General features: G+C 37.2%; 2 protein-coding genes across 5 annotated transcripts; one reads left to right on the top strand and one right to left on the bottom strand.

Annotated features, from left to right (window-relative positions):
- The first annotated feature begins 4,829 nt into the window (after window positions 1–4,829).
- Window positions 4,830–17,113, top strand: cdx1a (caudal type homeobox 1a). Its single transcript, XM_039662913.2, has 3 exons — window positions 4,830–5,324; window positions 15,740–15,888; window positions 16,791–17,113. Exons 1-3 carry the CDS (start codon window positions 4,970–4,972, stop codon window positions 16,980–16,982), a joined length of 696 nt encoding a protein of 231 aa, XP_039518847.1. The 5' UTR covers window positions 4,830–4,969; the 3' UTR covers window positions 16,983–17,113.
- Window positions 17,114–20,734: 3,621 nt separating this feature from the next.
- Window positions 20,735–60,415, bottom strand: LOC120473215 (uncharacterized). Of its 4 annotated transcripts, none has more exons than XM_089135060.1 (10): window positions 59,470–60,415; window positions 57,027–57,356; window positions 56,605–56,835; window positions 56,257–56,328; window positions 55,147–55,479; window positions 54,666–54,896; window positions 27,810–27,953; window positions 27,502–27,609; window positions 26,551–26,631; window positions 20,735–25,208 (listed from the first exon to the last, which is right to left on the bottom strand). In XM_089135060.1, the coding sequence occupies exons 1-10, from the start codon at window positions 59,510–59,512 to the stop codon at window positions 25,036–25,038; spliced, it is 1,746 nt and encodes a 581-aa protein (XP_088991186.1). In that variant the 5' UTR covers window positions 59,513–60,415; the 3' UTR covers window positions 20,735–25,035. The 4 variants fall into 4 exon arrangements, with proteins under 4 accessions (XP_088991186.1, XP_088991187.1, XP_088991188.1 ...); XM_089135061.1 differs by having other exon boundaries at window positions 27,861–27,953; XM_089135062.1 differs by lacking the exon at window positions 27,810–27,953 and having other exon boundaries at window positions 59,470–60,414.
- Between the last annotated feature and the right edge of the window lie 11,674 nt (window positions 60,416–72,089).

Raw genomic sequence — 72,089 nt, 5'->3', positions numbered from 1 at the left:
TATTAAATCTACTGTATTTAATTTCCATTTTACCGTATAAAAACGGACAGATTCTCTCATGAGCGCTGATGTTAATGTGATCTGAACAGACAATAATCCCTATTGAGATTATTAAACAGTTAAATATGAATCGTGTGTCTCGCAGAGGGAAATATCCTGTTAAATGAAGGATAAGTGCAGCGCCACACGTCCTGCTGAAAGAGCTGTGGTTTAGATGACACTAACAGACGCCGGAGAAATGCTGAGCGTGAAACTAAATCTCTATACCTGGCCCCGAAACAGCAAAGCTAACAATAAAAACCTCACTCCTGCTTTTATAATCTTCTTTTTATCTATTTTAAGCAGAACATCTGGTGAACTTTGGGGAAAACTTTATTGAGGGTGGAATTGGTCTTTTCTAGTAAACGCATCTCAAGAGTTGTTTATTTTTGTTTAGGGAATGAGACAAGAGTTCCTGTGGTTAACATATGGATATTAAGATATGTTGCATAAACTAAATTATGCATTTCATTTCATGAGAAAAAAAAAAACACGATTGATGCTATTTGACCTACATTACAATAAATGTGCACGTTTCTTCAGAAACCAATGGCATGATAAAAAGATTAACATTTGCCAATAAGCCACATTACATTTACACACAGCATGCAACTGAAAAATACCTAAATTAAAGGATTAGTTCACTTTAAAAAAGACTTTTGCTGATAATTTACTCACCGCCATGTCATCCAAGATGTCCACGATGTCCCCATGTCATCCAAGATGTCAGTCGAACAGAAACTAAGGTTTTTGATGAAAACATTCCAGGATTTTCTCCATATAATGGACTTCATTGGGAACCAAACGGTTCAAGGTCCAAATGAGAGTTTCAGTGCAGCTTCAAAGGGCTTTAAACGATTCCAGACGATGAATAAGGGTCTTATCTAGCGAAACGATCGCTCATTTCAAAAATAAAATAAAAAGGTTTGTTTTATAAGCACAAATGGTCTTGCTCTGTTCTGTGATGTGCGTTCGGGACTCTCCTGTTCGGACTCGTTCATCAAAAAGAATGAATCTTTTTGCGAGTCATTTCGTTCGTTGAATCAACCAAATGACTTGAAAAAAGATTAATTCATTTTGATGAACGAGTTCGAACAGGAGAGTCAAGAACGCGCATCACAGAACAGAGCAAGGCGAGCATTTGTGCTTATAAAACTTAAATTTTTTTATTTTAATTTTTAAATGAGCGATCGTTTCGCTAGATAAGACCCTTATTCATCATCTGGAATCGTTTAAAGCCCTTTGAAGCTGCACTGAAACTCTCATTTGGACCTTGAACCGTTTGGACCCCATTGAAGTCCATTATATGGAGAAAATCAAAAACCTTCATTTCTTTTCGACTGAAGAAAAAAAGACATGGACATCTTGGATGACATGGGGTGAGTAAATTATCAGCTTAAAAGTGAACTACTCCTTTAAGTTAAAAAAAACTGATACATTTGTTTCTTTATTTGACACAAATGTTCCTCCACAAGTTTGATTCTTTGCATTTGGAGGTCGAGGTTTGGGTTCTGAGGGTTCGAGCTTCTGAGGATGTACGGCTGGACCGTCTCAAATATGACGGATGAACGTGAAACATGATAAAGTCAGAGCTCAGACTCTCATCTCAGACAGGAAATGGAGGAGGAGAGATGCTCAATCCCAAATGCTGCGGATCAACTTTGTGTGTGTGTGTATACACTTGAGAATGCTTATTTTAAGGGGACAAATGGGGAAAGAGAGGGAAACTGTGTGTAGAGAGAGAGAATGAAAAAATGACAACATTTGACACAGTGCAGCTTAAAATTCATGGAAACATTTCTATGAATGTGAAACAAATTGTTTCTTGTTTACATTTCTTATATTGTATTTCATTCTAGACAAGTTTGTGCATATGTGTGTGTAACCTTATCATATTATATTTTAATAGGGTACTTATCAACACTTACCTGTATCTCCCTTTTACTTACCTGGAGAATGAAATCTGTTAATGTAGGTCTGCTGACAGCATCCATCCGATCCGGTTACTAAAAGGAAAATTAAAGCTTATATAACGCTTTCCTGTTATCAACGTAAAGCTGCTTTGAAACCATATGTATTGTAAAAAGCACTATAAAAATAAAGGTGACTTGACTTAACTTGATTTGACTTCAAACCATTACAGGCTATATGTCCTTAAAGAGATAGTTCACCCAAAAATTCAAATTTTGTCATAATTTATTCACCTTCATGTTGTCCCACACCTGTATGAGTGTCTTGCTTCTGTTAAACACAAAATAATTTTTGAAGAATGTAAGTAACCGGACAGTAGGCGGTTGTCATTGACTTCCATATATATATATATATATATTTTTTTTTCCTATACACTGTAAAAAATATTTTCATGATTTGTTATCACAACATATTTTCTTTTGTCAAATCAACTTTATAATAATTTATTTAGTTGAGATAACTTATTATTTTGAGTTTCTGATGATTACATTAATCTCCTTCATTGTATTAACTCACTTTTTCTAGTTCAACCAACTTAAAATTAAGGCAACCCAGGTTACTTACTTTTTTAAGTTAAACCAACAATATTTTTTTTACAGTGTAGTAATCACAACCTTTTTTTCTTTTGTCAAATCAACTTAAATAATTTATTTAGTTCAGATAACATATAATTTTGAGTTTCTGATGATTAAATCATTCTCTTTCATTCTATTAACTCACTTTTTCCAGTTCAATGAACTTCAAATTTTACAGTTCAAATCAACCAACCAGGTTACTTACTTTTTAAGTTAAACCAACAATATTTTTTTACAGTGAATGGAAGTCCATGGGTACCGTCAACAGTCCAACATGTGTTCAGCAGAAGAAAACTCATACAGGTTTGGAACAACTTGAATGTGCAGTAAATGATGACAGAATTATCATTTTTGGGTGAACTATCTCTTTAATGAATGTTAAAACTCACATAATCCATGTCAAGTAAAAACATGCGGGTTCTGTTCTGAGGATCAGTATGACTGGGAAGTGAGTGTCTATGGTAATGAGAGAGACTAATTATCTTATGAGTGTCTGACAGTGGTTTACTGCCCCCCTGAGGCCAAACATTTAAACAACTTCTGTTAACTTAAAGGGATACTCCACTTTTTTTGGAAATAGGCTCATTTTACAACTTAGTTGGGTTTTACCGCCCGTTTTTGAATCCATTCAGCCGATTTTCTGATATGTAGAATATCAGAAACCAGACAGTTTCTGGTCCCATTGACTTCCATAGGAAACAATTTATACTATGGAAGTCAATGGGACCAGAAACTGTCTGGTTGATATTCTAAATATCAGAAAATCGGCTAAATAGATTCAAAAACAGTAAAACCCAAATATTTAACTCTGAGGGAGTTGTTAAAACGAGCCTATTTCCAAAAAAGTGGAGTATCACTTTAAAGGGGTAGTTCACCCAAAAATGAAAATTATGTCATTAATGACTCACCCTCATGTCCAAGCCCGTCAGACCTCCGTTCATCTTCAGAACACAGTTTAAGATGTTTTACATTTAGTCCGAGAGATTTCAGTCCCTCCATTGGAAATGTATGTACGGTATACTGTCCTTGTCCAGAAAGGAAATAAAGACATCATCAAAGTAGTCCATGTGACATCAGTGGGTTAGTTACAATGTTTTGAAGCATCGAAAATATACATTTCGGTCCAAAAATAACAAAAACTACGACTTTATTCAGCATTGTATTGTCTTCCGGTTCTGTTGTGGATCAGTGACCTCGATTACAGGTCTGAGAGGAATAGTGATGGCATCATTTCATTTTGGGGTGAACTACCCCTTTAAAGGCCTTCTAAGTATACAATATGTGTGCAAATTATTTAAAAATATCTACGCTTTATATTTAGTGTGACAAGAAAAACCAAACCAAACAGCAAAATATAACTTTTTGGTCTTTTAGCAGAGAAATTAGAATAATGTATTATAGTAAATAAATGTAGCCTATATAATCAATGCAATATTGCAAATAACAATATAACCAAGAATGCAATATAAAATTCTAATTTATCATGATAAAATATCTAGGCTATTGTAAAATAATGAGCTGCAGGCCTACGTGCTGAATGACAATAAAGGTCGTGTAAGTGTGAATGTAAAGTGGCATTACTCGCAGCATCAGTGTCTCCAGGCCTCAGAACACGTTCTCTCGCTTCTCACGTCTGTCGGAGGAAGCAGAAGCCCGCCTGCCCTCGTCATTTCAATACAGAGGCCTTGATTTACAGTGTCGCTCATTTGTCGCTTTTATTGCGGCTCTTTGATGTGCGCCGCGCGAGACCCTTTGAAATGCACGAGCGCTTTCTGATGTAGAGTCACGAGCGCCTCTCTGACTCGCCTAAACCCTGCCGTGAGATTCCAGCGCCACATCATTATCATCATCATCGCGAAATCCATCACACACTGAAAGATATAATTTCTCATGGTGATCTTAATCACAATCTTCCCTATCATCATTGTTTTAAATGTCCTTACATAATTATAATCATCATCATCACATTTTTGCCCAGGTATGCCTGTTATCTCCATCACGGACATCAAATTAAGCATCCTGGCCGGTTCAGGTAACATTTTGGCCTTTAGCCTTTGTAAAATGTAAATGCTCTTAACCTGCCAGGCACTCGAGCGCGCGCCCGAGTCTTATTTTAGATAACGAAGCGTTTGTGGAGATGTGGCGTCGGAGATAAGGCGTCCATCGCGGCATTCGGGCCTTCAACTATCTAAGTTCAGCTCTGTGTTGATCATGATTCAGGGTGATAGGACTTCCGGCCAGTCGGCGGCACCTGTGCGCGTGTCATAAATCAGCTCAGGTGGGTGTCCCGGCGTGACGTCAGCGCTGGGCAAACAAACGCGCGCCCGCGAGCGCTCAGGCAAGGTGAAGTTCAGTTAAAGTAAAACTTTCAGCTCGCGAGGAAAATGTCCGTGAGCTTCCTGCTGGACACGGCCATGTACGGCAACCCCGCCGCGAGACACCTGAACCTCGGCCACCAGCCTCACCTGAACTACCCGTCTGCCCCGTACCCGGACTACAGCGGGTACCACCCGGGTCCTGCCCTCGGGAATGACCTGCATCACACCGGCAGCTCGTGGAGTCCCGGCTTCGGCCCGGGTTTGCGTGAAGAGTGGCCGCCGCTCTATGGTCACGGGACGGGTCACTCGCTGCCGGCTAACGGCGTGGAGGTCAACGTCATTCCGCAAGTGGATCAGGCGCAGCTGGAGAGAGAAGAGCCGCAGGACTGGATGAGACGAGCCGCGGGTCCCGGGAACACTGGTGAGAGATCAGCACCTCTCCTGACCCCTAAACTGGCTCACATCACACTCTTTCACTTCCTCTGCACGATCAAAATATACCATAATGCTATGTTTTTGGACATGCATCATAGTTTTTTAGACAAACTTGATGCGTTTATGAAATATACAGTACAGTGTTTTAATACCATTGGCAATGCCATGTTTTCCAGAAATACATATTGGTTCTACCTTGAAATTTGATGTTTTAAGAAATATACCACAGTCAGCAGTACAGTGTTTCTGTAGGTAATACCATGTTTTCTAGACATTTATCTTGGAAATACCATGAATTTTTTTATGCTTTTATTGAAAAACAAAATAAATAAATAAAAAAGAATAGTCTATACAGTGTTTTTGGACAATACCATTAGTAATACCATGCTTTTGTTTGCTCTTTATTTATTACACAGTTATTGTAATAATTATAATAAGTACATAATACATGGGTAACAGTACTGTAAAATAAAGTGCTAACTTTATGTTTTTAGTAACATCATGATAATACCATTATGAAACAAACCATAGTAATACAGTGTTTATAAGACAACAGCAATTTGTTTGAGACAATACCATGTCTTTAGGCATGTATAATGGTAACACCATGCAATTTTGATGCTTTTATGTAATGCACCATAGTAGTACAGTGCTTTTGGCCAACATGACTGGTCATCGCTTCGTGGTAATACCATGTTTTTTATTTTTTTATAGACATGTTCCCTGTGATCTCATGCTTTTGGAAATAATATCATAGTTGTACAGCATTTTTTAGACATGCATCATGGTAATACCGTGTTTTTGAACATATAAAACCATGTTTTTCTTGAAGTATGTTGAGTACCTAAAAACAAGGGCATATGAATATGGAAATCATACAGTAACATGATCAAAACTGCTACAGTATAATCACCTGATACCATTCAATGCACCATTTTAAGACAGCAGAAAGTGAAAGTATAGCTTACACATTTCTAATACTTCTGCGACTTTAACAGCATTTTAGGTGTGCTAGCTTAGATTAGAGACCTACAGTCACATCAGTTTCTGAATAATCAGTAATGCTGAAGGCCTGTGGTTACAGCTGACTGAGAGCATGATTCTCCTGTTTGATCTTTGATGTTCGACAACATCTGGAGATCTCAAGGAGCGTGTAGTTGAACAGTCAGTAATAGATGTTTGCGGCCTTATCAGAAGTGCATTATGGCTAATAGTTTACCAAGTGATAAACTAATCTCTTCGGGGAATATTTGTGTATATGTGTCACACACAGTCAGGTTGGCACAGGTAAAAAGCTCAGATGGAGCAAGACTATTCCAAATTTTCACATTTCATTTTCATTTTGTGTTGCTTGAGCTTTTTAATGGTCTGGATTTGTTGTCTTCGCTAAATTATATTTGGCCTCCAAATCCAATTTGATCCATTTAAATTCAAACACAGTTGTAACACTTTTCACTATATATACAGTATATATATATATATATATATATATATATATATGAAGAGTTCAGATGCAAAAGCCTCTAAATGCCATTTGAAATTTTCTTCTAAAATTATCATTTTTATCAAGCTTGTATATTTAAGTTCAGTAATTTCACTTAAATGGCAGTGAAGATTATTAATTGTCATTTAAGTGAAATTACTGAACTTAAATATACAAGCTTGATAAAAATTGGTCATTTTAGAAGAAAATTTCAAATGGCATTTAGAGGCTTTTGCATCTGAACTCTTCATATATATATATATATATATATATATATATATATATATATATATATATATAGTATATACAGTATATATATAAAATGTGCCAAAGCTACTTAAATAAATCATATTATCGGTAAATAAATATAAGTAAAAATATACCGGTGAATAAATCTGTGTATAATATTAGAGTATTTTTTTCTCTGCAGCTGTTCATATTTCATAAACAGACCAAAAGTAGGAAATGCTCATTAGTTTTGTCTTCAGGTTTCAAAGGGCCGTTGTCTAACACTGTTGGACAAGATGCAAATGTGGTCGTGTTTGACTGTTCAAACGTTCTCATATCATCACATGAGCAGATTATAGACGAATATGGATCACGTGACAAAAACAAATATGAGAATGTTCAGGAAACACAGCTGGAAAAAAAAAATTAAACGCTAATCTGAACTGGTTTAGTTTCCCACTCTACTTTTTCCTTAGAAAATACCTATCTAAATCACTTTACTTATCACTGTTGACTTCTTTTGTTTTTACATAGAGTAATTATAATGACATCAGATTTACCCATATCCAAACCATACCCCTAAAAGAATGCATTTAATTTATTAGCGTTTATTTTATGAAAAAGTATTTTTCACTCTTTTAAATGTAATCCATTGTTGCCCCCTACTGGACAACAGTAATACACGCCTAATGCTTCTGACACGTGTTGCGAAAAATACGACTTTATTTTGATCCGTTAGCGTTAGTTATAATAACGTAGATATTTACCTCTCCAATTTATGGCAAAATTTCTATCTATTATTGAATCCTGGCACTGCTGACTCCTTCACAGTTTGTTATAGTGATCTGCTTACTGTCTGTCAATTAATGAACGTCATATTAGTGACTGATCTGGAACTAGTGATTTATTTCAACAGAGTTTGATGTCAGGATGTTGCTAAGAAAATTACACAAAGAGATTTTTGGTTAAATAGACAGTTTTAATTGAAATGATCTGCTTATCAATGCATTTCAGTATCAGAGAAATTATGAGTGTATGGCTGCTACATCGCCATCTTGCCTTTATTTTTATCTGAGCTCATCACAATAAATTATGGGGATTAAAAACTGCATTAGAGTTTAGGCAAAATAATGTTTTTGTGGAAGACAGCTTAACTTTCGCAACTGTCTGTGACAGGGTTGTTAATATTATAACTAAAACCGTAACTTGAACCGTTAAAAAACAAATTAAATAAAATGAAATATAAAGATGTAAACTTTTATTAGCTAGTTGCCAAAGCAACATTTCTAATTATCATTTAGTTTAAAGTCACCAAGTACAAATTCTTAATTTGGTTTCACTTTTTTTTGATGGTCCCAAACGTAGACAGTTTGGGTTTTAAAATAAGTTGACATGTGGTTGCAAAGTTATAGTTAGCATAATGTCTGTCGGGGAGCATCAAAATAAAGAGTGAGCAGATATTAGCAGACAGTCTACTAATAAAATAATGAGAGTTAGTTGACATGTAGTTACTTGAATGTTCAGAAGGGACCATCAAAATAAAGTGTTTCCCTTAATTCTTATTTGATGGAATATTGCAGTATACATCATAAATGATTAATCCGCGCACATCATTATAATTATTATTTTTTTAATTCATGTGCCTCGTGATCTTTAATTAAAGCAACTTCCCCTCCCTCTCGCAGCTCATCTCTTCTCTGATGATGTGTTTACTGGCGTGTGGGCGGGGCAACCTGTCACTCACATGAGATCCATCAATAGCAAACCACAACCATCCAATCAATTCCCTCTGGACAAAATCAAGTCCCGCCCTAGCCTGGCTAACGTCAGACCACATCTCATTGACATTTAGGCCACGTCCATACGAAGCCGGTGCGTTCCCTATCCGATTTTTTTTTCCTCGTTCTAAAAAAAAAATCCGTAAACATGGCGTCGTCTCAAGAAATATCTGTGTACACACGAAACCACTGAAACCAACTGAAAACGGTGTAGTAAATATGCCAGACCAGTATGGGGCGCTGTAATTCTGCCACAGAGATACACTATACATGGAGAAGAAGACTTTGAGCATGCATAACCTTGTGCGCTGAATACGAACCAGAGCCCATCTAACGGAGAGCCTTGGCACTTCCTATTAGCCCTGTTGTGTATCATCTTGGTTGCAGTTCCATTAGAATTCCACTGGAGGTGATCGCGGGCGAGAGCAGAATGAATGGGAGTCTATGGGGCTAAACGGCTAAATGTGTCTCTTTCACCTGCTTGTCGTTAAATTAACATAGATTTTATTGTTGATTCCGCAAGTTCAATATAGATTAGGCCAAAAGTCGAATGAACGAGTACTTGTCCTTTCGATTTCTGACAGGTTAGGCCGTTGTTGGCCGGAACACGCTAGCATTCGGCTATTGTGTGACGTCATCACATTTTTTGAACGGATTTTTAGAACAGATAAGTGAACTAAAAAATGCAATTTTCAGCTGAGTGTATTATCTTAGCCCTCCCTTTTGAATGCAACTTTCAAATTACATCCTGAGAAAAGTGGATTTCTGGGGGTGAAACCCCATTGACTCCCATTCATTCTGCACTCGAACGCGAGCGCCCCCGCATGGACAGATACGTGTTACTGCAGCCAGTCCAGAACCCGGAAGTAACCAGCCAGTGCCAATTCTCTTCAATTAGACATTCTCTGATACGAACCAAGAAGAAGACGACGAAGATGGCGTGTGACGCAGCCGAGACGTGATGTGATGACATCATAGTTTCACAAAATATATGGATTGGCCGTACAAACGAAACCGCAAGGGTGTCGTTTTCAGATTTATCCACTTTGGGACCCGGTTTCAAAAAATAGCAGTTTCACTCTCCCAAAACACCGGATGCGTGTGGACGAAACGCCAATACGATACAGCGAAACGCGTCTCCGTGTGGACAGGCCCTGAGACGTGATCTGGGAACCACGTTCATTTTCTCGTATGGTTTACGAATGCCCAGAGCCGTTTATTGGGCGCTACGAATGTATAGGCAATCGTTTTAATTATACCAGACGACGTATGTAGAGTGAAAGAAATTAGATGAGGAAGAAGACGATGGGCCAGAGATTTGTTTGCTTTCTGAACAATATCTAAAGCTGCATCGAAAGGTAACTTGGCGTCTGCTGCCATGTTTGATCCATATATAAACATAATGTTTCGGTGTCGCATATAGACGTCTCCCTCCCCGTTCTTTGATTGTTCCCCTTGCTGAGGTGAAAATTAGGTCCATGGTATCCAGACTGCTTAGCAGCGTGAATTAGGCCCCGTCCACAAAAAACGGAGAATTAAAACGAATACGATTTCCGTCCACACCAGCGTTTTATCTGCGTATTAGAAATGATCTCCGTCCACATTAAAACGACTGAAAACGCGGATCACGTGACCATTCACCAACACTGGGCATGCGCGTGCTGGTGTAAACAGTGATTGACGAATTAGGGAAGGATACTAAGTCGTCATAACTAATAACACCCAATCATGGAGCCAAGCGTCAGCCCCTGCGTCAGCATTTCTGAAGTCCTCCGTTTTGTCTCGTCCACACTAAAACGCCCTCCGGAGATTCAAAACGCAAAACAGAGCTGCAGTGTTTCTAAACTTCTCCGTTTTAGGTCTTCGTTTTTCCCGTTTTAGTCTGGACGGGAGGTGCAAACGTAGCAAAAGGTCTCAGTAGTGTGGACGGGGCCTAAAATTGGCAGCATGGAGAAACCCAGGCTAGTCCCGCCCTACATTTGTTCTTGTTTGAGAAGCCGTTTCACTTGGATATATGTCTTACTAGGGAAGAAAAGACTATTGCAACTTCTGTTTCATATATATATATATATATATATATTAGGGCTGTGCAAAAATTAATTGCGATTAATCGCATCCAAAATAAAAGTCTGTGTATAATATAATAAATAAATAAAATAAATTAATATACATAATATATTTGTGTGTGCTGTATATAATTATTTTGTATATATAAATACACACACATGCATGTATATATTTAAGAAAATGTGTTATTCATATAGAAATTTTTATATTTATATAATATAGATTATGTATTTATGAATATATACAGAATTTAAGCGCAAATAATTCTTAAATATATACATGCATGTGTGTGTATTTATATATACAAAATAATTATATACAGCACACACAAATATATTATGTAAACACAGACTTTTATTTTGGATGCGATTAATCGCAATTAACTTTTGCACAGCCCTAATATATATATATATATATATATATATATATATATATATATATATGAAGAGTTCAGATGCAAAAGCCTCTAAATGCCATTTGAAATTTTCTTCTTGAATGATGATTTTTATCAAACTTGTATATTTAAGTTCAGTAATTTCACTTAAATAACAATTAATAGGTAATTATCATTGCCATTTAAGTGAAATTACTGAACTTAAATATACAAGTTTGATAAAAATCATCACTAAAGAAGAAAATTTCAAATGGCATTTAGAGGATTTTGCATCTGAACTCTTCATATATATATATATGCACACAAACATGAAAAAGAATACAAAATAACACTGATCCGTGATGCCTTGAAATGCACTCTAGGTAGGCAGCACACTAGTATTGGCAGATCTAAAAGATACGTGCTGCTGTCTTTATCTACGCATGAACCTCTTCCTGCTGTTTATTACAGCACATCATATGACTTGTGTGTATGTGTGCGCGCGTTATAATGAGGTTAAACACTGTAAACCCTGATTTACTGAGCGCACACTGATCCGAGTTGAATTTTTTTGCCTTCTTATAACCGGTTTGAAGAGATAAACCACTGTAAAAATCAGTTATCCATTTAAAACGGCTACATTTTACGCCCACTTAACAAGATCTTCTGTTAGTTCAAGAAGGCGGTTTTGTAATCGCTGTACAAATAATTGGTTTTCCCGGGATTCTCCGATGGTCATTACCAAACATATTATGTATTAGTAATGTCACAGACCTATATGTTCATTTAAGGAAGGAGATAAACGAGCCGCGAGGCGCCATCTTTCGTTCTGAGACAGAGTGAGTCAGTGGTGTGTGTTGCTCAATGTTAGCTGCGCGCTTATTAATCTGTGTGTCTAAACACAAGCGTCATGAGTGTCGAACGTCCTGTCGACAAAGTGAAAGATTTTGTGAAAAGCTAATAACGGCAGAGGCCAGCGAGTCTGAGGCGTAGGCCGCACCCTGCTGTGTGCACTGTGGGAGGACCGGAGAACACTGATAAGGGGACCAGACTCAGTGTGTGTGTGTGTGTGTGTGTGTGTGTGTTTACACACGTCAGCCAAAGCTGATGGAGAAAAGGGAAGAAAACTGTTGAGAAAGAGTTTCATTCCATGAAAACTGCATTAAGGGGCTTTCAGGACAAGGTTCCTTGTTATTTTAGTATCATTAGTTTTCATTTGTATATTTCATGTTTTCATTTTAGTTTAAGTGCCATTTTTATTACTTTAAAAATAGATTTTTTTAGTTCACTCTTAAAAAAAAGTGATATAGAACTAGGTTTCTTGACTAATTTTTAAAGAACACAAGGAGAAATGAAATGTATAAGGGGCTATTTAAAAAGAAATTCTAGTGATAAAGTATGTTTAGTAGCTGATTAATTCATAAAACTTGAACTAAATCCATAAAATGGTGGGAATTAGAGAAGACAAGACTGAAAAAGAGACTTGCAAGATTTTCTTGCAAGGAAAGGTCATAGAAGTGCCTACAGAGGGGACATCCTTCCGTCTTTATAGTTGTTCCTCCCCCAAGGTTGTTTTCCCACGGCTAAATGAAGATATCTCTCAGCCTCAACTAATACATTGTTAAGATTTGTCAATAATATTAATCATATTATATCCTTGAATGGAGACGGCCTCACACTTAGTCACACATTAAAATACAAATGCAAACATACAGAACATATTAAAGGGTCACTCCACCCTTGGAAAGATGAATGTGTATTTAAAATGGCTCATTTAAGTAGAAGAAATGTGAAATTATTTTTGAATTTGGAGTTTTCTAGACTGAGAAAAGACAGAAAATGTATTTTTGGCTTATGTGGATGAAAGACAACAACTCCCAGAATGCACTTGCTTCAATGCCCTAGGAGGCCACGCCTACCGGTAACCGCGCAGAAGGTAAAGAACAGTCTACTAGTAATTCTCCGTGATGTGTCTGCCCGAAAATGTGTTTCGAGATCGCCCGAAATGTCCGGGATTCGGCTTTTGCGTTCTACAGTCGCCATTCATGTGAGGGCCGCGGGAGAATTATATACACTACCGCTCAAAAGTTTTAGATCAGTAAGATTTTTTATGTTTTTAAATGAAGTCTCTTCTGCTCACCAAGGCTGCTTTATTTGATGAAAAAAAAATGACTGTGAAATATTATGACAATTTAAAATGACTGTTTTCTATTTTAATATATTTTTAAAATGTAATTTGAAAGCTGGATTTTCAACATCATTACTGTTGCTGATTACACATCAGTTTTCAGTGTCAAATGATCCTTCAGAAATCATTCTAATATGCTGATTTTATGCTCAAAAACATAAATTATTATTTTCAATGTTGAAAACAGTCGTGTACCCCCCCCCCCCAATTCTCTGATGAATAGAAAGTTCAAAAGAACAGTATTTATTTAAAATATAATCTTTTCTAACATTATAAATGTCTTTACTGTAACTTTTGATCAATTTACCTCATCCTTGATGAATAAAAGTATTTTCTAATTTCTTTCCCCCAAAAATAAAAAATAAATTCTCACTGACCCCAAACTTTTGAATGGTAGTGATTAATGTTACAAAAGCTTTCCATTTCAGATCAATTCTGTTCTTTTGAACTTTCTATTCATCAAAGAATCCTGAAATCAAAATGTAAAAAAACTGTTTTCAACATGGATAATAATCATAAATGTTTCTTGAGCATCATATTATAATAATTTCTGTAGGATCTGTAAATTCAGCTTTGATCACAGGAATAAATTACACTTCACTATATATTCACATAGAAAACACATAGATATTTCACAATATTACTGTTTTTTTTTGTATTTTTTATCAAATAATTGCAGCCGTGGTGAGCAGAAGAAACTTTTTTTAAAAACATAAAAAATCTTACCGATCTAAAACTTTTGACCGGTAGTGTATATAATGTTATGTTGCTGTAATTAACCTATTATCTTCCAATAAACATTTACTAGACCTGGCTACATAACATGTAACTACAGACTAGATTCACGAGAGGTCGGCTAATGTGTGTAAAAGTAAAAAATACAGTAATTTCATTAATACTTCGGAAGCACTGAAAATGAATGGGCTTCAATGCAGGAACTATCAGTGTTTGGAACTATTGGAACTCGCGTTACTTCCGCATTCCTAAGTTCCTATGGCGGTCTATGGGAGTGTCGGAACTCTCTCTCTCTCCACGGCTCTGGTTCCGTTCAGCTCGCTGGGAAACAGATTTTCCGATTTAGACTTTTTTTTGTGTATTAATCAACTTGCATGGATAAATAATTCAACACAAGACTAATAATGTGCATGAACAAAGTAAATAGGGTAAATTTTGATTTCATGTCAATTTTAAATGTGTTGTATCTAACAGAAAAGATGAGGGAAATTGAAATGCAAACAAAACTGGATCTGCTGAAAAATGATCAATGTTTCTGTGCCACAACATTAAAGACGTTTTAAGACAAAAGTACTTAGCATGCAGCAATACCAAACATATCTCGACGTAAGTGAAGAAAGTAGAAGTTAGAAAAAGAAAGTAAAGTTAGATCTAAGTAAAGCTCTTGAGACGTCTACTGTAACAGAATCACATTGACACATTTAGGCCCAGTATATTTTTTAAACACACCCCGTGATTATTTTGAGGTTCATTTCATGTTTAGTGGGGTAAGATGAGACGGTCTTGTCAGAATGTGGTTAACGCTAACAGAACATCAGGCAAACAACATCTCAAGAGGAACCACCAACTGTGAGACATTTACCACTGTGGTATTCTACATCAGAGGAATATTCACGTTATTAGAGCCAAAACTGTCTTGGATGGTGAAAGATTATGAAAACAGGAACTGTGATCTCATCTGCGCCACTTCCTTTTTGACACCCTAACACTTCAAAAACTTTTTTTTTTTATATATATTATTTTTTATTATTTGTATTTAAATGACATTGAAGTTACATTAAATGGTTCTGTCCGGCACTTATGGGGTTCCCATCATTTCATCGATTTAGTTTTATTTAATTATTTTTTGTTTTAATTCACTTTTAATTTTAATAACATTTTATAAAAGCAGCTTGTAAAGACACTTTGTCACTAGAAAAATTGAAATAAACCATTAAACATGAAATTTAAGACATTTCTCCTTATATATAGAATTTATTTTTAATAAAGTGTTCTTTAAAATTGAGTCTAGAACACTAGTGTTCTATATAGAACCCCCCAAATTCTATGAGTGTAGATATAAAAAAAAAGCCCATTTGAATGATACCAATTGCAGTTTTTGTCTTATTGGAGATATTTGTATATAAATAAACATCTTTTAAACATACTAATTCCCTTGAATGGATAATAATACTCTCTATAACTATTAAATATAGATATATTTTAATTCAACAGCCACAACAACTGAATATGACAATTAAAAAGAGAAATATCCCTGTTGTGCTGGCAGGAGGGAAGACGCGGACGAAGGACAAATACCGAGTGGTGTACAGTGACGTTCAGCGCCTGGAGCTGGAGAAGGAATTTCATTTCAGCCGATACATCACCATCAGAAGGAAGGCGGAGCTCGCCGGAGCCCTCAGCCTATCAGAACGCCAGGTAGGTCATGTAAATTCATGCCGTCTAATTGTAAGAGTTTTGTGTTAAAGGGCACGATGTTGGACAGATTTAGAAAAGCATAAGATGATGGTGATGTATGTAATGGTACACAGGAAAAACATCTAAATGAAATGTACTACATAAAGAAAAGAGGAAGATGTTAAGTCTGTAGGCAGTTCTCCATTTGCCTATTTCTATGAACACAATTTTGGTATATCTCATACAAAACTTAAATACGTATACACTCATTTACTCAATAAATCGTTGATGGGATGTGTCTACTACAGCTACTGCAAAAATATATATATATAAAATAACACACACACACACACACACACACACACACACACGAGTACGAGTAGAATGGATGTGTCTACTACAGCTACTACAAAAATATTAGGGCTGTCAAACGATTAATCGCGATTAATCGCATCCAAAATAAAAGTTAAATAAATACACACATGCATGTATATTTAAGAAAAAAAATATTATTTATATATAATATAAATTATATATATAAATCTATATACAGTATATACATGAAAATATTTCTTAAATATATACAAGCATGTGTGTGTATTTATATATATATATAATAATAATTATACACAGTGCACCCATATATTATGTAAACACAAACTTTTATTTTGGATGTGATTAATCGCGATTAATCGTTTGACAGCCCTAATATATATATATATATATATATATATATATAATAACAAACACACACACACCAGTACGAGTAGATGGGATGTGTCTACTACAAAAAAAATAAAATAAAGTAATACACACACACACACACACACACACACGAGTACGAGGAGGAGTAGATGGGATGTGTCTATACACTCATTGGTTGTTCTGAATCAGTTAAATGACTCTGACTCTCTGATTCACAGGTGAAGATCTGGTTTCAGAACAGACGAGCCAAAGAAAGGAAAATAAACAAGAAGCGACTGCAACAGGCCCAGCAGAGCTCTACATCCACTCCTCCCAGCATGCCCAGTCACACCAGCGCCACCATGGTCTCCAGCACCAACAACGCTTTGATGACAGACAATATATCGGCCACCATTAAAGAGGAATACTGAGACTCTCTCAAACCGAAGGACCGACGGTACATGTTTACACAGTTTCAGCGACACGGAGTGGAACGTTCATATTGCACTACACAAATGACACGCAGACACGTTTTATTGTGATAATGCGCACAGTATTTCAATTTTTGTAAAAAATTATGATCTCAGAGTATGTCGGACGACCGAAGACACGTCATAATGCTTTCTAAATTGTTTTGCGTACTGCTTTTGATGACCTCACTAACTGCGATGATGATTTGATGACTATATTTGCTGCGCGCGCATCACTACTGCTTCGCTTCGTAAAATATTTCACACCGACTGGAATACTGACATTTATAAAAAAACAAAAAAACAAAAAACAAAACAAGGAGTCAACTGGTGCCTCTGTGTAATTATTCTTTTTAAAAAGTGTAAAATTTTTAATAAAAAGATATTTGAAGAGAATGTAAAATTTGTCATTTAATGTGTGTGTGTGTGTGTGTGTGTCAGCATTCACATTATTGTAACGTCAAAGTCTAATTACTGTTATTTACAATTTTACTTTGGAGTTGATCATTTGTTGTGTGTGTGTGTGTGTGTGTGTGCGTGTGTGTGTGTGTGTGTGTGGGGCATTGACATTATTTTAACGACAATTAAGCACATTTTTATCCTAAGTCTAATTATTGTAATTTACAATATTACTTTAGAGTTGATCATTTGTTGTGTGTGTGCATGCATGTGTGCGTGTGTGTGCGCCCGTGTGTGTGTGTGGGGCATTGGCATTATTTTAATGACAATTAAGCATATTTTTATCCAAAGTCTAATTACTGTAATTTACATTATTACTTTAGAGTCTTTTTAAACAAAATAATAAAAAAAAAATGTTAATTGAAATAAAAAATATGAAGCTAATACAATGAATGAGATTGGTTTAATGAACCGAAACTCAAAATATTGTGTTATGTGAACCACAAATGATCGTCTGAAATTTTTACAGTGTAATTGCCATTATTTTCAATGATTCTCGTTACCGTTTTTTTTATAATATAATATTTTTGAATGATTTTATAGGTCAAAATAAATCAATTAAATAAATACAATGAAATATACAAGTCACAATTTAAATAAAACATTTGTCTGCATTTTTTTAATTAGTTATTTGCAAGAGAATTTGGGGCAGAAACTTGCTTAATTCGACAATTTTTTTTTTTAGTTTTTTTAAGATTCTTAATTTTTTTTTTTTTAAAGCAAATCATAATTTCTACTTTTTAAATATGACCTCGACATGATCCGGACTGGTTTGATCAGATTTAACTATATCATGCAATTCCATTTAAACTGTAAATCAAGCTGTACTTTGAGAGGGCGGAAACCGTGTGAGTGTTTACTGATCACAATGAACTGTGTGGATCATACTGTAAGTTGCGATAACACAAGGAAACAAACACAGCTTATTGATAAAAACAGAAGCAGAAATGGTGACCGCGCACTCAACGCGCTCAATCATTGACAGACGAGCCAGAGGTCGAGCAGAAGCTGCGATCCGTACGGAGGTCATGGGGTGTGTGTGTGTGTGTGTGTGGCCCGTTCAAAGTCAGGCGATCCATGTCAATTAAAGAGCCAATAAAGACCTGATGCCAGTAACGTTCATCTCATGTCCTTCAAGATCACACGTTTGAACTGTTAATGTTTAATTGGTTTCACAATGTCACCATTGACCCAGAAGGAACACACAGATGTGTCAAACGTACTGACACTACATATATTTAAGTTGAAGTGTCAAAATGAGTGTCAAAAGTCAACTTTTTCACACTTCAATTGAGTCGGTCTATCTCCATATTGTAAGTGTGATTTGAACTCGTAAACATAATGGAGTAATGAGTTAGTCTTCAGGTTTAAAGGAGTAGTTCACTTTTTTTTTTTAAAAACTTTTGCTGATAATTTACTCACCCCCATGTCATCCAAGATGTCCATGTCTTTCTTTCTTCAGTCGAAAAGAAATTAAGGTTTCCGATTAAAACATTCCAGGATTTTCTTCAATGGGGTCCAAACGGTCTAAATGAGAGTTTCAGTGCAGCTTCAAAGGGCTTTAAACGACACCAGACGATGAATAAGGGTCTTATCTAGGACCCTTCGAGTCATGACTCGAAAAAAGATTCGTTAATTTTGATGAATGAGTTTGAACAGGAGAGTCACGAACGCGTCGCGCATCACAGAACAGAGCAAGGCGAGCATTTGTGCTTATAAAACTTAAATTTTTGTATTTATTTTTGAAATGAGCGATCGTTTCGCTTGATAAGACCCTTATACATCGTCTGGTGTCGTTTAAAGCCCTTTGAAGCTGCACTGAAACTCTCATTTGGACCGTTTGGACCCCATTGAAGTCCATTATATGGAGAAATATCCTGGAATGTTTTCATCAAAAACCTTAATTTATTTTCGGCTGAAGAAAGAAAGACGTGGACATCTTGGATGACATGGGGGTGAGTAAATTATGAGCAAAAGTTTTTTTTTTAAAGTGAACTACTCCTTTAAGAGTATTTACGTAATACATATATTTTATGATATTTCTGGGTAATACTTTACAATAATAATGCATGAATAATCATACCTGAATTAATAATTACTTTACTATGAACTAATTATGAGTTAAGACATGTGCCGATGAGGAACTAACCTTAACTACGATACGAGTCATATGAATTCATGCATGAATATACCATTTTGACTACACGTTAGTACATGCTTGTTAATGCACATTGCACTACATTAGCAAGTGTAATTTCACTTGCTCTATATGGACACATTTTGTGGCCCAAAACTAACATCAGACTGCATTATGATATAAAGACAGTAAACCAATCCATAAAATAACCACATAAATAACATAAATCATCTGTGCTAACACCGATTTTAAATTAACAAGCATGTACTAACGTGTAGTTAAGATGGTATATTCATGCATGAATTCATATGTTAGTTCCTCATTAGTATATGTCTAAACTCCTCATTCATTAGTAAAGTAATTTAGTAAAAGCAACTCATTAGTAAAGTAATTATTAATTCAGGTATTAGGACATGATTATTCACGAACTGTTATTGTAAAGTGTTACCCGCTTTTGTTAATACAATGAAAGTCAGTGGGGTACAAACACACACACACACACACACACACACACACACACACACACACACACACACACACAGAGAAAAAAGCTTTTCAAATGTTCTTCACCGAAAGAGAAAGTCATTAGGTTTGGAATAAAAAAAAACTGCTTTAGGTCAAAAACTGTTGTTGTTCAATGTCATATTATATGTAAATGAATATCAATGGTTGTTTAAACGAAAGTAAAATTTGGGGGAGCTCAAAAAAGGACATTTTAAAGAACAATAAAAGTGTCGTTTTTTCTTAAACATAATCGGAGATCAGTTTCAAGAGTATTCAAGTAATATATTCACCAAAATCATATTATTTTTGTCTTTCTCTGTTGAACACACATTTGATATTTCGAACTTTCGTTTTTGCTTATGCAATGAGAGTCAATGGGGTCCAGAGCTTTTAATTTGATAAATTATCTGAAGAAATAGTCATTCATGTGTGGATGATGTAAAATGATGACAGGAGGACAGGGTCATCGTTTACATGAGATCTTTAATCTTGCTTTTATTTTGTGATTATTTTAACTCCTTTTGAATGGACAGTGTATGAAATGTGCTAAATAAATAAAATTCCCTTTCCTATTACTGTAGCGTCTTATTCACCAAATAAAGAGATAACTATCTTGTTTCACACTTTAATATCTTTATTGAGGAACAAAACGTTTTACACATGAAGTCAACTAATGTGCTATTTACAATATGTATCTGGATGAGTGAAAACACAGAAAACAGGAGAATGAAACAGAGAGAATCAAACGTATATTCCCTTTCTCTTTTTCTCTGTTTAAGCCATGCAGTAACAGCCGGATGATATGCTCATCGGGTTCACATGCATGTTAATCATTAGCCGTGTGGAAGTTGTAAAGTGTAAAATGAAGATGCAACATCTCCATCTCTTTAACCCAAATCACTCCATCTCACGGACATTACTCGTTTTAACGGCATGTGTAGAATGATAAGACTTATTAGAGAGTTTTACAGTAACAATCATTTAAATCATTCATATGCAACCAAGCAAACTTTTTAAAAATTTTTATATTTAATATTTATATTTAGAATCAAACAACCTGAAAACTTGTGGAAAATTAAATTACCTAGCTGTGGGATCCTGCATATTCATATACATATACCATAGCTGTCAACATTGAACAATAAAAAAAAAGGGAGATTTCCCGGAATCCATCGGCAAAATAAGGGATTTTTTTTACATTATTAAGAGCATAAGAAACAAATGAAAAAAAAAAAAAGATATTTTATTCCTATGTTATGCTATGACCTCTGTAGTGGACACCAGGACTCGATTGTTTAAAAAAATGACATGAAAATATATATAGGCAAAAATAATAACATCATTTTTTTTTTGTTTTTGCCTGGAAACGCTTCCAACACGCTTGCGTGTCGCGTTAAAAATAGGCATCTCTGGTTCTATTTCTAGCATGCACGCGTTTGCGAGTGTCACGCAGGCAGTGTGCAAGCTCTAATCGGTTAACATGGGAGCTGAAATAAAAATAAAAACGGTCACGCCACGCACCTGAGACGCATGCAGCCAGTGTGTCTCCGGTATTTTACGGGAAAATACTAAAACGGGAAGACAGCGGGAACAGAGATAAAATATGTGAGAAACCCGGAAAAAACGGGAGGGTTGACAGCTATGACATATACATATATATGGATATGCAGGATCATGCAGGATCCCACAGCTATTGGTCATTTCATGCATATATATATATAGATATATATATGAAATGTCTCAAAATTGATGCATACACTGTGTTGCAAGCACACAACAGAACTGTTTGTGCTGAGAAGGGATGAGAAGTTTCTTATCAGATGCAGGAAATCACATGATATGATCAGGAAACCACATTTAAGAAATTTACACCACCGGCTCTCTTAAGCCCTTCTCAACTCATCACAGTTATAAAAACTGATCAAAATAAAGCGGTAATGACAGCGTTCGGCTAAAAACCATTGCTTAACCAACCTAACATCTATAAACCAAACTCAAGCTGAAGGAACTGACCGAACACGACACAACTCTTAAGGCCATTGCACACTGAGTCCGAACTTTTCGTATGCGTTTTTTCGTGTTCGGCAGCCGGAAAATTCGTCACGCATAGAAACCTTCCACACTGTCTGATGCGTATTTATTGAACCTTTGCGGAAAAAACGCACAAAAATACTAAATGGATTCGTCAAGCAGTGAGGATGATTTTGTTGCCCTCTAAAATAGAGCCAGACCGATATATCGGCCGGCCGATATTAGGCATTTTCCTTAATATCGGTATCGGCAGAATAAATGGCCGATAAATGAATATTTCAAAAATAAAAATAAAAACGGACGAAACACGCTTTAATCATCTCTCCTTGGCCTGTTATATTGAAAATGTATGTTTTACAATTTGCAGTTTGATGTTATCTATTGCTAAATTATGGCTCATCATAGACTAGCTAACCACAAAGCTAGCTAATGCCACTATCAGTGTAAGACTGCTAACGTTAACATTAATGAGCTTGGAAACCACAGAGAACTTTTTCTGCCTAAATAAAGTAATGATTACTGTTTTTTTAACTAGCATATCTCTAGTTACAGTCCCTGCATTGTAAAATGGAAGTTATACTTGCGAGGAGTGAACATTTAGACATAGAGAAAAAGTATCAAACGTATCTTGTGCAGAAAAGTTAGCTTTTCTTTTACACACGTGTGTGAAATCCAACAATATTTAATAAAAAAAAATATCGGCCGATATATCGGAATATCGGATTGTAAAACACCAAAATATTTGTATCGGTATCGGCCTTCAAAATCCTTTATCGGTCGGGCTCTAGTCTAAAATATTGGATCCATCCAATCCTGAAATCAGGGCTGCCAACTCTCAACCATTCACGCAATGCTCTCACGCCACACTCCTGATTTCTCACGCTGATGTGTCAAGCCTGAAAGATGAGTTTATCTGTTGAGGCACTCGCGATCCACTAGTTTTACTGCAAATTAATTAAAATATCCTGTAATCTTATCTAGAGCGAGCGTGCATGCGAGACAGAGGTTGAGCTCCTAACCGCGCACGACGGCCGAGAGGTAAGTGAGAGGCAACCTAACCTACAGGTTACATATTGTTCCCAAATAATACATTAGTTTTCGAATTGGCTGCTCAATCACACCTTAATCGATCCGAAATTTCGATCTGATTGGAAGGGAAGGTTTATTCCTTTTCTAATCCGATTGAGGGAACATAAACACTTGATCGAATTGAAAACCGAAAGTGCGGAACGAGCTCTGAATTGTCAAAAAACCTCTCAAAATGCTGGCTGTGGTTGCGAAAAAAGCGTGATTGACATAACGTGAGGTCGCAGTTTTTTTTAACGTGCGAAAATTTCAGATGCGAATTTTGAACTCAGTGTGCAATGGCCTTTACATACAGTCACGACAAATGATGCCCTCAACCAGTATGAATAAAAGCGCAAGTGGATCTAATTAGAGTCGTTCACACTGACGGCATAAATATCAATCATTTTACATTGTGATTTTTTTTCTATTTATATTATCTTTTCTCAATACACATGATTTCAAAGCAAAGCACCTTTACAAAAAAAACATAATGTTCAAATCTGCATTATCTTCATTCCTAATAATCTCATAAAAAGGTAATAATAGTTACATTTATACAAGTTTTGCGATTTGCTATATGTCTCACTCTACTGTATGCATGCAAATAAAATTTGATATACTATATGTCCAAGTTTACATGAAGATCTGGGAAATAATATAAATGGATTACATTTAATAAATGATCAATGAAACCTGAGTTGAGTGCATTTACATTTCTGCCTTTTATCCAAAGCAATTTAATAAAGTTTTTTTCTGGTAGAAACTAACCGAGTCTACTAACCAACAACAGTACATGACTTCAGTAACTTTAAGCCATTTAACCCAGTCAGTGTGAACAAACTTTTAGACTTCTTTGCTCTGTGTATTTTAAGAAATTATTACAGCAATACTTTTCTGTAAACATTTCTTTTTAAACATAGTTTTATATTTTTATACACTTTCTTTTTCATGTTCGAAATAAACATTTCAAATTCAAATTCAGCATTTTGAAGTAACATGTACCATAATAAATAAAACTTATTTGCAGATGCATTAAAGTTAAATTCTCATAACTAACTAATATCTGCTAGAAATCTAGTTTTAGTTGCTTTGATATGTTTAAATATATTTATTTTCATGACTTTTCAGTAATTGACCACATCAGATACCCTCCTCGAGACTCGTGATGAAAAGTTTGCTTTCATTTAAAGTTTCCTCTTGTGATAACGGCAGACAGCACACTTCACGAAGCGCTAAAAACAGAAGTGCTAGTTTGATGGAAAAAATCACACATATTTGGTTTCCTCTTTTTTTCCTTCAGCTTGGTGAACTCGATATCTTACAGTTTTACCCAGAAACGAACTAGTCCAGCTAACATGAAACGTAACATTCTGGCAAGGCTCTCTTAAAGTTATGAACAAATGTTTATCCAGTGACTTTAAATGTTAGCATAAAAATTTTTCTTTTCTATGCAACTTTTTTATGTTTTTTTTTTTATGTTTCGAGAAGTAACATTTTAATGTTACCAATAATGAAATTGAACATTCCTTTAACGTTTGCATAACCACGAAATGCAGTGAAAAAAAAAAAAAAAGACCAGAGTACATTAAGAAATAACTTTTGTGTAACTTAATAAACATTCTAAGAACATGTTTTTGTTAGCTAGGATAGTCCATAACACCACACAATAAACACACAATCCCATCATCAACATGTCAAACAAAAAAAAAAAATTACAAAAACGTTTCTCCCGATACTCCATGAATATGCTTTTGTATAAACTACAAAACTTCCAAAGTGAACAAGGACTTCATTCACACACGTTTGGTTGTGAAACTAGGGTCTCTGTACCTGAGCGTACAAACACTCCTCCTTAGGCACCCGGTGAGCGTTTGACTGGTTCGGAGTGAACGTCACCTCTCCGTATTGAACCTCTTCCTCTTTTAACTCCTTCCTCTTCGTCTGCGGCCCGACCGCAGCATGTTCAACATCAGCGGCTGGGAGAGATTCTGCAGACAGGAGAGGAAAATGATGACAGGACAAGACTGTTAGACTCCTGGAAACAATAGCAACATTACCACAGCTAGAAACCCACAAATACTTTCCAGTAGTGAAACTCTTTTACTGAGAGTGTAGCAAACAAAATCATAGATCCACACAAAAAAAAAATTAAGGACTCACTACTCTACAGAATAATTCACTTATTTACTCATTTGTGTGAGAGTCATCCTCTTTAAATGGAAATCTAAACCTTTGCTTCTATTGCTGGTGTTATTACTCTGAACCACTGACATCCGATTGAGCTAAATCCCTAAACCGAAAATTAATTCGGATTGAGCTCAATCGGATCGTTTTGTAGTTCAATCGAGCCGCCAATCCGATTATAAGCGTCCGTGTAAAGCAATCTGCAATACAAATCAACTAGACTTTACATTGAGTGAAAGTGAATGTATATGACCTTAAAGCGATAGTTCACCCCAAACATTACATTTTTGTCATTACTTAATCAACCTCAAATTATTACAAACATGTATGAGTTTCTTTCATCTGTTGAACACAAAAGATGACATTTCAAAGAATGTTGGTAACCAAACAGTTGACGGTATCGACTTCCATAGTACACTCTCAGAAAAAAAAGGTACAAAAGCTGTCACTGGGGCTGTACCTTTTTAAAAGGTAAACTTTTGTACCCCAAGGCTGCATATTGGTACCTTAGTGGTACATTTAAGCACCTAAAATGTATATATATTAGCACCTAAAATGTACTTAGCTCCTGAAATGTACATATTAACACTTAAAATGTACATATTAGCACTTAAAATATACATATTAGGACCTAAAATTTACATATTAGGACCTAAAATGAACATATTAGGACCTAAAATGAACATACTAGGACATAAATTGTACATATTAACAACTAAAATGTACTTTTTAGCACCTAAAATGTACTTAGCTCCTGAAATGTACATATTAACACTTAAAATGTACATATTAGCACTTAAAATATACAAAGTAGGACCTAAAATGTACATATTAGGACCTAAAATAAACATACTAGGACATAAAATGTACATAATAACACCTAAAATGTACATATTAGCACGTAAAATGGACAAAACTTTACCTTTTGAAAAGGTACAGCCCCAGTGACAGCTTTTGTACCTTTTTTTTCTGAGAGTGTAGGAACACAAATACTACTTTCCAAAAATGGAAAATGTAATGACAAAACTTTCATTTGGGTGAAATATCTTCAGGCAGTCGCTGTAGCATCACTAATAAAAAAACACATGTTTAAAGAATCTTGTGTTGTGTTTGTTTGTAAATGATGTAGTGTTTTTTCGTTCATACCGGATTTATTCTTTCCCCTCTTTTTGTTGTGTTTCTCATGAGAGATCTGAGCATAAACCAGCTCCGTATCTCCAGCAGGGGCTGATGGGAAAAACTAAGATTAGCCTCATATAGACTCCAATCTGTTATTTCAATCATTAACGAATTATTAGCTTCAAAACTAGCCTCTATAACACATAATTCTCAGATCATGCGACATCAGATCAACAGAAAGGAGAAGACAGAATCTTCTCCACCTGGTGATTTATTGGACCTTATTAATAAAATTTCTGTAAATGTATATTTTAAATGTAAAAGTAAATTCAGAGATGCAAAAAGTACCCTCCTATAAACTCTCCTCTGGATTCATAAATGCTTCATAAAATTCAGATTTTATAGTTAAACGGCTTGCATACAATATATGTATATATAAGTTTTATATGTTGAAAGATGGCGAACATTTTTTTCATACCATCTTACATTGTGAAAATACGCTTTCATAAATACAAACAGTTACTGTACGTCAGAAAGGTTTTATGAACGATTTACAAAAATAATTGTGCTTCATGAATAAGGCCCAATGACTTTTATCATGCTCATCTGCGAGTACAATTAATGATCAAAAATCTTAATTAAGTCAAATAATCAGGTTTAAAGTCAAGATTTTTCTTTCTATACATTCATGAGGCCTTTCTGCCATTTTGAACCAATTTGCCTATTGTTTTTCATGACTCAACATGGCAAGGTTTGTCAAATCTCCACCAAAACTGGCTCGGATCATCTTAACCACAACTGTGATGTTTCTACTTCTTGTCTTTGGACCCTTTGTCTTTCCAAATCTATATATATATTGAACATTCCATATATATATAACATGCATGCCACAAATCTCCTGTCTCTGTAATTGCTGCTTGCATGCTACAGGATTACATTTACTTTAACATCAGCAATTTATATTAGATTCAAACTGACCTGGTGTTGACTTGACCTGTTTCCTCTTGTAAAAGTGACATACAGTGATGAACAGCAGAATCAGCACCAGCGCAACACAGCCCAAAATGATCATAAACAATTGTATTGCTATGGAAAGAAGCAGCACAAGGTCATTAACCAAACTCCAAACCCGCTTCTAAAAGTTCATTCAAATCAACTGCAACAGCAACAAGAATTTAAGAACTTTAACAACTAAAAGTAAGGGAAAATTTGCTCTCACTGCCTTTATTATTATTATTATCAGGTTTATTTGTAATTTGCAGTATGCAGTAGTTCAACACACTCACTCATCGATAGATAAAATACTCCAGAGATTTGATTGTGGGTGAGAGTCGTACCAGTTGGAAACGAACTTGTAACATGTCCTGTTGTCTGTGTGTTACTGGCAAGTGTAGAGGTCAAACGAGAGGTCACCGCTACAGTAGTTGTTCCTGTAATAAAACATCACTGCAGAATCACCTGCATTCTCTATCAACCAATTAACTAAAACACGTCAACACAAATTAATGCTCATCATTTCGAAGAAACATTGCTCAGTTGAGCGAATCAATGCGTCTGAATCTCAGTGCCTTTTAGGGGCACTGAACCAATTTCATATAGACATTTACACCCCAAAACTCACCTCTAATGAGGAAAATGCAAAAAAAAAAAAAAAGTCTCATTAACATATATATATATATATATATATATATATATAAATACGATATATTATGAAATTGAAACATATAGAATGGTAGTATTTATCCATTTTTAAACGATGCTCAATAAAACCATCCCTTTACACTTATGTAAAAATATGCAATTGGAGTGATAATAATCAAATCAAAATGATCATTGTGAATAATTGTTTACAATTCATTTATAAAATTATGGAACATTACAATAAAGCAGATTTAGGGAGTGTTTTACTTCTTGTCACAATGACACAAAAAAAAGTATGTGAAACAAAAAGTCCTCGTACAAAATACATTCTTCATACAAAATATAATTTCTTTTGATTTTGGGGTGAAATGTGGTAAGCCATGTTCTAGACAGGCTTTGTGAGATTCACACCTCTGCATTACTCTTGTTGCTGTTGCTGTTGTGGTTCTCAAACTTTTTACACCAAGTACCACCTCAGAAAATATTTGGCTCTCCAAGTAACCAAAGTAACCCTAACCCTAACCCCTCACCATAATGACCAATGTGAAAATACAGTAGCGTAATAGGCCTAACTATTCAGCTACGGTTATGCACAGCTCAAAAATGAGGCAGTTTGATATCTAATAAGAATATTTATTATTGTCTGCCACTTTAAACATTATAAAAGCACAGATTGAACATTAAAAACTGCACTGTTCTGCTGACAGGTAAATAAAAAAACTTAAATAATGATTAAATGCAAATGTATTGCACCTGAAAGTAAAATAAAAACGGTAGCTTACTGTACTTAAAATATGAAGGTAACGTACATGTAAATTTTTTACATGTACGTTGATGTAAATTTGTAATCATTAAAGGAGATCGTAAGGTGCGTTCCATTCGACCGTAAGTGGACTGCGAAGTGGACTTCACAGGGTATTTCGCCATCTTATGTGAGATTCCAGTTCGAAGGGAACGAACATGTTCAGTACGAAGGGCACTGCAAACGGCATAGGGAATAAGGGAACATCGATACATCACTTCACAGGAAGTCAGTGAAGTCCACTTCAACTGATATACCGTGTTCAGGGAGTAGGGAGCAGTGAACACTGCGTAGGGACCCTGGCGAATGGAACGCACCTATTGTTTAGAACTTATCACTTTGTTTCCATGGTGACGCGTCATTGTTTGTCACGTGACACACCGCAGCCACTGAATGACTAACAATCTGCTTTTATTTCGACTTTTAATTAAAAATATTAACTAATTTGTCAGCTATGGCATGAAATATTTATAATATTTATATATATTTATAATATCATATTTTATATTCCGATTGTCAAATATATGCAAGTGAAAGTGTTATGTCATTTAAACACCTTTATAACGAATGCGTTAGGTGAGCTATATGCGCCTGCATGTTAGTTTGTGCCACTGTAACGTGAAATCGTTTCGTACGCTCCAGGGACCAGCCAAGATCACACAATAGACTATAAAATATCACACCGGTTTGATCTTACGTGCGAAATTCAGTGAATACATGGAGATTTATGAATGAAAAGCTCACCAGGACAGTCTAGACCAATGTTCTTCTGTTGTTGACTGACGTGGTTCTTCACATTACAGATGACGACTCCTTCAGTCGTCTCATTCAGATGAATGCTGGTGTTTGCATTCGTCAGTGGATCTCCATTCAGAGTCCAGCTGTAGACGAGCGAATCCCCGTCAGATGAGCAGGACATGGACTTCCCCCCACTGGAGGAGCAGGTGAGTGACACTTCCACTGAGCCAATAGGAGCTGGAGGGCGGGACACATGACAGTACAGTCACAAGTCAATTTTAAACACACTTATTGCTGCAATAATAGCTGAACATCACTGAATTAAACATGCAGCATAGGTTAGTCATGTGACAGCAATGTACTGTAGCAAATTACTGTTAAACTTTGAATCTGCTTTTACCCACTACTTTGTAACAGTAGGCAATATACAGTAAGCAACTTTTCAATTCTGAAAATAAGTCTTAGTACACGGAAAGTTCAGATCCTTTTGACTAAATAATAATAATAACAAAAACCTTCACAGAGATTGCACTGATTCGTCTGCATGAGAGTGAGATCATTGGAGATCATGAGATTGTGATGAGTCTGACGAGAGTTACTGTACCTTCAACTTTCACTTGAAGATCTGCACGTGTTTCTGTGCCCTCTGAGCGTTCGAGTTTTAAAGTGTAATTCCCTGAATCTGCTCTGATCACACGGTTTATCATCAGAGTCCCATTAATGAATGTCACTTCAGGTCTGTTATTAAAAAGATCACATTCTTTCTCACTTTTAGCGTCATTCTTTACTTTACAAAATGTATCATTTTGGTTGTTTATTCTCTTTATTATCTGCAGTTTATAAGTTCTATTATCCAGCATCTGCAGATTGAGTTTGTGTCCCAGAGCAGCGTAACAGGGATCCGGCTGATTAAACCTGCAGGTAAACTCCACACCTGAAGAACAACACACACACACACACACACACACACACACACACACACACACACACACAACCATGAAAAAGGTTTGTTCCAACAGAATATTGTAAGGGACATACAGTATATGCTGCAAAATCCATATATATAAATTGCATTATATTAATGTATTTTTAATCATATATGTCATATACTGTATGTTCTACATACAAAAGCCATATATATTTTCACAATGTAAAAACATAGGATCATAATATGAAGATATTGTCGGTGCAAAACTACTGAACACCCGTGACAGTGGAACGTGTAGTTGTAGAGAATAACCACACGTGTAACAGTAGATTTGAAGACACAGAGAGAAATGTTTAAGAGTTGCAAACTTGTGGACTTTTTTAATCTTCCACAAACACAACACAACAGTTACACCTTCTCAAATTCTCCATTGCAGGCGCACAAATCATATTCTACAAATCACAAATTAAGAAACACGTACGCTCACATTTTTGCTACAGTGACTGCAGTGAATGTGGTGCAAAACGCATTTACACACCTGCGTCAAAAAATGTGAAGTCACAGAGAAATTTTGCTAATCAGATTGTGAATTCATCCAATGAGAGCTGCACACTTGTAGAATATTTTCTCACATATGTCTTGTATATTTATTCTAGCACAAACACAAGTACATTACATCTGCTGCGATGAATCTCAAGATCTGTTTTTCGCTTTCAAGTGAAAAGTTTCGCGCGCTCTCCCTTTTGCTCCAAGTGCATCGAGAAATGTGGTGCAAAAGTGAGTTGTGCATCTTTAGAGGCCGTGGGCGGGGCCTACATTAATATTCATGAGTTTCGCGGGCATCAAACTGCTCATTCTTGTTCACGCTCCTCCTTTCTCAGCCGGTTTAATGGATTATTTCAAAAAAGGTAAATACAGTTTCAGCGTGAACTTAAACTACAATTGTGAATCGTTTCGTTAAGCATAATGTTTATTAATTCGTCGCTGACTGAACGATTGCTGGTATTCACTTCGTGTAGGCCTATAAAGCACAGCAAACTTCAACTCATCGTGTAAATTGCACCTTGCGAAGCTTTAAAACTGTGGCTTTTACTAATTGTTATCATTTGTGACGAATTAATAAAAACATTATGCTTAACAAAACGATACACAATTGTAGTTTAAGTTTGCACTGAAACTATAATTACCTTTTTTGAAATAATCCATTAAACCTGCTGAGAAAGGAGGAGCGTGAACTAGAATGAGCAGTTTGATGCCCAAGAAACTCATGAATATTAATGTAGGCTCCGCCCACGGGCTTTAAAGATGCACAACTCACTTTTGCACCACATTTCACGGTTTCACTTGGTGCAAAAGGGAGGGTGTGTGAAACTTGTCACTTGAGAGTGAAAAACAGAGCTTGAGATCTTGAGATGGTACGAGCTACGCCCTTGGCAGTATAAAAACCAGCTTGTTTCGTCAAAACCACTGTAGCGAGACAGGAATTGGAATTACAAGTATTGAAAACGATCAGGATAGAGTGTTTTAGCATCTATTTCGTCCCCTCTATCTCCGCTCGGGTCTGCCCACTTTTTCAGCATTTTTTCGAATATTGCCAGTGGGTGGAGTGAGCTCTGACCAGGGGTTTAGTTACCCTTTAATTTACTTGGAAATCAGTAAATTCAAGTCTTAATCTAACCAAAATAGTTTCTTGTTTGACTCCAAGTCTAAGAGGATTGAATTTTTTTCACCATAAACTTGCTATTATAAAACAATATACTGTACCATGAGTGCAGCAGGCGTAATGTTATGACGAAGAGCCCAGCTTCCAACGTGACCAGGACTAAGTTTGTGTAGTCATTGCTCATTGCGCCTGCTGCACTAATGGTACGGCAGTTTCTTGATTATTACGCAAGAATGAGAGTATAGTTCCTAGACATATCAGCCTAGAAAATCGCAACTTTACATTTTCCGTCGGTTAGTGCATGATGTAACTACAGAAGAGTCAAGTTTTAAATAAAATATCAAAACACTGGTCATGTTTTTTTTTTTTTTTGAGAAATGCTAATGGTCTTGTGCACTTCAATGATGTATGCTAAGCTATGCTAAAAGTGGTACCGCCAGAACCAGATATTGAATGAATGGATTTAAAAAAAAAGGGTAATTCCAAAAAAAGTGGAGTATCCCTTTAAAGGTTAATCTGTGATGTAAAGGGGCTTGTTCGTTAATAAAATAAATAGTTTGTTAAAACCACAGTTTGCATTTTGCCTTTATTTTTTACTTTTCAATGAACAGTATTCTACTATGGTCCCAGACTAAGGTTACAATTTAACTTTCTGGATTGTTTTGAAAGAGTAATATAGAGGGATGTGTTTATTTAAAGAGCCCCTATCATGAATGACTGGTATGGTGTGGAATTTACCTCTAAGGGAATGAAAACATCCTGCAAAGATTTACATCTAAAAAGTGCACCGTATATAAATTTATTGTCTTTCAAAAGTGAGAGTCGACTCTGAGTTTATGAAATGAATTGTTTTTGAAACGAGTCATTAGCTGGTTCGTCGTGACGTAGAGACATACTGGCCGCGCAGCAGACGGAAGTGTAAACTTGAAGTCAAATACTTCATCATAGCATCATGCCGAGAAGACGCTGTGTTCTACAATGCAAAGATAGTTCAGCCACTTTGTTTTCATTTACCAGGGACGAGCATGTGAAGAATCGGTGGTTAGAGTTCATATTTGCAACGATACCACAACAGTATAGCCCGATTGTGTTTTCATCATTTTATTGACGAATAACGTTAGTTCAAAAACATAAATTAATTCAAATGTGGATTCGCAAGCGGTTGTTCCTGAAGGAGGGCTCAGTAACTTACTTACCCAGTGTATATGGATCAGCTTCCTCCTTCGAATCACAACCTGTAAGTATTATTAATAATTGTTGCTTTTTGAACGGTTTTGTAGCGTCGGGGCGCGAGGAGGGAACGCACAATAAGTGTGTGTGTGTGTGTGTGTAAGTTACGCTCAGCGCAGCTTCTAGGTCTCCAATGTCAATTTTTTTGTAAATATGTGAAATGATTGTCACTGTTATTGGAGTTGTCATAAAGAATAGAGCGTCTTGTAGTACTGCAGTGCTTTATCAATCTGTTTATGCGTTAAGCTAACAAACAATAACTGACTGGGTCTGTCATCAGACCAATCACGGCCGATTAGCGTCACGCAAAGGAGTGGATTGGAAAAATAAGTCGTTCTACGAATCATTTGGGAGTCGGTGAGCAAATCAGTTAAAAATAAATGCATATTATAAGACAAATAAAGTGTTTTTTATCCATGCATGCATGTTAAACTGTTTTTGTGAACTTCTAAAACAAAAATAGGGACATTTCAAATGCTATGATAGGGGCTCTTTAAAATGATTGAATGATTTGTCAGTTTATTTTACAGTTCTTTAAATTAGGTAATGCAAAACCCTAATAAGAAAAACGGGAAACTCCCTTAGTGTTATTTTTCTTTGTAAAAAGGTGTTCGACACGAGGGTGGTGTAACACTTTTCATTTTCTTTTAAAGCGTTAAAACACCAGAACAGTGTAGAATTTGAACTCTGCCAGTGTTTGCTACAAAACTACACCCAGCTCTGTAATAGTGTTGTTGTTCTCTGCGTTGGTGTTCATATTTTACTCTTAGTGTTCATAGTGTAACACTGTGTCAGTGTTGCAAGAGGAAACACTTTTGAAAGTGTTGCGATATCAAATTTACTGTTCAAATCCGGAAGGAAAATGACCAGTCCTAATTAAGGTCCGAGCTATTTTGACACTACATCCTCTAACCAGCTTCTGCACTGTACAATTTTCAAATGTGCAAACTTCATATGAGTGATGTTGGTCATCTAAACATGAAATCCGTATGACACACTTTATATAACACATTTTAAAAATGACACAAGATGTGTATAAATCCTATATGACGTTAATTTGACTAGCATATGATTCAATATAAGAACTTTAAATGACGTTTATCTGAATATCGTGTGTTTTCTACTAATGCCATACACCATTGCATACTTTTGTCATGTACAACTCTTTTGTACAGTATTCATATATTACACAAAAACCCCCTACATGTTGTGTATGTGTGCTATTTAGTATGAAAGGGGCCATAATCGGCCTGATTTTGTATAGGACATGTATTGTGCTTACAGGAAACACAGAAGGTAATTCTGGCCAGTTCAAGTAAGGACGATATACGGTTGCTATATATATGAACCATGCAGATTTTTCTTTTTTTCATATGGGAAATTACACATACATTCACAGAACTAAATAAGCTTAAATGAATCAGACTCTTGATCTGATCTCATTGAAACATCTGAGCTCAGTTCTTCTGAGTTCATCAAATCTGGAATTACTCTCCCCATGAATTAATGAATTTAACCATATTACTGACGTTTAACTTGTTTAGTACGTAATACAAAAAGAGTTAAACTGTGAGCTTTCTGTGTAAATAATGTCTTTGTGACATCAGATGTAATGGATAAATATGATTTGATGCATCACCATATGATTTTATATAAATGAATACATTTAAAAAATAGTAAACTTTTTTGTACAATGGCAACTATTAATCACTCTCACATTGTGTTAATCCTCCACAAATACACACTATAACTTAGACTATATTATCACGGCAGGCTGTTTTGGAAACACTCTTAATGTAATATTACAGTGTTTTATTTCAGAGATTCTTGATATTGAACAGCATCATAAAGTTGACTCACATGCAGCAGTTTGCAGCAGCATCAGTCCAAAGATCAGCATCATTTCTCTAAAGTCCAGTTTCCAGAAGAGCCCAACGGCAGCAGAAGAGTGTGGATGAAGCTTCAGACGCTGACATGAGTGTGTGACTTCAGTCGGTGTGTGTTCTGGCTCTCATGAAGCTCTTTACAGAAGAGAGACTCACTCTGGACTGACACATGAGGAAATATCTGACAGAGAAAAGAGGAAGTTTCCTCATATGGGGGAGGCAGATGATGGTGCACTGAAATAGACAAACATCTAGTGAAACCAGAAAGGTATAAAAATAAGTAACATATTCAGATACACTTCCTAAAAAAAAATTAAAAGTGCTAATCATACATGTAAAACTGTGGGTGGAACATTGGTGTGTAAGAAAAGAAAAAAATATATGCTTATGATTATCATTGTTGTTTTATGATGAATCCTAAACATATCATTCTTGTATTAATCCATTTATAAATTATATTTTTGTCTATTATATCTTTTGATAATATATACTTTATATATTCATGTACTTATATTCACATATTCTATTCAAACAGACCTTTGTTTCGCTGTGTCACTGCTAAAAGTTTAGATATGTCTCTCAAAGTCTGATATCCGGTCTAATAGCAAAGGTGTCAAGTTATGACGTCACTTTGTAGGCCAAAACACGGTAGTGAGTTAGCATTTTAGCATGATTTCCAGTTCCCTCGCCCTAAACAAAGGGGTAATCCATCAGCCGTTAGCAGCATCCATAGACTGTAAAAAAATATGGACGTAGTGTCCGTGACGTCACCCATAGGTTTCTGAAGAGCGATTTTGAGCCAATATTATGAAGCTGCAGACTCGGAGCCTGCATCTACAGTCCCCCACCGAGAGTCCCGCATTCTCAGACCCCTCGTTTTTCGAACACAGCGCCTCCTGCTGTTCAAAAGATCGAATGACACCCGCACACAGAGTACAGTGAACGATTATCCAAATGCAATTAAAAACAATAGGATGCAATATTATGGTCTCCAAATAAATTATCCAATATATATTTGCGTTCCCTGCTTAATACATGTGCCAAAAAAAAAAAAAACTAATTGTTACTGATGGAAGGGATACAATTACAGATTGAACTATCTTCAGAAAAATAGGCTATATTATATTGCTACAATGTTTTTTTTTTTTAATTTTTTTAATTAAAATTCCAATTTTTCTTTCAGTTCAACCTATAATAGTCTAATTAACATTACCATGCTAACATTACAATATATGTTTTTTGATGTTTTGAATGCGAAGCAAAACAAATCAGAATAGACAAAACACCAATAATAAACAATTCTGTAGTTGGCTACTTTATTTAATGATCACCTAAACATCATCTTGCTGTAAAGAAAAAAGGAAGAAAAACTGTGTTCTTGACTTTACTTTTCGTCTTCAATTGCATTAAAAAAAAACTCATTTATAAGTCGCTTTGCGTAATCATAAATGATATGTTGATGGATTCGGCAGGGGCAACTCCATCAATGTATGGTGTGAAATAGCCTACAACATAGGACCGATAGCACATGTCTCATGATGTTTAAAAAAGAAAGAAAAAGATGTTTGCAAATGGTAGTTATATTGCACTGCTCTGTTGAAGTGTCCCTTGAGATTTTTTTGAACTTTGGACAGCTTTGTGGGTTTGAAATATATGGGGGCACAAAATGGGCAGTGAAAATAACTGCAGCATTTATTACATTTCTACAAAAAGTTCAAGGTTAAAGGCTAACGTAAACGTAAGCTATCTAAATATTTTCGGGGTGAAGAGGGCGAAAAAACATACATTAACGGCTCAAATCTTACAAACCATCTTTACAAATATTAAATGGACTTTTCATATGTTGTATCGATGAGCTAAATAGGGCATTTCAGAATGTTTGTAAACAATAGGCACCGCGATACTTCCGGGTGGCAGAACGCGAGCGGCTTCCATTGACTAACTGAAGAGATCCAGCCGGCAACTGAACAGTTACACAGTTAAAATCATTGTTGTTGATCAAAGTTGAATCTATGGTGAAAATATGTTGTGTTTGGGGTTGCGCCACCAGATATACAGCAAAAGGTGTAGGTTTTTTTTATCGATTTCCTTCAGAAAAAAGTAAATCTATCCAGCAGAACCTGTGGATGAGGAGGTTAAAGCGAGTGGACGTCGTCAAAAGTGCATGTCGTCTTCTAATTATGAGCCTGAGCCCGATTTAAACCCAACCATTTTAATACGTGGGTCGTTATATAACTGACATTCTCAACTAACTTAGTTATTTCTATTACTTTCTATGTTACTTTCTTTTGAGCGGTGAGTAAATGCTTCTTCATCGTAAATGCTTCTGATTGGCCAATGCGTTCAATAAATCAACACATATGTCTGTGATTGGCTACATCGCTCATCGCTGCAGTCACGTTATAAAATGAAACTCTGCCATGTAAGTCATTTCTATTTTGTTTTAGTGTTTCTTGTTGCTTTTCTACAACAGATGAATACAAATGTATTAGTTTTTATTTGTTTTATTCATAGATATTTCTGGTTTGCGGGAGTCCCGCGAATCGTTTTATTCTCCTGCAATCCGCACACTAGAGTGCATTACCGCCCGCACTCGGCCATCAGATCTAGTCCCGCGCCGCGGTCTAGTGCGATGGGAGTGCACATCTCTAGATCAAAGAATCTAAGCTTTAATGATCATGTTAACTATGTCTGAATTTCCACCACGTCTGTTCTTGAATCAACTGTTGAAATGTAGATTAGGCTTCTGCCGGCGGTGTGTCTCCCTCCATGCAATTTACTAGCGTTGCTATAGGGACGCTTCGGCTTTTGCCACCCGGAAGAACGTCTATTATTGTTGTGACGTCATGGTGAATTGTCGTATTAGTTTTATTAATCAAACGAGTAGCCTAGGCTACTACGATTCTCTAAATAAAATTGAAGATAGCCTACTCACGTTTTGGCTTAAGTTCTTCACATGTTTATCCGATACAATTTGATAGGAGGCGCTGTCTCGAAAAACGAGGGGTCTGAGAATGTGGGACTCTGGGTGCAGGGGGACTGTAGATGCAGGTCTCCGAGTCTGCAGCTTCATACTACTCATTTTGAGGCCTAAAGTGGGCGGGGCCGACCGTCGCCATCTTGGCAGTGCGTCACCTCTCGTCACTACCGGATAAATTAAAATGGGCAAAGAGGCGGGACGCGGGTGGAGCTGAGGTGCTAATGCTATGCTACTGCCGCTAAATTGACAGCTGATTGAAAAAGTAAAGCCAATGGTTAAAGTTCATGTTTTGCCCTTCGAAATATTATAATAGTGAAGACGTAACTAAAAGTGAGACTACTAAACTTTTTTTTATCAACTTTATTAATCTCACAAATGGGGCAATTAGTTAAGAGCATGTATACAAGTACATTAACACAGATCACACATTTCTCACAACAAGCAGTCAACTATGTGCATTGTGATGCATTATTATTCTGCTAGTTAAAAATGTATTAGTTACTTACAATATTGCTCTAAGCTTGTGCATGTGACAGTGATTCAAGGCAAGCACACGTCAGTCGGCATCTCACGTCAAGTTCGTAAAGAGCTTTAATTCAGTCCATTTTACAATCTGATTTTGGCCGCCTCTCAGTTTCTCAGATGGGTCAAACCAAAGATATTACCTCAGAACTTCAAGTAAATGAACTAGAAATCCGCGCTCATTCAAAGGTGTGCATCTATTCAGGGAACTACACTGCGACCAAAATGGTCGCATATGCGACCTTTTGAAATCCCATTGCGACCCTAATTTTTAATGGGTCGCAAATGTATCACTGACTATTTTGACGGGTCTGTTTTTTTAGTTTCTTTCGGGTTGTATTTAATCTTCTAAAATCTGTCGGATCGTCCGCTTTTTGTCCCGCCAAAGCCTTTTTTGATCGCGGTGAGTGTTGTAGAGTAGAATGACTGATGCGTTTGACAGGGCGCAAACGAGCTGGGAGTGAGAGAGAGTGACACTATCACGTCTTCACACAACACAAGCGCTGTCTTGCTGTCTCTCTCTATCGCGCGCATATTATTCAAATGACAAGATAGTAAAAGGTTTGTGTCTCTTTATAATAGGCATGCAAATCATAATCATATAGGCTACCATCTGAGCCTGCATGGCGGCAGGAAAAAGACGCAGTAAGACACCGTGTCTCTTCCTTACACCAAAGGTAGATTTGCGGTCTGGTGTTCGGCTGATAAACTCTGCCATGAGCTAACTAATTATATTGCTAGCGCTGATATTGATGACATCGACTAACATTATATGATCACTAGCAGTTTTTTAGACTAACGTTAGTTTTTTCATAATCATAATCGCGTGATTCGCGTCAAGACACCTGATTGGCTAATACTACACACTGAAGATAAATTAAATGTTTTATTAAATAATTACTGAAAATATCCCTCTCTTCATCCCACACCCCAAACATGACATACAAAATGTTGTGGAACAGAAACAACCAGAGATATATTTATAAGCTATCATTTTATTGTCATCACAGCTTTCCAACAGTCCTGCGTATGATTCTACATTGATTAAAAAAGAAAATCAAATGTGTTTTAATGGTAATTATTTTATACAGAAATCATGTATTTATAATTCAGATGAGAATAAAGTTAGGGTTAGTTAAAATTAAGGAAAACAAATATATTGATCTTAAATATTGCAAATTAATTTTACATTCATTCAAGTACAATTACCAAACATATATCAAGGTCATTTTGTCTTTTTATTCATTTAATTAATAAACTAATTATATAAAACTATTGTCAGTGCACTACAAATAAACTGGTTCTATGCCTTTATTAATAAAACTTAAACAACTTAAAAAATACGAAGCTTAAAGGGTTAGTTCACCCAAAAATGAAAATTAAGTCATTAATTACTCACCCCCATGCTGTACCAACCCCGTAAGACCTTCGTTCGTCTTCGGAACACAAATGAAGATATTTTTGATTCAATTTGAGAGCTGTAGCCTAGCTATAACTACCACATTGGCTCCTAAGGGACTGCCTCTTGACGGCCCAGAAAGTCAATGAAGAAAATGTTTAAATATCCCAAGTGACTACCGTGGCTCAACTATATGTTTATCAAGCGACGTGAATACTTTTTGTGCGAACAAACAAACAAAAATAACGAGTTTATTCGACTATTTCTTTTCTTCCTTGTAGGCCAGAACGAGAATTCCTTAGATTTCCACGACGCATGCGCGAGATTTGCGATCTGCTTACACCAGCTTAGATCGCAATTCTCGCGCATGCGTCGTGGAAATCTATAAGGAAGTCTCGTTCTGGCCTACAAGGAAGGAAAGAAATAGTCGAATAAACTCGTTATTTTTGTTTGTTTTTTCGCACAAAAAGTATTCGCGTCTTCTTAGCCTCTTCGCTAACTAACACACAAAATACACCGCCTCACCGGAAGTTTCACCCACTTTATTTTTTACAGAAGCGCCCCTCGGAAACTTGTGGATAGACTGGAGGAGAAGCTCGTGAAGGCATAAAGTCTGATAAAGTCTGCTTGTGGTTTTAATTTTTTAAACTTTATAAAGGCTTCAAAATGTATACATTTTGGATTAACTTGTAAAGATTATCTTGATAGTCAGATCTTATTTTTTGCGATTTTCCAAATGGGGAAAATGCATAGCTTTTTGATCAAGGGAACCCATGCGGCGCTAACTTCCGAGTTGTCCTACAAAATGACATAATAACTTCGTCTAGCATAACTTTCAGACATGTTGGAAAGGCTCATTTAGGCCCATTTTGCTTCTATAGCGTTAAAACTGCATTGTCAAGCAATGCAAAATGTGATTCCAAGAAAGCAGAAGCTATTCTTATAAAATATATTTCTGACATTAACATATTTATCCTTGATCTGAACGTGGGGTCCGGATAACAGGAAAGTACCTATCATACAATAATATAAATAAACCAATAACATAACAGAAACACAATTCAATAGTCTATTCTAACTAAACAGATACAATGAATATGTTGCAGACACACTTTCATGAACAAAAAGCGACATCATTTGAATATATGAACACAAATCAATTACTATAAAGCTTCCTTAAACAAGAAATATCAACCAACATAATGCACTGACTTCATCAAACGGTTAACATGAGCTGAAGTACATAAATCAACTTGCTAATATGCTCACATCAAACGCATCGAGTCCGTTTCATAGGTCTGTTTGCTACTCACGCACTAGCACTGCATGGCATGCGGAGGTGATCGCCCCCTGCTGGAGATGGGCGGAGCGGCGTCTTTACGGCCCTGCCTTGACAGAGCGCTCTCTTTTGTCAGTTTGACCAGAGAAACCGTTTTTAAAGTCCCCGTGAACCGGAAGTTGCAAACGATTTTTCTCCAGTGCTGTGACGTATTTCCAAGTGAAACGGAATATTGAACAGAGGGCAGGGTTTTACTCTAGCGCTCCTCCTCTCCTTTTTTTTTTTTTTTAATCATTAAAATTATATGTTTATTGTTTCCTCCTTTGCGATATTTTTTATTTTATTTTTTTTTATTGCAAATGAAAACAACAGTATACAAAGTATACAAAGCATAAAACATTAATATTACCCTTGCCAGGGGGTATCACATACATTCAAACAAATTGTAAGTAATACAAATATTTCTCGTTTTCATAGCCTTTTTGTTCAAAGAACCACTAATTAATTTTATATATGATAACATATCACAATAAAAATGTTTAAAGGCCGGTTTTTGTTTTATATATTTGCATTTGTGGATATAGAATTTAGCTTGCACTTGCACAATTAGTAAATTTATAATAAAAAACATATCTTCTTTACTTTGTTTTCTAAAAAAACAAAACACAACATTTTCCCACTTCAATGTAAAGTCCTTGTAAAGTTCTTTCATAATAAAGCTGCAGAAGTCCTTCCAGAAGGTTGTGGAGTGTGTGCAGATCCAAAAAAGGTGCTGGGTGGTCTCAGGGTGATTTCCGCAAAAAGAACAGTTCACATCAATGTCCCTTTTGAATTTCGTCATATAGTGGTTAGCAGGGTAGTACTTATGGATAATTTTGAAAGAAATTTCCTTGACTTTGTTAGTAATAAAAAACTTATTGGGAATTGTCCATACTTTTTTCCAGTTAATATCATTGACAAAAGAATTCCAGTATGAAACAACATATGGGATAGATATCACTTCTTTCTGAAACAAAGACCATATATATTTATTGTTATTTCTGGAAGAGGTCAGACAGATTTGACCTATATCTGAATCGATTGGATTATAGAAAGGAACAGAAGAGATATTAAAATCAACACTTCTAAATAGCATTCTGACACCAGAAGGTATAGCATCATATATTGCATATTCTTTCGGTGTGGCTGGAAACTTATAGGTGTTTAAAAATTCTGTATAAGACATAAGTTGTCCATCACTATTGAACAGTTGAAACACTAAAATAATCTGTTTCTCAATCCAGTTAGGAAAAAATAATGACTTATGCTTATATAGAATATCTCGGTTGTTCCATATGGGGAGATTGTGCTTATATATTATTTGACATTTTTTTATTAAAGAGGAATAGCCCCTTGAGATGAGCCATCTCGTTTTCGAGGGGGTCCTCGATTCTAGATTCAAATAAAACAAAAAAACTGACCTTACAGCAGCTTGAATTTAACATAACAAAATAGCAAAAAGCCAAAAAACAAAAACAAAAAACAAATACACAAGAAAAACAAACAAACAAAAAAACAAAAAAAATGCTATGCAGTAGTGCTATACAGCTAAATATATAAACCAAAACAAAACAAGACATTCATTCATGCAAGACTCCCAAAAGGTGACACACTCCTCCCTAAACAGAGTAAACCATATCATTTCATTTGTACCAAGACAACATCAAAATACAGACAAAAACTATATATGTACCATGCCAAGAAAAAAAGTTACAGTGAGAAATAAATATAATAAAATAAAATAATGCTAATCAAAAGCAATTGCATGTATTCTGAAGATGTTGAGCTAAATGACTTTTAAATATTGGAAAAGAAGTTAAAAAGCGAATTGAAATTGGAAGTTTATTCCAATCATATGGTGCTTTATATTGAAATGCATATCTTCCTATTTCTTTATTGATCTGTGGAACCATATGAGGAACCATGCTAACAAAACTTGTTTGTGAAATAAAGAGAGCTTTTCCGGTATTTTGTCTACATTGTAATTGCAACCTAATATGAAGCTCAAACCACCAAATCTAGAAAATATAAAGTTAGGAATAAAATTCCAAATGGAAACAGGATTTTTAAGAAATTGTTTGGCCCAGTTGATTTTAAAAGTATTGTTTAGAGTATCAAAGTCTAACACATTTAGCCCACCATGTTCATAGCTATTCATTGTGACACTTTTCCTGATGTAATGTGTTCTATTCTTCCAAAGAAAATGAAATAGCATACAATCAATATCCTTACAAGTTTCGTTGTCTACATGAACAGAAAGAGCAGCATATGTGAGTCGAGACAAGCCTTCTGCTTTTGAGAGCAAGACTCTCCCTCTCACGGTTAGGTCTCTCTGCAGCCATTGATTTAATTTGGTTTGTGTTTTTTTAATAAGCGGTGGAAAGTTTAATAAAATTCTTCTCTTTTCATCTTTACAAATGATTAAGCCTAAATAATCCGCTTCCTTTCGGCTTGGAATCTTACAAATATTCTGATCCTTACAATCTTTGACAGGTAATAATTGACATTTGCTTAAATTTAAGGTCAAGCCAGAAGCTGTGGAAAATTCTTCAATAATTTTTAAGGCAATAGGCACCTGACTGGCATTCTTAAGAAAAATTGTCGTATCATCAGCTAGTTGGCTGATGCGTATTTCTTTGCTATGTTAATACCTTTCATGATGCTATTAGAGATGTGAGAGGCAAGAATTTGCATGCAAAGTAAAAACAAATAAGGGCTGATTGGGCATCCTTGTCGGATCCCACGTTTAAGATTAAATCTTGACGTTGTACCATTTTTCATTCTAACGGAGCTATTAGCATTTGAACACAGGGCAAAGACAGCATTACAGAACATATCACCAAAGCCAAATTTTTTAAGAGAGAGAAATATGAATTCATTCTCAATAGAATCAAAGGCTTTGTAGAAGTCTAAGAGAAGGATAAATGAGTCATCCTGTATCAGATCGGAGTATCAAAATGTCAAAAACAAGTCTGAGATTATTAGAAATATGCCTATTTTTCATAAAACCAGACTTAGTTTCGTCTATAATACCATCTAATACATCTTTTATTCTTTTGGCCAACACTAAAGCCATATAGTCATTGTTTAAAAGACATATTGGTCTCCAATTGTCAATAAAAAGCGGATCCTTATTAGGTTTTGGGATTAGAGTGATGAGGCCTTGCGTGAGACTCGACGGAAGAGTACTCCTTTCAATACTTTCGACAAATACTTTTAACATGAAAGGTGCTAGTAGATCAGAAAATGACTTGTAGAATTCTGATACTAGACCATCGTTGCCAGGTGATTTATTATTTTTAAGAAGAGCAATAGCTCCAATAACCTCTTCTTTTGTAAGTGGACTGTCACAGTAAACCCTATCAGTGTGTTCTATCATTTTTACATTATTTATAGAATTGATAAATTTAGTCGCTATATCTGCATTGTATTTAGACTCATATAGCTTTGAATAAAAGACATAACAAAAATGGGAGATGCTTTGGGCATCAACAGTGACAGTGCCGTTTATATTTAATCTTTAATTTAATATTTTATCCATCTTTTTCTCGACCTAACAAAAGCTCCTTCAGCTTTTCCACGATATAATTCATCGAGTTGACATTGAAGTTCTTTCAGATGTCATTTATCCTCCTCTGATACTCCATCTGATGGTAGTTGATATATTGAAGAGATTTGAACAATTCGTTTTTCTTCGGCTGCTGCCTTAAGTTTAGCCATTTTAGCTCCACATTGCCTTAAAAATTTGCCTGCTTCAAATTTAAAAAGTTCCCAATTAGCCGAATACAGGTTATTTTCCCTAGCCTTATCCCAATATAACTTTATTAACCGCTTAATTTCTGATTTTACTGCGCTATGTCCTAAGAGTGAGCTGTTCAATTTCCAGTATGAGGATCTATTGTTATTATGAGCAGAGAGTTGGAACTTAATATAAATTGCCTGATGATCAGTAAGTGGCGTTGTAAGAATATTGACTGTTACACTGTCTTTCGGTATATTATTAGAGATTAAGTAAAAATCTATTGGAGATTTCCTTGAACCTGAACTGTTGCTCCAAGTATAGGATATATTATTAGGAAACTTTTCTCGCCAAATGTCAACTACATTAAATTTTTCCATAAAAGTTTTCATTTTTAAATTATCTCTGGAATTTGAAACGTGGGGCCACCTATCAATTGAATTATTTAATGTAATATTAAAATCACCTCCAATTAAGATAAATGAATTGGAAAGCCAAAAAGTTAACCTTGCATCTATAGAATCAATTAATTTAGCATTTTCAGGCTTGGAATTATAACCATAAATATTAATAACAATAAAGATAGAGTGGTTATGATCAATTACTAGACAAATATAGTGGCCTAAAGAATCACAATCTGAATGTAGAATAGTACCATTAAAAGAACCTTTCAAAGTTGTGACCCCAGCTGACCTCTCTGACCGATACGAATACCATGCATCATTACCCCATTGGGACTTCCAGAAGTTTACATCAGCAGCTACTGAATGGCTTTCTTGAAAGAAAGAAAAATCAGATTAAATTTTTTTTGCATACAAAAATAAGGCTTTACGTTTACAAATTTGTCTCAACCCCCTGGCATTAAGTGAAACAATAGAAAATGACATAACAACATATAACAAATATGAACTAATTTGTTTTATGTTTAAGGCAAGGAAAGTATTTAAATGATCTACCTCGCGCCGTGTTCAGCGTCTAGCCGCCTCTTTTCGGATGAGTACCCACACATCCCTGAAGTCTTTTCAGAGGATGCTGGGTTATATGGCCTCAGCCTCCGCTGTGCTACAGCTGGGTCTCCTGCACATGTGCCCCCTTCAACTCGGGTTAAAGAGCCGCGTATCCCACCGCGAGTGGACTACGGGCCGCCAGATTATCAAGGTTACACAGACATGTACCACTGCACTGCAACCATGGTCAGTAACCGATTGGTTTCAGAGGGGCGTTACCATGGGAACCTTTTCTCGCCGAAAAGTCATCTCGACAGACGCATCCAACACGGGTTGGGGTGCGGTCTGCAAGGGCTCACCGGCCGCCGGCCAGTGGTCGAGCCAGGAGAGTTCCCTACACATAAACTGTCTGGAAATGATCGCGGTCCTGATTCGCTCAGACAATATGGCCGTGGTGTCCTACATCAACCGTCAGGGCGGGGTCAGATCCAAGAATCTCTTTCATCTGACGCGCCGCATCCTATTGTGGTCCCAGAGTCATCTGCTCTCGCTCAGAGCGACGCACGTACCGGGCCATCTGAACGACGGTCCAGACATGCTGTCCAGGAACCTTGTCTCCCCTGGAGAATGGTCCCTGCACACTCAAACAGTTCAAACATTGTGGCGCCTATTCGGCAGAGCATAGATCTTTTCGCGTCAGAAGAGAACGCTCACTGCCCGATATTCTTTTCAAAGAGCGAGGACGCGCTAGCCCAGGATTGGCCCCGCCGCCCGCTCTATGCTTTTCCCCCGATTTCTCTGCTACCGCAGGTCATTCAGAGAATCAGGGACTCACGCCACTCGGTGCTCCTCATAGCCCCGCGCTGGGAGAATCAGATTTGGTTCCCGGAGCTCACGCAGGTGTCACGGACAGCCCCGTGGCCCATTCCAATCAGAGCAGATCTCCTCACTCAAGCTTGCGGCTCGATCTGGCATCCCCATCCACAGCGCTGGGCGCTTCATGCATGGGTGACCAACGACTACTCGTCGATTTGCCAGAAGGAGTTCTGAACACGATCAAACACGCCAGAGCGGATTCTACTAGAAAGCTCTATGCTGCAAAATGGTCTGTGTTCTCCAGATGGTGCACCGACAAAAACTTGGACCCACGGACGTGCGAGGTTTCGTCTTTGCTCGTGTTCCTTCAGGAGATGCTGGATAAGGGCAGGTCCCCATCCACTCTAAAGGTTTACGTGGCAGCCGTCGCGGCGTTCGTTGAACCCCGGCGCGCCCAGTCTTTGGGCAAAGACGAGCTAATCATCCGCTTCCTCAGGGGAGCCAGAAGGATGAACCCCCCTCGCCCCCCCCACGGTGCCGGTCTGGGATCTTTCTATAGTTCTAGAAGCTTTGAAAGCCCCAGCGTTTGAACCACTCGAGTCCGTGGAGCTAAAATACCTCTCGCTAAAAAACGTTTTTTTGACTGCCCTCGCCTCAGTAAAACGCGTGGGGGACATTCACCCGCTGTCTTCTAGCGCCGCGTGCCTTGAGTTTGGACCTAATGACTCCATTGTCATTCTGAAACCTAGACACGGTTATGTTTCAAAAGCGATTGGTACCCCCTTCAGGGCGCAAGTTATCTCTCTACCGGCGCTGCCTGCATCCGATAGTGAAAGTGACACTGATCGCCTCTGCCCGGTCCGGGCTCTGAGAGTGTACACTACACGCGCTGCTGCGTTCAGACGCTCGGAGCAGCTGTTTGTGTCGTTCGGCGGCCGCACCAAGGGTCTAGCCGCCTCTAAACAGACACTGTCTAGGTGGATAGTGGATGCTATTGCTTCTGCTTACGCCTCAAAAGACCTGCCTTGCCCGCTGGGCGTCAGGGCTCATTCCACCAGAGGCATGGCCTCATCGTGGGCATGGTCCTGCGGAATTTCCATTCACGACATTTGTGTGGCTGCGGGACGGGCTTCCCCCTCCACTTTTATCAGATTCTATAACTTGGAAGTTCCCGCCTTACAGGCTAAATTACTGGCGGTCTAGTACTATACAGCTCTCCTATAAGAAGCTGCACTATTGGGAGTCCTATCACAACCGGTTCGCCCCTTGTGCTTCCCCCTATGTGCTTATGCGTATACGTTCACGGCCCGCTATGCCGGCCGCCTTAAGGGCGTTTTGCATTAGATGATAACGGCCGCTATGCTGGCCGCCTTATTGCTTAAAGCCTAGTTCACACTACGTGATTTTAAGCCCGATTTAAGCCCGATTTGCAAATCGTTGAGTCGCCGACAAGTCAGGGTGTTATCGCGTGCAAATCGCGGGCGATTAGCGGACGATTAACGCTCGCCAATCCGTTAGTGTGAAAGAGCCAACAACGCATCAAAGACAGCTCGCAGACAGCTCGCAGACAGGTCACCGAGCTCAGAAAAATATCTAGCCTGCTAGATATTTTGAGCAGTCGCGCGACTCAATCTCAGTGATGTCATGAGTACAGCCAATCATAGCAACGCATGGGTTGAGGACACCAGGTAAATCTTACTTTTTCTTTTTTGCATTTTTTTTCTCAGAGCAGATCGTCGAGCAAACAGTGTGCAGCACTAGTTTCTGTCTGACGTCCATATTCGCGTGTTATGTTCTTCTCTGTAGTTTCGCGTCATTTCTGGTTCGTTTTATTGCGTGGTTTTTCGTTACAAAACATGGTTTCTAGACCAGATAGAATCGTGTTGTTGTCAACTCGTTATTTGTTTGATTATTTTCAGGATTTAGACCGTACTATAGTACTGAAACAGCTCTCATTGAGTCACAAATGATATGCTCTTATCATCCTATCGTGGTTGTATCTCTATGCAGTGCGTTGTTAACTCGTGTAGTGAGTTACCTCCTGTTGTGGATCAATCACGTTGTGTTGTGTGGTGTGAACAGCTAAACAACTTGAACACTCATGATTTCACTGAGAGCAAGTCATGTAATGTGAACTGCACAGTTCAGCCCAACATTTTAAAATCATGTAGTGTGAACTAGGCTTAAGATTCCCCCGGTGTTTTCCCCCTGGGATGCTTAGTGGTTACATAGCGCGCACGGCGTTGACCAGATGTTCCCGTAGCGTAAGCTAGCTTACGCAATACGAGAGAACCTCTCGTAAGAGAACGAATCGGTTACCTAACGTAACCTCGGTTCTCTCTAGATGAGGGAACGAGTATTGCGTTCCCGGCCGTGCTTGCGCCATCAGTGTTTCACTTCATGCTGAAAGAAATCAACTACCGAGCCTGGGAGAGCCCGTTTTATACACTGTAGCCACGCCCCTTTCGGCGGGCTCTGACGCAATGAGCGAGCGCCGTCTGCTCATTGGCCGCGGGCTCAGCGCCGCTCTCCCATAGGTTCGTGCATTCTCTCTGAGCGAACCAATGAGCTGCTAGCTAGCCCCGCTCATGGTCTGCCTCAGAGATACTGCGTTGACAATAATTACAAAATTATGGAATAATTTTTTGGCTTCAACTTCTCAGCAACGATGAATCTTTCCCGTAGCGTAAGCTAGCTTACGCAATACTCGGTCCCTCATCTAGAGAGAACCGAGGTTACGTTAGGTAACTGATTCGTTTCTTCCTGAGGCGGCGTGGCTAGCATCACCTGTTGGCATTGTCAACTTTGCTTTTGAGTTTTTCAACGGTCTTTTATTGTCGCGGGTCGACATCTAAAAGTTTAAATCCTCTTCACAAAGTTCCTTTAGCGTTAAGCACTACAAATTATTATAAGGTCCAAGCAGAAAGGTTGTTTTTACCCGTATTCAAAATTTTCTGTAGCACAGCTCGACAGTAAGCGTCTACCTACTCGGCCATCTTGGTCCACCCCAGCGCTCCTCCTCTCCATCTCTCGCTCATAGCAAACTAACGGTTTGTGGGGAGTGGTTAAGCGTTTCCCCACCCAAACTGTGAACGTCATCAGAAAAAGAAACCGTTCCAGACCGGAAGTAACTTTTCAGATTTTGATTAAAGTCCCCGTGAACCGGAAGTTGCAAACGATTTTTCTCCAGTGCTGTGACGTATTTCCAAGTGAAACGGAATATTGAACAGAGGGCAGGGTTTTACTCTAGCGCTCCTCCTCTCCATCTCTCGCTCATAGCAAACTAACGGTTTGAGGGGAGTGGTTAAGCGTTTCCCCACCCAAACTGTGAAACCTACGTCATCAGAAAAAGAAACCGTTCCAGACCGGAAGTAACTTTTCAGATTTTGATTAAAGATTACTAAGGTAAAACATTTTTTTAATATATATTCACTTGCACGGATTAATTGTTCACCACAAGACTAGTAATATGCGCTAACAAAGTAAATAGGTTCAATTTTGATTTCACGGGGACTTTAAAGATTACTAAGGTAAAACATTTTTTTAATATTCACTTGCACGGATTAATTGTTCACCACAAGACTAGTAATATGCGCTAACAAAGTAAATAGGTTCAATTTTGATTTCACGGTATATGTTCCTGGACTCAAAAAACTGTTGGGTATAACTTACTCTCAGAGTAAGATATCAGAGTATCTCTCAGAATATCAGCAGTGAACTCCGTCTCCGACCGGCGCGCAGGGACAAAAATAAATAAATAAATACCCTAAAATAACGGACGAAACTTGTCCATGTGTTCTTGAAGGTTTGAGGTTTAGCAAATTAACTACTCCACACATCACATGCAATTTCATGTTCCACACACAGATAGTGGATGATAGATATTTAGTGCAATTTTTAAAATAATTGTTTTAATTGTTTTAAAACAATTTTTAAATAAACTTAAAAATAAACACTGTAATAAGCCAGTTTATGTTTAACATTCAAGTGTCAGAGACAGGCAATTTCCTGGTTATTAGCGACATCTATAGGAGGAAAGTAGAGTTACAGCTGGACTCATTTACTAAAATAAATTGTATTATATTATTTGATATCTATTTAAAAGGCACACTATGTAAGACTTTTGGATCGAAGAACATCCAGAAATCACTAGAACAATGTTATATATTTTGTTGATTTGTGTAGGCTACTAACATGATCCCAAATGTGTCTAAGAATGTTTAAATCTAGAGAAATAAGCCATTTTAACACGGATCGTGTCCGTCCAACATTTCGGTTTTATACTGTTGAAACCATGAATAGACAAAATATGCTTTAATATATTATGTGTTTTATTAGACAGGTGAGCAAATGTTTGGATTCATCGACAGAAAACGAGTTATTGCTAAATAGCTTTACGTTTAAATCTCGTTTTCTTGATTTACCGCAAGTACCATATTTATTTACCATGCAATATCGATCTACAGCCAATATTGCAATATTCCAAATGTTTAAATTGGAATAATCTGCACTTTCTGTCAAAAAAAAGTAATATAAATATTTAAAAAATCAATTGAGCTAGCTTCTTTTGACAACAAAAGGTTTCATTTCAAACAGTTTTATTTTCATTTACTTAACTCTGTACCAAAAAGCTAATCTTAACAGTTTCAATAAAGACTCAATTTACAATTCTTATGAGACTAAGTAACTTTTTAGGTAATAATCTAAAATCAATAGTTTTATTCATATGTCCCCAATGGTGTACAAAATACCTCTGACAATAACCCTTTAAAACCTCTCTGTACTTATGAATCAGTGTAAATATTGTACAAGTTATATATCTATGAAATATTGTTCAAGTTATATATCTATGATTTAAAAAAAAATAAAAATAAATTACGTTGTTTTACGCAACTCTTATGACTCGCTGACTGATCTGGTAACTCCTATTACTCTCCTTCAGAGACCGATACCTGCGATCACTGTTGGGCTTTTGCTGCACTTGTAAATAAGCACAACATAGTCTGAAGAGTAGCTATTTATGGGTTGAGCCTTTATTTTTCTCGGACGTTAACATGTCCGCAGTAGACTCGAGGTCAGCTTAATCACACGCAGGGCCGTATTAAGAGCTCACTGGGCCCCGGGGCTATGAGTTACTGCAGGGCCCCCCCCACCACGTTAGGTCACCAACTACATGAGCTAAATGTTATTATACGAGTCATTTTATCCATCTATGATATACTTCACAGTTAAGTTATGTTACTTTTAACACAATTTTTTTTATCATATCAAAATGTATTGCGACTAAAATTTCATAATTATTGTGACCAATTTCAATATCACCAAAAAATAATAGTAGCTTAAGAAAATAATCTCAAGCTTACTGATGACAAGAGTCACAAATTAAAATAGAACAAAGGCACAATAAATTGACTTTAAGCACTGAATAATATTATATTATATAAAGTAATCAAATATACAATAGCCTACATGGTTTTCACTATAAATTCAACATTCATTCTTGTTAATTTTGCAAAAGTAATTCAGTCAAATACAGTAACATTAAATTACTTTCTTTCTGATGTTTGATTAACATTATTGACACACATGGCGACAGCATTAGCAGCGTCTGTCACTTTCAGCGTCTGTCACTGTGCAAAACCGTCTCAAGTTCACCATGGTCTCAAAACCAGCATTTACAAAATGAATTCTCTCCCGCTGCTCACTGTGCCTGAGCAGTTTGAAATAAATGGTATCCAAACCACAATGTTTAAAAACGCGTTTAAATGATAAACTACATCGATGCGCAGCAAAATTTAAATATTTCTACCGGATATGCAACCCGGTATTATCGCCAGTCCTTTAGGCGAATAGTTTAATCAAACACAAAAAGCAAAATTATACATCCATCAACATCAAGTTAATATTCAAACTTACCGAAAGTTTGTGGGGTCGATGATGACGCTGTGTTTTAAGAATAGACTAGAATGAAGTGAAGAGTAAAGGCAATTTATTGATTGATGTATTCTAAGGCGCAGGCAGCCATCATCTATAGGCCTACGTGCAGCAGCAGGTCGATCGTTCACAAGTTAAATATAGAATAAATGTATTTGTCATATCAAATTAAAACCTGACGTTTCAATTTTGCCCTGCTGCCCACGGGGGTTTGATTGACAGGTGGCCTGGCCAATCATAACGCCGAATAAGCAACTTTGTCCGACAACAAAGCTGTCAGTAACGTCGGTGGATATGAACTTGAAAACGGTATTGTTTAAATTACTTAAATGACAATATTTGAAAGTTGAGACTTTGTTTCATATCAACAGTAAGCTACTCTGAACTCTCTCTCGTAATCACTCGGTGTAACGTTAGTCTTTGCCCCGCGATGTATTTTTCACTGCGTGAGCGCATGAGAACATGATATGCGTGACTCGTGAGACCCGCCTGGCTCGTGGCCCGTCACATACTAAAAAAGGCGGGTCTTTGCGAACGTCTCTATTTATGATAATGATTCCATGATAATGCATGGAATAAGGCAAAGTGCAACTAAATAACAGGGATAATTTGTGGGGGACGTTATTGCGTGGTAAGGCTTTGGTAATCAGATGGCTTGCAGTATCTGCTCCACAGCCAATCACGGGCCCCCTCCTTGCTTGGGCCCCGGGGCTTAAGCCCCGCCCAGCCCTATGGTTAATGCGGCCGTGATCACACGCATGTGGCTAAAGGTGTTAAACATCTTTAAAAAACTCTGCAAATGCAAGCAGAAGTGTAAAAGCACAGATAGCAAAACGCCACGATCAAGAACAACAGCTTTAAATTCAAGTTCATTTTTCTAGCACTTTTCACAATACATGTTTCAAAGCAGCTTTACAGAAAATACTTGTTTTAATGTCACAAAAATATTCTGTTCTCAGCCAGAGAAGAGTGTGTCACAGTAATATACAGCTATTATATAGTACATGTTAGTTAGATAACTTCATGTTTTCAGTTCAGCAGACACAGCGTATATGTTAGGCAGTTATTACAACTTGTGCTTTTAACGTTTACAACATAATATTAAAATATTATAGGATAGGTTTGGCATCTGAAATTGTCACAATTGTTGGCGTCACCTGAAAACATCGTAGAAACAGGAAAGCAAAAGGAGGAGATTTCTCATAGCTGTGCTGAGATTTGCTGCTGGACTCGTGAATCTTCTGCTGTGTGATCATGATCTTCTCTAAATCTCCTCATTCTCAGTTTATGATCGTCCTGTTTTCTTTCTAAAAGCATCACATTATCATCACATTATCATTTGCATGTTAAATCCTCAAAGCTGATCATAAATGTCTCTCACCTGACGTGCATCTAATGTAGATGTGAAAACCTCCTAACAGACCAAACAGAAACATCATCTGAAAACACCAGACCAGCACAAACACGACATGCTCTGAAAACACTGAAAACAACAATTAGAAACAAAACCAATCCATCATGTCTCTTGTTCATCACTCTTCATCACTCTTGTTGCTGTAGTTTAGTGAATACATGGAGATTTATGAATGAAAAGCTCACCAGGACAGTCTAGACTAATGTTCTTCTGTTGTTGACTGACGTGGTTCTTCACACTACAGATGACGACTCCTTCAGTCGTCTCATTCAGATGAATGTTGGTGTTTGCATCCGTCAGTGGATCTCCATTCAGAGTCCAGCTGTAGATGAGCGAATCCCCGTCAGAAGAGCAGGACACGGACTTCCCCCCACTGGAGGAGCAGGTGAGTGACACTTCCACTGAGCCAATAGGAGCTGGAGGGCGGGACACATGACAGACACATTCAAACACACATGGATTGTTTTTTAAGTAAATACATAGTTATCTAAGTGACAAATAAAAAATAGAAAACAAAGTGCAGTTGGTTTTGATGAAATTCTTCCAGATGTTCAATAATGAGCTGAACGAAAAAAACCTTCTCATAGATTGCACTGATTCGTCTGCATGAGAGTGAGATCATTGGAGATCATGAGATTGTAATGAGTCTGATGAGAGTTACTGTACCTTCAACTTTCACTTGAAGATCTGCAGATGTTACTGTGCCGTCTGAGTGATCGATGTGAAAAGTGTAATTCCCTGAATCTGCTCTGATCACACGGTTTATTATCAGAGTCCCATTAATGACTGTCACTTCAGTTCTGTTATTATAAAGATCACATTCTTTCTCAGTTTTATTGTCATTCCTGACTTTACATAATAGATTATCTAGATTGTTGTTTATTCTCTTTATTATCTTCAGTTTATTTATTCTATCATCCACCATCTGCAGATTGAGTTTGTGTCCCAGAGCAGCGTAACAGGGATCTGACTGATTAAACCTGCAGGTAAACTCCAAACCTGAAGAACAACACACACACACACACACACACACACACACACATACACGTCAATAAAGATCTGTTATCATAAATTACAATCAGACAAATTTCACAAACAGTCACAGAATTAGAGTTCAACGGGAGACGCGGATCTGACAGACTCTTGATCTAATCTCAGCTCTCATATAATGTCCCTAAAATCATTCACAATCAAACACATGAAATTGTTTAAGTGCAGTCTTCTGTCCTATGTTGAACATGTAGGTCTTCAACACCTGAAGTTGTCCATTCATTCATTCACTCATTCGTTTATGTTCATCTCAGTGGCAGATGTTCTGCAGGAACTGAGTGATTTGAGTTGCTTCATCTTTGCTCATGAGCGTTCAGGTCTAAAAACAATCAGGAACATTTACTAAAATACAGTTTAAAATATTAGCAATTTATCAATTGCTTGTAAACAATGAGAATCACTTCTGAGTCGCCGTCCACAGAGAAAGATGTCGAGCATATCGGATTTATCATCAGCATGACACACATTCATTCTGAGAGCATTTAATGGAGCAACATTTATTGTTACAGCTTTGAGAACAAAGACACAGACATGAATCTGTATGAAACTGAGAACATTAGGGAAAGAGAGAGGAAAAGGGTGGATTTACAGTAAATGTGTGAAAAAAGCAGGGAGAGGAGAGAGAGATGTAAGTGAAGAAAAGCATGCAGAAATGTGAAATGATGTGAAAACAGAAACAAAACCAATCCATCATGTTTTCTGTAGCGTGTTCTTTCAAACTTGTACCCTGTCCAGGTGTCTGTGTGCTACTGGCCAGTGTAGAGGTCAAACGAGAGGTCACCGCTACAGTAGTTGTTCCTGTAATAAAACATCACTGCAGAATTAGCGAAACTAAAAACACGTCAACACAAACTACTGCTGAGATCGGATGAAATAAACTCATTTTCAGCCAGAAATGTTGCAAGAATGAACTGTGTCCATTGAAGATAACTGGGTGTTTTGCATCACTGGTGTTGCTGTGTCTGACTAAAATGTGACTGACATGTTCTTGACAGGTTTTGTGAGATTCACTCTTCATCACTCTTGTTGCTGTAGTTTAGTGAATACATGGAGATTTATGAATGAAAAGCTCACCAGGACAGTCTAGACTAATGTTCTTCTGTTGTTGACTGACGTGGTTCTTCACATTACAGATGACGACTCCTTCAGTCGTCTCATTCAGATGAATGTTGGTGTTTGCATCCGTCAGTGGATCTCCATTCAGAGTCCAGCTGTAGATGAGCGAATCCCCGTCAGAAGAGCAGGACACGGACTTCCCCCCACTGGAGGAGCAGGTGAGTGACACATTCCCTGAGCCAATAGGAGCTGGAGGGCGGGACACATGACAGTCACATGACAGACACATTCAAACACACATGGATTGTTTTTTAAGTAAATACATAAGATATATAAGTGACAAATAAAAAATAGAAAACAAAGTGCAGTTGGTTTTGATGAAATGAGTGAGATCATTGGAGATCATGAGATTGTGATGAGTCTGATGAGAGTTACTGTACCTTCAACTTTCACTTGAAGATCTTCAAATGTTACTGTGCCGTCTGAGCGATCGATGAGTAAAGTGTAATTCCCTGAATCTTCTCTGATCACACGGTTTATTATCAGAGTCCCATTAATGAATGTCACTTCAGGTCTGTTATTATAAAGATCACATTCGATCTTACTTTTATTGTCATTCTTTACTCTACAAACTGGATCATCTTGGTTGTTTATTCTCTTTATTATCTTCAGTTTATATATTCTATTATCCAGCATCTGCAGATTGAGTTTGTGTCCCAGAGCAGCGTAACAGGGATCTGACTGATTAAACCTGCAGGTAAACTCCAAACCTGAAGAACAACACACACACACACACACACACGCACGCACACACGCACGCGCACGCACGCACACACACACACACACACACACACACACACACACACACACACACACGTCAATAAAGATCTGTTATCAAAAATTACAATCAGACACATTTCACATAGTTCAACGGGAGACGCGTACTGTATCTGACAGACTCTTGATCTGATCTCAGCTCTCATATAATGCTCCTAAAATCATCCACAATCAAACACATGAAATTGTTTAAGTGCAGTCTTCTGTCCTATGTTGAACATAGGTCTTCAACACCTGAAGTTCTCCGTTCATTCATTCACTCATTCGTTTATGTTCATCTCAGTGGCAGATGTTCTGCAGGAACTGAGTGATTTGAGTTGCTTCATCTTTGCTCATGAGCGTTCAGGTCTAAAAACAATCAGGAACATTTACTAAAATACAGTTTAAAATATTAGCAATTTATCAATTGCTTGTAAACAATGAGAATCACTTCTGAGTCGCCGTCCACAGAGAAAGATGTCGAGCATATCGGATTTATCATCAGCATGACACACATTCATTCTGAGAGCATTTAATGGAGCAACATTTATTGTTACAGCTTTGAGAACAAAGACACAGACATGAATCTGTATGAAACTGAGAACATTAGGGAAAGAGAGAAGAACCGGAAGTTAGACAGGGAGAGGAGAGAGAGAGAGTGAAGAGAGAGAGAGAGAGAGAGAGATGTCAATGAAGAAAAGCATGCAGAAATGTGAAATGGTGTGAAAACAAGAATTCTTGATTGATTTGTAAAGAACAATAAAATCGTTTGTATGTAAAATCTGTTATTTATTTTGTTGAATGTGCAAGTTGAGAGAAAATGCCAAATTAAGTTTAATGAACATACATTTTAGTTCAGTTAACTTGAAAATGCAACTTATCATCTTAGAAATAAACTTTGCAAGTCTATGTTACTTGAAATAAGTTGTTGGGTCAACTATTTTAACTGTCAACTTCACTTTTTAAGTTGAAAATAATTTTAATTTGAAAACACTCAACTTTTTAATTTGAAAATACTTATAAGATTGAGTCAATAAAACTGAACTGAGTCAAAGCAAAAAAAAAAAAAACTAAAAAAATGTAAGTTAAGTGAACATATTTTTTTTTACAGTGATTATACAGTAAACTTTCTAAAATAAAACATTAGGTTAGTTTTCAAACTAAAACAGTGTAACAGTTTTTTATGATTGCTTTCACACTAAAATGACACTTTTCCCACAATTAGCAAAAGCTTGCACTCAAGGAGGAAAACACAAGGCTAGATTTGGACAACTATTGTCAGCTTCACACTATTTGCAAAAAAATACACACAGTGATTTACAAAACACTAAACACACTTGAATACATCAGACACAGAAGTACAGTATATCATGATGTCACTTCCTTGCAATTTCTGTCAAATTCCCTCACATATGAGCCAATTATCATGAGTTCAATCAAAAAGATTGAAGTCAAATGAAATGTGTCTCTTTCGTAGGGTAATAAAATATTGTTTTTATGAAGTCGTGTATAGTTTTGACAAAATTGTTGTGCTACTTTGGTGTAGGGTTGTGCTAATGCTGTGTAGTGTTTTTACAAACCAGGCCCTGTTTTCAAAATTGTGCTCAAGCAACTGTAATATTTTAGGTTTTAATGAATCAGTGGATGCTATTTGTATTTTCTGGTATGGCCGAATAACACAGACTGTGCTGTTAATGTTACTCACACACTTCCTTTTGACATATAATACTCCACTACACACTGTTCAGACCAGAAAACACTAAGGCCTGGTTCACAGACGAGGTTTAGATTACGCCAAGATTAGGATTTAGTTAAAAAAAAGAACAAGTATATAGCTTTAATAAACAAGCCTCATGTTGACACAAAAAAAGGCCATATGTGCATTGCTTTCAGTTAAAACAGCTCAAACTAGCATTTTAGTCTGGGACTTAGACTTAACATTGTCTGTGAAACTGGCTATAAGACTAGATCACTGCAGGCTGTTTTGGAAACACTCCTAATGTAATATTACAGTGTTTTAATTTCAGAGAGGTCTCAAAATTGAACATTATCATAAAGTTGACTCACATGCAGCAGTTTGCAGCAGCATCAGTCCAAAGATCAGCATCATTTCTTCTCTAAAGTCCAGTTTCCAGAAGAGCCCAACGGCAGCAGAAGAGTGTGGATGAAGTTTCAGACGCTGACATGAGTGTGTGACTTCAGTCGGTGTGTGTTCTGGCCCTCATGAAGCTCCTCACAGAGAGACTCACTCTTCAATGCTATCTCACAACCTCACTCATACGAATTTGTGCGATTTGTCTAAACACACGTGATGAGTAGGTTAAGGGTCGGGAGGAAATATATCTGACCACTTCACTGAGAAAAGAGGAAGTTTTCTCATAACGGGAGGAAGCAGATGATGGTGCACTGAAATAGACATAGCCTACGTCTAACAAAAGACAGTGAAACTATAAAGGTGATTTACATGTTAAATATAAATAACACAATGACCTGCTGTGAGTCAAATAAAGAAAGACATACCATTTGCCAGTTACCATTGCCATATAGATAATTTACTTTACCAAATAATTTAAGCAATTTCAACTTTTCTTTATAAGTTATACAAAATTCAACTCAAGTTAGTTAAATGTAATTTAAGTCGGAATGACTCAATTCTTCCTTGAGTGTGGACATCATTTTAGATCAAATTCCAATCAGATTTGGAGAGAGTCAGAGACAGTGTGAATGTAGCCATAGTTAATACGTTAACATTTTAGCCATAGTCAAAGCTTCATTTACACATTTGACTGATGAGCGGATGCTGTGCCTCTCTCAACCACAAACGCCTTACATCATTCTTTGCACTCTTCTCTTTAACTTTTGGCAGTCTATAGAACTTAAAAGCTATTTTCCCGATGCGACCGATTAGTACAGACCAAAACTCGACCATTTTTCAGCAGAAATAATCAGCCAAATTTGCGAGTCCGTTCAGTTCAATGGCATTGTTTATGTTCTGTTAGCCTGGTTCAACCAGACTAGGGTGCTTCTCAATATCCCTCCTCGTCTCCTCGCTCCTCCGTCCTCCCTCCTATGACCCGGAAACCGATCGAGCTCAGCCATCTTGAAGGACATCTCAATTCTCTAATTGCACCGTGAGGAGTCGAGGATAGAGGAGTGAGGAGGCTTCCTGAGGAGTCATAAGCGAGGATACACAGGTGCATCCTACCCGGAACTGTTATACTGACTAAACGTGACGCACGTGTCAATTCTCCTCCCCCTTCACATCGGTCACAATCATTTTAATTTATACTTTACCTTTGCAGTTTAGTTTATATAAACCACACATCTCAGATATTTCAACAGTAGCCTATCTTTATTATTATGAATTTATTAAATAACCAAACTTCAACAATATAAGGGCAGATCCTTTTAGCGCTGCTGATGACACTGTGGAGTGACGCTCGAGTGATCAAGTATTCCAATGTATATAAAAAAGCTTTTATTCGATTCCTCTGTCCTCCTTTCCTTTCCTCGCTTCCTTCCCTCACGTCCTACAGGGGGTGGAGCTGAGACGCAAGGAAAGGAAGCAAGGAAAGGAAGCAAGGAAAGGAAACGAGGATGCACAAATAAGAAATGAGAAGCACCCTAGTTCATTTCATTAAGTAAAATGAAATTGAGGGGAAGTGCGTAGGAGGGCGCAGCCAGGCTAATGTTCTGTGCCTCAGTCCAAAACGGCCGACTTCCGGATTGATGACGCATCGAATCTGAATCGAGAATTTTGACAGGCCTTGGTATAATGCACACATATGATAAATATACCTCTCATCTTGAGTTATAATCAGATTCAGATTAATAATAATAAATTATAACATAATAAATTCATCAGTGAGGGAACAGCATCATAACATAAGTCCAAAGATCACTATCGTTTCTCTAAAGTCAAGAAGAGCCCAATCCTAACAGAAAAATGTGGATGAAGCTTCAGACACACGGTCCCTTCTCATTTTAACCGCAGAGCCCTGTTGACACGCATATGGTCACAATAAGAATATTACCCAGTTTCCGTGAGAGAAAAGGAATCCGATCATTCAACAGTTCTGGATCAGTTGAAGTCTTGCACGAGGTTCAAATAACCTAACTAGCAAATGCATTTTCTTTTCTATAATGGTGGGTAGGGACTTTCCATTGACTTATGCTTCTGCAATTTGACACTTTTTAACAAGACATTAACGTTTATTAGCTGATTGGTTGCTTTCATAACCTAGAATTAACACTCATCGACCGGAAGTAAAATTGGCTTTGGTAAGTTTATAAACCATCGCTGACCAATTAAAACATCTTAAACGTTTTGAACATTAAACCAGTGAAACTAAAATATGAGGGACAAACAACACAATGACCTGTGCTGTGAGTCAAATAAAGAAAGACAATTTGCCATTTACCATTGCTTCATATAAATAATTTATATTACCAAATTTTCCTTTTTTAAAGAGCCCCAAGTTGTACTGAAAGACACCTGTCATTAGGCTACTGAAATGATGATACTTAGATCTTTGTCATTACTCAAGTTTACCACACGGGGTCTCCATCAAAACACGTCTGTCAGTCTGTTGCTATAGTAACAGGCTTTGGTTCAGGTCTTACCTGAGTCTCCTGGACCCAGTTGTTCAAAAGTAATCCGATCGGGTTACATCAAATCTGGAAAATGGTTTGGTTAAAAAAAAAAAAATAATAAAATTGAGTAGATCACAAATTCAATCTGGTTTTAGATCTTGATCTATGACCTATTAAACCTTGAAAAAGTAAGTAACCTGGTTGCCTTAAAATTTTAAGTTCATTGAAATGGGAAAAGTGAGTTAATACAATGGAGAATGATTTAATCATCAGAAACTCAAAATGATATGTTATCTGAACTAAATAAATTATTTAAGTTGATTTTACAAAAGAAAAAAATGTTGTACTTACTAATCATAACAAGATCTTTTTTTTACAGTGATAAAACTTGGTTTCCTATGGCTGTTGATTGAATGTAGATCCTCTTGTTTTCCACAAGGTGTCAACCTAAACACAATTTATTATGTAGTGGGAAGAAGTGGGAAGAAAATCATTACCATGGCAACATAACAGCCCACTCATAGTGAGTAGGTCCCTCTGAATATTGCTTCAGTAAGAAATCAAATGAGAGATGCTTTCCTGGTTCTGATGGCTGACGGCAGCCGGTTGAGATTCATCATTGTCAGGCCTCTCTGCGGCTTTGTGTTTGCACCTGTCAGTTTCCCAGCATCAATGCTGTGGATGAAAGTCGTATTTTATTTAATGATCTGACGCCTTTACATATGATATTTATAGAACACTACTCATGTTATGTTAGGAAAAGTGTTTGCAGCTGTGAGAGTGGTTATGTAAAATTGCTGTTTGTGTGTCTGCATACTGTATGAATTAGCCTAATCATGAAGTGTTTAATGTATGTAGGCTACTGTATATATGATTTTATAATTATGTGTTTATTGTGACTGTGTAAGAGAAAGTCTATAAATTAATCTGCATTTTAAAAACACTGCTTGATAAAGATGTGTCGTCTTTGTTGAGTTAAAAGTCCCCTGACATGAAATTTTCACTTTCTGAGCTTTTTTTAACATTAATATTAGTTAGCCTGTATTTGGTCCCCTCGTGTCTAGAATTTTATATCGGTGTAAACCGAGCTTTGGCTATCTTTCTCTTCTCTGCAACTCAGACGCGCTGATCTTGAATCTCTTCGTTATTACGTTATAATGAAGTTACGAAGTTACGACGTCACTCTGTAGGCCAAAACGCGGAAGTGAGTTAGCATTTTAGCACTACGGTTCCCTCGCTCTAAAGCCTATGGGATTTTTGAATGGGTTTTTGCTAAATCGCCTGAAATAAGGTCTGTGGTGAACAAAGCCTCTAAATATTTTCACGTTTTGATCTATGACATAGAACACACAGTTATAACCTGCTTGTGGTTTTTTAAACTTTATTGTGTCTGATTGTGTTTTTTAAAATCTTTATATAGGCTTCAAAATGTATAAATTTTGGATTAACTTGTAAAGATTATCTTGCTAGACAAAACGTGTAAGGGTTACAACACAACGTGTAAGGGGCATAATCATAAAGAGCGTTTTTTATGTCTCTTAACAGACACAAAATGCAATTAAAATATCTATCCAACATGGACAGGGGCCTTACATGTGAACAAAATGCATTTAGCTATACTTAGCCATGGTTTAAATTAACCTAAATAGCGTTTTAGACGGCAAGCTCTCACAAAGGTAGAACGATCAAGATTAACTTGAAAATTCTCCATTAAGCAGAGAAATGGTGAGGCCATTATTAGTTGTGTTTTATTTTCCTGATATCTGAGCACTGTATTCATAATGTGTGATTCATTTCTCTTCAGATGTAAAGGTACAAAAGAAAACGGTATGTGATGGAACCGCAGGACAGGTTCAGTCAGCATCATTAGTGTGTTTCCTCTTCCCATTGACCTCTCACACTGCCTGATGGATGTTTGCTGTAGGCCTCAGCCCCGTAATAATGATGTACGACTGTGTTCAACATCACTTTGATAGCCTGTGATAATCTGTCCCTTCTATAATGGCGGTTAGTAAAAGTGTCGCTCATTAAATCCGTGCTCCTCTGCCGTGCTGATCAGATCCTGAAATAAGCCCTGGACCCACGCATTCCCCTTAGTATGATTGTGCCACCCACATCCAGCCCAGCGTTCGCTCCTTTCTCAGAGAAACCAGTCTGTTCTGCTGAGGTTCAGCATTTAAATATCACTCAAACACCAAACATGACGGTCACAAATGAAAACAATATGCCACGACATTAAAATCAATGCACGAAAACAAAGTTTCACATCATACGGCAAGCCAAATCTGGTGTCAAATAAGGGAATGGGATCTGAGATTTCCTTTTGAACACTGTAATCTAGATTTTGATGAGACAGTGATTTAACAGAATACATTAAAAACATAGACATTGACAAGTATAATTAGGTTATAAGCCCAGGCTTTTCACAGTCAATGACCCTAAAATTAGATGGGCGAAACACCAATTTGCAAATTCTACTAAATGCTAAAAGTATGGACCTCATTGGCAATACTACACACGTGTGAGTTTGTATTAAGACATGCGATTATTAAGACACAGTACCAGTGTTGTTATTGTTAACTAAAATAAAAATGAATGTTTTCCGTAATTGAAATAAAGCTCAAATATATCTGAATTAGATGAAAGCCTTGAATGTGTTTTGATCTGGAAAGGTCTGGAAAGTTACAAAGTCACTCCAGCGAGACTCAAGTTTTTCTCTATATCAGTGTCATTGTTTCTGAACTCCCTGAAATGCCTCTATTGAGTTTTCTTCCATGAACGAACACCTCATAATTTTCTTCATTTAAATAATTCCCGCTCAAGGCATACGCAAAATAAAGGGACGGGGTGGTGGTGGTGTTGAAACTCATGGGGTGCTTCTCATTTCTTATTCATTTCTTCACATCTCTACTCAGCTCCGCCCCCTGTAGGATACGAGGGAAGGCTGCAAGGAAAGAAAAGGAGGACGGATGAGTCAAATTAAAGCTTTTTTATACATTGGAATACTTAATCACTCGAGTGTCACTTCACAGCGTCATCAGCAAAGGATCTGCCCTTATGTTGCTTTAATTTGGTTATTTAAGAAATTCATAATAAATAATAATAATGCAAGATCACACTTTACTTATCCCGTAGTCTTCTGGATTGTAGGGCACCACTGAAGACTTGGCAACCAGCTTCTTCCCAGTTCTGGCTCACTCAGCTAATCTCTTCCTCTACCTACTTGAATACAGATTGTATCAAACAGCTTCACAGTGATAACATGAAAATAATACAACACAGATCAATAGTATTGTTGAATTTTAAATGTCCCCAACTAAGCAAGCCAAAAGCCAAGGCAACAGTGGCAAGGAACCTAAACTCCATCAGGGACTGAATGGAGAAAAAAGCCTTGGGAAACCAGACCAGGCCAGTTCTCCTCTGGCCAACAAAGGAACAGTGTGTGATTCGGGCAGCATTACAAGACAAATTGGATCAGAACATTTAGAGTATTTGTCCATTTCCATCTGTTTGGAAGTCAAAGTAATTACGCCGGTATGGAGATGAGATGTTGAGGATCAGTTTCGATGAGGCCGGCACCCACAGTTGGGATGGGTCCATGCGCAGGTCCACCATAGAGGGTCCCACGGGATAAACAGAGAAACTAATATTAGCGTAGACGCCATCCTTCTTATGATGTACCAAATACATCAGGATTTATGGAACGTGTTCCCAGTTTCGGCTGATCTAAACTATGCAGCCTAATTTTGAATTAAGGAAGTCTATACCCTGTAAAAAATATTTTCAAGATTTGTTATCACAACATATTTTCTTTTGTCAAATCAATTTTATAATAATTTATTTAGTTGAGATAACTTATTATTTTGAGTTTCTGATGATTAAATTAATCTCCTTCATTGTAATAACTCACTTTTTCCAGTTCAATCAACTTAAAATTTTAAGGCAACCCAGGCTACTTACTTTTTAAGTTAAACCAACAATATTATTTTACAGTGTAGAATCACAACATTTTTTCTTTTGTCAAATCAACTTAAATGATTTATTTAGTTCAGATAACATATAATTTTGAGTTTCTGATGATTAAATCATTCTCCTTCATTGTATTAACTCACTTTTTCCAGTTCAATGAACTTAAAATTTTAAGGCAACCAGGTTACTTACTTTTTAAAGTTAAACCATCAATATTTTTTTACAGTGTAGTGTGTTATGTGTATGCTAGGCCAAAGAGATGTGTTTTTAGTCTAGATTTGAACAGAGAGAGTGTGTCTGCTTCCCGGACAATGTTAGGAAGATTTGGGGCTAAATAGGAAAAGGATCTCCCGCCTGTAGTCGATTTTGAGATTCAAGGTATTATCAACTGCCTGGAATTTAGAGATCGCAATAGACATGAAGGACTATAATGCGTTAAGAGCTCGCGCAAGTACTGCAGAGCTAAACCATTTAGTGCTTTATAAGTAATCAGCAATATTTTAAAATGTATACGATATTTAATAGGCAGCCAATGCAGGGTTGACAGAACCGGTGTTCTGACAATTCATGCTACCCATCGAGATTTCCTACTTACCGGTTATGCGCATGTGCAGACTCACAGTTTTTTTGTATTTATTTATTTATTTTTTTTACAAAAGGTACATTTTCCTGTTATAATGTATAATTTCCCTTTAAAAAATGCTTACTACCATATGAATATTTGTACGGTCAGCCAGCTGAAAAGGAATAACTGAAAGTTTCAGTTACTATAAGAAAAGGTGTACTTTGACAAGTCAAAGATGAATATTTTATGATAATTTTTACTTTTCACACCGTTTTAAAAATAAAAACAGTAGTCTACAGTATACAGTAGCTACTCATAACTTAGAATTGTATTAGAATTGTATTTCATACGACTTTAATCGGCATTCTGTGATCAATTCGCGCTACGGTAGCATTTTTCGACAAGGCAGCAAAAATCGACAGAACACCGGCCTAATATGGTCATACGTCCTGGTTCTGGTAAGAACTCGAGCTGCTGCGTTTTGACCTAGCTGGAGTTTGTTTATTAAGCGCGCTGGGCAACCACCCAGTAGAGCATTACAATAATCTAGTCTTTGGTGTTGTTGGTCATCAGTTTGGTTTTCTTTGCATTGATCTGCATATTATATGCTTATATATTATATGTCATCTGCAAATCGCGAGTTTGTAATCGTCCTGCCTCCGATGCTGACTGTACCTTCATGGTCTTCCAATGCATCGGTCATAATTCGTTCTAAATCGATGTTAAAGAGAGTGTGGAGAGCAGCAGGCAGCCTATGCATACTCCGACTGTGGCTCGAAACCATTCTCCTATGGTGTTATTGGAGTGGACTGCACTGGTGGCCTTGTCATAGAGGCGTTCTGTTGTCTTGATCAGGTTGGCATTGATGTTCTACAACTGTATGGTAGCCCATAAAGCAGCATGCCAAACTCTATCGAATATAACACTTTTCAGAAGTAGGCTTACAGTTTATTAAGCGCGCAGGGCTTAATAAACTGTAAGCCCCTTATTTTCAGACAGAAAAAAGAGGAGCTGCAACAATGGAGAATATGTACAAAGTAATGTTTTTTGGAACATTTAAACACGAGAACCTATTCTAGTAGAGCCCTAACACTGATGAAATTAATAATACTCATGCATAGGAAAATATGCACATTATAATGCAGAGGATATCTGTACTCATCTGGAGAGGTGGTGATCAGGGAACCAATGAGGGGAAATATAATAATCATTGTACTAATCTAAATAGCAGTGTTTCAATATATCCATGCAGAAATATATACAGTAATACCTGCAGTAGTTCACACATAATAAAAGTAAGTCTATGTCAAAGTGGAGATTGTTGTCAGGCCATGAAACAGAAACCTTTCTAGTCAATTTCACCATAGAAAACAATTTGTCTTCCTCCTAGGGTCCAAACACTCCCAAAAAGCATGCATTTTATATTCGGTGCTATTTCAAGTCATTTCTTTGCAATTCAGGATGCCAAATGGCCTCATTTGAAATCAACTTCTTGTTTCAATATCACTCCATTTCTGCAGCCTTTGATACAGACCAGCTTCAGTTTCCATCTGACCGTGCCACACTAAGGTTAAAGAGGAAAAGTGGGATTGTGGTGGGGAGTCATTGTGAAGAAAAAGAGGTCCTGACAATCCTTACCTCGGCCCCGGCACGGAGCCTGGGGAACGACTGAAAAGTACGAGTGGGTGGACAGGAGGCAACTACACTGTACAGACAAATATAAAACTGAACGCCCTGCACCCAATTACTGTATGTCATTGTTTTGTAAAACCCAGTGAAATCATCAAACACATTTTGTTGGTGACGTGATCATTGGAGAACACTAAATGCATCAGCCAATGATGAGCGATTTTACATGCTATTCAACAGCCTCTTTTTTAAGCCTAAAATGGTAAATAAATTATGAAACATTTAAAGTCAGGATGAAATGGAAGTTGCAATAGTTTTTTCTTTCCTTATTGTGACATCTGAGTGAAGCTTCTTCTCTCAGAACACATAGGGCGGGACTTTGTCTGTGGGGAATTGATTGGGCGGTTGTGGTTTGCTATTGGTGGATCTCATGTGAGTCCCAAGTAAACATTTCATCAGAGATGTTACAGCAAGAGAGGCAGGAAAAGTTAATTTGATTAAAGATTATGAGGACACATTCATTTAAAAAATAACGATGTGAATGGATAAATCATTTATGATAAAAACGAACAAGAATTGTACATTTTGACTGAAACGGCATTGATTTATTATTTTATTCAACAAATCCATTATGAATCCTTGCACTATAGAAGAAAATAGTTCCTGAAATGTAAACTAAGTTAACTGTTGGCCTTATTGACAATAGCTGGTAAACAGATGTCTGTCTGTTACTATTTCAGGAGTTTACATGCACATATAATCACAGACAGGGTAAAGAGTAGGCATATTTGGCCCAACCCAGAGGTACTCCCCCTTGATTTCTCTGGCTGGGATAGAAACCAGCCGAGAGTGTGGAGTTGGGGTGGTGGTGAGAGATGGCTATTTATAGGCTTCCTCTTGTGCTGATTGGCTGGATAATCTGAACATGTGTAACCCCTCCACCCGGGTCCCACTCGACCCGCTCCGAGTGGGCCTCGAACCCGGGTCTCCGGCATGAGAGTCGGACGCTCTAACAAGGAGGCTTAAGACTGCAGCCCCTAGTGTCTGTCGCTAGAGCGCCTATTGAGATCAGGGGAGTGAGGTTTACTTGCACAGCAACTACTAGCTGGCCTCCGTTACACTCACCCCCCTAAACCTCACTCTCATCCGGGTCACGGCACCAATATTACCCTCCACCCGGGTCTTACTCAACCCGCTCCGAGCGGGTCTCGAACCCGGGTCTCCGGCATGAGAGTCGGACGCTCTAACAAGGAGGCTTAAGACTGCAGCCCCTAGTGTCTGTCGCTAGAGCGCCTATTGAGATCAGGGGAGTGAGGTTTACTTGCACAGCAACTACTAGCTGGCCTCCGTTACACTCACCCCCCTAAACCTCACTCTCATCCGGGTCACGGCACCAATATTCCCCCTCCACCCGGGTCTTACTCAACCCGCTCCGAGCGGGTCTCGAACCCGGGTCTCCGACATGAGAGTCGGGCACTCTAACAAGGAGGCTAAAGACTGCAGCCCCCAGCATCTGTCTCTAGAGCGCCTATTGAGATCAGGGGAGTGAGGTTTACTCGCACACTACAACTACTAGCTGGCGTCCGTTACCCATGCTCCTACCAAACTTGTTAAATAAACTTCATATTTTGGCACAGCTGGAATGCTGTATTAGTACGGCACACTAAACCAATCTGAAATCAAAATCTAGTCACACACTCAGTGGGCATGTAAATGGCCCATTTGCGAAAACATTGCAAACACCAATTAAAGCAGAAATGTGCGACGAGCAACATCCTTGTGTATGAATCACTAACCAGCAAACACATATTTTCTATTTATATGGAGACATCAGATAGTTGAGTTGTAGCAAAAGTGCATTTTAATTTGTGGCAATGTTTGGCAAGAATTTGCTGATACACTATACTTGTGTAAGGGCTGCATTGGCACCATCCTTGCAAGAACTATTACTTTGTGGAAAACATGCAATTCATCTGTGACCGTGTTTGCCAAGAGCTTGCTGTATTACTGGATTCTTGTGCCAAAGCAGCCCTTCAGCATACAATGTCATCAAACTCCAGTGGCAAACTATTGGCTACACTCTTAGAAGAAAAGGTTCCATGTAGAACCATGGGTTCTATAGGCATCACAGATACCCCACAACACGACGGGAAAGGTTGTGACCGCCATTGCTAAAAACACAGTGCTAGTAGAAAGACAGTTTCACACAAATATTGGATCACAAAGCCAGGAGAAACGTTAAATGTCGACGGCGCTTCCTCTTTAACGGCGCGTGTGATGTAATCGAGACGGCAAAACTAGTAGTGAGTGACTTCCGGAAACGAACATAAACAAACAATGGATGAAGCGGTGAGTGTTGTATTGGCAAAAAAAAAAAAGTAAAAAAAAGAAAGAAAACGCGACAATGGACACGTTCCTGGATGTCGAAGAGGACAGTATGGGCTGTCAATCCTCCAAAGAGAACTTGAGGTAAAATATCGTTTTCTTATATATTTTTACTTTTAGTTTTAACGTTAGCACCATCGTCTCTCTTTCGTTTCGCCATTTTTTAATTTGTACGTAAAAGCTTCTGTGCTCCTATCGGTCAACCTCATACATGTGATGGAACCGTTGTGGACGACCGTTAAAAAAATTAAACATGCTAGTCTTTTTGTCGTGATGCAGATTGACACTGACTATGACATACTACACGAGATTGAATCTTGCGTCCAGACGCCCGTTGTCGTTTACGAATCCCCACGACACCCTACGTCAAACGGATCGTGCCAAAATCGTGTAATCTGAACCAGGCAATAGGGGTTCCATTATGGGATAATTTTATGGATACATTTTAAAGGACTAAGTTTTATTTAAATAATTTAGTTTTAATACATTTAAATTTTAATTCAATTTTACAAATTAAAAAGCCCATGAACATACTTTGTATAAAAAAAAAACCCTTAAACATTTTGGCATAAAGGGCTCTTTAAAATGGAGTCCAGAACCCTAGAGTTCTAAATAGATCTTTTGTAGTGCCATTCCCTTTTTTTTTAAGCGCTGCACTTCTTGTGTTCGTTCTTCCATTTTGTATTTCCACAGCATGAAGGCAAGATCTTACGGATTTACGAAGGAACCACTGGTTTTCAAATCTTTTAAACAGATCTGTTAATGACATCCGCTTCAGACGAGGATGAAGAATAAAGTTCCAATACAACATTTAATAAGGGGAATACTAACAATACATTGACAGAAAGGGAAACACACACTAAATGCAACACAGACCAAACCAGGAGTACAGGAGAAAGAACAACTTAAATAGAGAACACAAATGAGGATGATTAATTACACACAGCTGACACCTATGAACTAATAATGACATGACCAAAGAGATAGATGAGTGTAAATGAACGAACTGAACATCTATTAACAAAATGATGGTGACAGGTGCATAATGTCTGAACCTTTTTTTCTTGATGTAAATAATGTGGTTGATGTAAATAACAACTTAAATTTTGTGCACAATTGTGGAGGGAGGAATGTGTGTAAATGTGACCTGCACTCTAAAAAAATATTTTCAAAATTTGTTATCACAACACATTTTCTTTTGTCAAATCAACTTTATAATAATTTATTTAGTTGAGATAACTTATTATCTTGAGCTTCTGATGATTAAATTAATCTCCTTCATTGTATTAACTCACTTTTTCCAGTTCAATGAACTTAAAATTTTAATGCAATCAGGTTACTTACGTTTTTAAGTTAAACCATCAATATTTTTTTACAGTGTTTGTGTAAATGTGCCCTTTATCCACGTGCTTAGAGGATTTTAACGTTTCAAATCGATTTATCTTGTAATTGGTTTTGTAAATAAATGCACCTGCCGGGAGTTTAATTGCAAATGTACATTAATTTAAACAATAAAGCAACTCTCTTGCACAACATTTGCCAACTA

The sequence above is a fragment of the Pimephales promelas genome, chromosome 9 (assembly GCF_988280905.1).
Source record: "Pimephales promelas chromosome 9, fPimPro1.hap1.1, whole genome shotgun sequence".
In the NCBI taxonomy this organism is placed as follows: domain Eukaryota; kingdom Metazoa; phylum Chordata; class Actinopteri; order Cypriniformes; family Leuciscidae; genus Pimephales; species Pimephales promelas.
Note: the sequence above shows the minus strand (reverse complement) of the source record. Positions and strands in the feature narration are given on the sequence as shown.

Excerpts from the sequence above, each read along its gene's own strand:
- LOC120473215 (XM_089135060.1), bottom strand. The coding sequence starts at position 59,512 with ATGATGCTGATCTTTGGACTGATGCTGCTGCAAACTGCTGCAT. Across the intron at positions 56,836-57,026 it reads TCTTCAAGTGAAAGTTGAAG|CTCCTATTGGCTCAGGGAAT; the intron begins GTACAGTAACTC and ends CCCGCCCTCCAG. Across the intron at positions 25,209-26,550 it reads GAGGGGAAAGAATAAATCCG|AATCTCTCCCAGCCGCTGAT; the intron begins GTATGAACGAAA and ends TCCTGTCTGCAG.
- cdx1a (XM_039662913.2), top strand. The coding sequence starts at position 4,970 with ATGTCCGTGAGCTTCCTGCTGGACACGGCCATGTACGGCAACCCCGCC. Across the intron at positions 5,325-15,739 it reads CGCGGGTCCCGGGAACACTG|GAGGGAAGACGCGGACGAAG; the intron begins GTGAGAGATCAG and ends TTGTGCTGGCAG. Across the intron at positions 15,889-16,790 it reads TCAGCCTATCAGAACGCCAG|GTGAAGATCTGGTTTCAGAA; the intron begins GTAGGTCATGTA and ends TCTGATTCACAG.